The 60,948-nt window shown below is 39.9% G+C and overlaps 2 protein-coding genes across 3 annotated transcripts; one reads left to right on the forward strand and one right to left on the reverse strand.

Moving 5' to 3' along the window:
* The first annotated feature begins 442 nt into the window (after positions 1-442).
* On the forward strand, positions 443-11,766 carry LOC141803049 (voltage-dependent calcium channel gamma-6 subunit-like). The gene is made up of 6 exons (XM_074686920.1): positions 443-652; positions 3,288-3,398; positions 5,257-5,365; positions 9,202-9,276; positions 11,333-11,470; positions 11,546-11,766. The coding sequence occupies exons 1-6, from the start codon at positions 443-445 to the stop codon at positions 11,764-11,766; spliced, it is 864 nt and encodes a 287-aa protein (XP_074543021.1).
* Positions 11,767-28,660: 16,894 nt separating this feature from the next.
* Positions 28,661-60,625, reverse strand: LOC141803047 (voltage-dependent calcium channel gamma-4 subunit-like). 2 transcript variants are annotated; one of them, XM_074686917.1, is made up of 6 exons: positions 60,448-60,625; positions 49,919-50,247; positions 44,275-44,526; positions 40,016-40,099; positions 32,780-32,920; positions 28,661-32,671 (listed from the first exon to the last, which is right to left on the reverse strand). In XM_074686917.1, the coding sequence occupies exons 2-6, from the start codon at positions 49,947-49,949 to the stop codon at positions 31,800-31,802; spliced, it is 1,380 nt and encodes a 459-aa protein (XP_074543018.1). In that variant the 5' UTR covers positions 49,950-50,247; positions 60,448-60,625; the 3' UTR covers positions 28,661-31,799. The 2 variants fall into 2 exon arrangements, with proteins under 2 accessions (XP_074543018.1, XP_074543017.1); XM_074686916.1 differs by lacking the exon at positions 60,448-60,625 and adding an exon at positions 50,521-50,649.
* Positions 60,626-60,948: the final 323 nt, after the last annotated feature.

Raw genomic sequence — 60,948 nt, forward strand, 5'->3', positions numbered from 1 at the left:
TTCTACCTCAGACTCTCAGTGGCTGCACTTTTCCCCGCTCATTTTCTGTAATTTTCTCCTTTTCATTATGACTTCTTTGGCAGTTTTGCATCCGTCATCAAAGCCGCCGTTTTCTCTCAGGCTTTTTCACAAGAAGAGGATGATTTTTGCTTCTTCCTGCTAAACTTTTGAAAGACAGTTTCTGTAAAGTTGCCAATACTGACGTCTCGCTGGTCTCAAAGCTTTTTTTTTTCAGGTTTTTCAGTGTAAATATCTACCTCTATCTTTCCTTTTCCTCTTCTTTCTGACTTTTTTGATGTTTTTACCTGTTTTCTTTTTGGGCACAAATTGAGAAAACAACAGTTTCCTGTTCCTTAAAGAACTTTTCCTCCTGAGGGGGGAATTTAAAACAGCTTGGCTCCAAAGCCGGATCTCTCTTAGCTGTTTTCGACATTGTCGCAAAATGTGGTCGACCTTTCTGGTGACCGATGAGGAGGGCCGCACGGTGAGTCCTGCAGCCGCAGGAACCGTAGGGGGACCTGCACCTGTGGGACCGCAGCAGGGTCCGGTGGCTTTGGCGAGCCTGATGTCAGGACGCAGCACCTTTGGAGGGAACAAGCGGCGCAGGGCGACATCAACGGGACACGCCATGAGTGAAGCACAGGAGGGGAAGGTAACAGCTTCTCACACAGTGGGGGAGATAAGTATTAAACGCGTCAACTTTATATTTCCAAAGCTGCAATTCAAACAAAATTTCTCCCAGACATTGGTATTAACTCAAATAATCCACACATGAAAAGAAATCACAACGTTCAGGTCCATAAATAATGATTATGGTGAATTAAGTACGATAACACAGGAAAAAAGTATTGAACACACCATGGAAAGGCTGGATACTTTGGACAGGAAATGCACCATACCACCTGAAATCTGTCAGTAATTATTACTTGAACTTCCAATTAGTGCAAACCAACAGCAGCTGGGCTAGAGCAAATTGATGGTCCTATAAAAAAGGTGTTTTTTTCACCAAGCAGTTAAATAGCACACACCTCATGATGGGTAAAGGCAAAGAGCTCTCTGAAGACATTCACAACCTGATTGTTGCTCAGCATCAGAATGGAACTGGTTACAGACTTATATCAAAGCACCTAAATATTCCAGTCAGCACCGTTGGGGCCATTATTCACAAGTGGAAGAAGCACCACCTTACCATCAACAGGCCACGCACAGGAGCTCCTTGAAGATTTCTGACCAGGGAGTCAGAAAGATAGTCAGAAGAGTACTCAACGAGCCAAGGACCACCCTGAAAGTGCTCCAGAAAGACTTGGAGGCAGCAGGTACAATTGTTACAGAGAAAACAACAGGCAATGCACTCCACCACCATGGCCTCTGTGGACGCTCAGCCCGCAAGACTCCATTCCTCAAGAAAAGGCATGTTGAAGCTGGTTTACAGTTTGCTAAACAGCATCTTGACAAGCCTGTAGAATACTGGGAGAATGTTGTCTGGTCAGATGAGACCAAAACTGAACTTTTGGGCTGTCATACTACAGACCATGTTTGGAGGAGAAATGGCTCTGCACATCAGCCAAAAAACACTACACCAACAGTGAAGTTTGGAGGTGAAGCATCATGGCATGGGGTTGTTTCTCATCTCATGGTGTTGGCAAACTTCATATAACTGACGGAGCAATGAATGGAGCCATGTATGGGAAAATTCTTGATCTGAATCTGCTGCCATCCACCAGGATGATGAAGATGAGACGTGGCTGGACGTCCAGCAGGACAACCATCCAAAGCACACGGCAAAGTTGACTCTCAAATGGTTTCAGAAAAAGAAAATCAATCTGTTAGAACGGCCTAGTCAATCACCTGACTTCAATCCAACTGAACATTTGTGGAAAGAAGTAAAGAAAAGGGTTCACCAGAGGGCACCAAAGAATATTCCAGATTTAAAGACAATCTGTGCAGAGGAATGGGCCAAAATCTCACCTGAGCAGTGTGGGCCATTAGTTCAAACATACAAGAAGCTTCTGGAAGCTGTCATTGCAAACAAAGGCTTCTCCACTAAGTATTAGATGAGTCTCAGTTAGCGTGTTCAATACTTTTTTCCTGTGTTATCGTACTTAATTCACCATCATCATTATTTATGGACCTGAACGTTGAGATTTCTTTTCATGTGTGGATTATTTGAGTTAATACCAATGTCTGGGAGAAATTTTGTTTGAATTGCAGCTTTGGAAATAAATGTGATGAGAAAAAAGTTGACACATTCAATACTTATTTTCCCCACTGTATTGTGGTTTGTTTTCTGCCTCATGTATTAAAAAGATGATCAAATAAGGAAACAAACACGCAGTCGTCTCTTCATGTGCTCCAGAAACACCTGCATGCTTTTACTCTTCGTGACTCACAAACTCGCAGCCGCTCTTGAATTGATTCAGAGACCTTCGCGTCCCTCTCTCTGAACTCTAAAGCTTCTTCTTGCTTAAAAACAAGTCTCTCAAAAACCGCTTTAGAGAAGTCAGGCCCAGACAAAAGGTCCTTGCTTTCAAAAAATATTCCTCCACACAGAGGTTGAAGTATAACATCCCACCCACAGATCTCAAGTGCTCTTTGGAGAGTGCTGCAAACATTAGAAACAAGAGGCAGAGATTGTTCTTTCCTCTCAGCGCTGTAACGTCCTCCATGCTGCAGGAGAGCTGCTTCTTAACTTTCAGGTCCTTGTGTCGTACTAAAAGCAGAATATGGAAAAGTACATTATGACCTGTTTTTAACATCTAAACCCTGAGCACAGAGGCTGTACAGGACGGGTTATTTTCAGGAGAGTCGAAAAGAGGTGGATCAAAAAACGTCCCTGGAAACTGGTCAAAAAGCACCAGATCTTCATGAGACCTGGGGCCAATCCCAACTCTCACTTTTACTCCTCAGGGGTAAAAAAAACATCTCTTAGAAACGAGACGCCACTCAATCCCCACTTCATTATCACCCCTACTCTGTCTCTGGCTGTCGTAGGCAGAGCGGCTGTTTCTTCACTTCCAAACCAAAAACATTTTTACAGACTGATGATAAACTGATGTCAGAATAGGGCGACACATTCACAGCAAACAGACACCACCACGGTGCACTGCATTACATGAGTGACGAGACAGCTAAACCATGAAACGCCTGATTTTCCACTGAAAATAAGACAAAAACACTTGATAAGATTTCAGGTTTTTGCAGAGTTGAGTTAAGCATTTCCAGCACGGCGCTCTAGATACAGATTTTATGATTGATACTGAGGCTGTTTTTTGTGTTTCTGTCACCAGATCAAGCTGGCCTTCTTTGTTGCCATCGTCGGCGTCGTCCTGACCATCCTCGGAGTGGGGACAGAGTTCTGGGTGGAGCTTTCACCCCCGAAGAGTTTCTACAACAACCAGGTGAAGACACAACACCAGGCTCCTTGAAGCTTAGTTATAACAGATTATTTGAATAAAAAAAATCGTTTTCTTACAGAGGGCATAGATGACTTATGACACTGACACTAAATAAAATCCTGAGTTAACATTTAGTTAAACTAAATCTTCATCCCATCTGTCAATAAAGCCTGCCACCGCTCTACTTCACCTCCTACAACATCAACAGCCCACCAACTTTCCATGCACCTGTGGCTAACCTCAAGTTTTACAGCCCTGGGAAGATAACTACATCTACAACAAGACTAATCAGGAAGAAAATACTGATTTTAATTCTGTGTGGATGGATTCATTAAACTGCAAACTTGCAGATCAAAATACATGCTCAATTCATGCCGTCATATTTAAGTATCCTTTCAAAACTTTTGAAATTTTTGCAAATTAATTATAAAAAGGTATTACTATAAGAAAAAAAATCATTTTAAATTTGCTTGAATTTTTGTGTAAGGTTTTAAAAACTTCCTTTTTCAAAATTAAAAAAAATTAAAACTGTTGAAATAAGTATGTTATTGCAAATTTTTGCTAATTTTCGAAATTCCGAAAAATATTTTAAATTTTGTCAAAGTTTGAAATTTAGAAAATCTTTAGATTTTTTATTTTTTTTTAATTCCAAACAATTAAATTTTCTTTTTGCAAATTTATAAAATGTGAAAGTTTTACAATCTTTTTGAAGTTCATAATTTTTCAAAATTCTTGCAATTTTTTGCAATTTTCTGAGGTCTTTGCAATTTGATTTTTTTTTTAATCTTACGTTTTTCAGAGATTTTTGCAAAGTGTAAAAGAAACTGACAACAAATGTACAATTTCATAAAAAACAAAAAAAACTTCTTGTTTAAACAATTGTTCACTCGATTTTGACAATGAAATTTGTACTAACTTCCTAAATTGTTTGAAGTTTTTGCAAATTCATTGAATTTCCGATTTTTCTTTAAATTTTAAAAATATGATGAATGTCATCAAGGTTTGAAATATAAAACGTTTAGCTTTTTTTTTCAAACAATTTTGAATTTTTTTTGCAAATTTATAAATTTTAACAGTTTTTGCATTTTTTGACATCTTTGCAATTTTATTTTTTTTTATTTAAACTTTTTGAAAGGTTTTGCTAAGTTTCAAAAAATACAGACATCAATGAACAATTTCCAAAAAAAAAAAAAGAATAAATAAAAACTTTATTGTATAAACAATTTTGCACTCTATTTTAACTATATTTAAAAATGTTTACACTGTTAAGCCTTTATTGTGAAGATTAATTAGATTTTGTGGCTCCTATGAAAGTAAATGTTACTGTTCCCTGCTGTTAATGTTGTGGACACATGAGTGAAAAGTAACATCTACTCTCCCTCCTGCGTGACAGCTAGCTGTTAGCTTTTTTAACAGATTTGACATGGTTTGGTTTATTGATGACATAAACAGGTAGATCTTACTTACGATCAGGTTTATTTCCACTAAATACCTCAAACTGCTGAGGAAGCTTTGGAAAGGAGCAGGTTATTGTAAGCGTGGAGAAAATTGGGATATTAAAGTGTTTTGATTTTGAGAGGTTCAGGTTCAGAGTATTTATTTGTTCCCCGAGATGATGACTAATTACAAAACAACTCCAACCTGGATCAGCTCGATAGGAAACAGAATAAAACTGTGAAGCATGAAAACAGGAGAGAGATTCATAAGATGCTGTTTCCTCTGAGGAGCAGACACACTCAGGAGGTTTTGACAGAAACAAACAACTTTCTGGTGAGGGCAGGATCACAGTTTGGTGTTTAAACCCTGAATTTCTCAGCTCGTTTTGTCCTCAGAGAGAAACCTCATTTTGATTTCTCCTCAGACGTGTCTGACAGCGCACTACGGCCTGTGGAAAGGCTGCACCAAGACCCTGTGGGTGGCTGATATCGACCCCGAGAGGGAGAGCTGTGGCCCCGCTGAACTACCCGGAGGTGAGCTGGGGATGTTTGAGCGAGCGCTTGGCTGGACGGCGGTCTGACCTTGATGCTGGCTGACGGCTGGGTGCGAGGGAGGGATGGTGATTGACGGCGCTCTCTGGCTGGCCGGACGTTTGATAGAGCGCTCCAGCTTGTTGGACGGCTCAGTTTGGAGCTGAATGAGTGGTCTACCTGATTTCCCGGCCAGACAAATGATGCTTGGCTCAGTGTTTGATGGCTGGCTGGATGAAAGCGCTGGCTGACTAACTGCCTGAGTCATTGTTACACAGTCGGAGTGGAAAAGCTGCTTTTGGGTCAAGTTAAGATGCACGGTTTGTGTGATTTAATCGTCCTGCTCCAGTGAAACAATACCAGATTTGAAGTGCATCATTTGTTTTTTTTCAGTTTATGTTAGCGTCAACATTGTTGGATTGGATTTAACATTCTGAATGAAGATTACGAGCGCTGCTGGGAGAGCCAAGAAAGCCATATTGTCTCAGCCGTCTGATATCCTAATCAGGAGAGTGTATGATTTATCCTCCTGCAGGAAAAAGAAGAGTGCATGCTCCAAACAAAATGTGCAGCTCAACTCAGAGAGACGAGTGCAGAGCTCTTCTTTCACTCGTCTCTTTGCTGCTGAACAGTTTTTAACTTTCTCCTAACAGCAGAAATGGAAACAGTAGAGCAGCCGTGGGTTGGAAATTACATCTGGTCGTCTAAGTGGACTGTTTTTGATGGAGTGTGGCAAGAGATTATTAAAGCTATTTGCAGTTTTGCTCCCCTGTTGCATGACTCACCTGCATGAATTCCCTTTTTGAAGAATGACTCACCTACAAAGCAAAATAGAGACAGACTGAGAAAAGTCCACCTGGAGCTCTGTGTGTGTTTGATCGTGAGCGGCAGACATGAGATGTTTGATTTTCATCAACATGAGAGGAAGTATCTCAGGGTGGGAGGGGCCAGGCTGTGGACTGTGACCTTTGAACTTCCAATCAGAGTGTTTTCAGGGATAAAGACTCTATTTCCCATGAGCACCATCACCCACTGTCACAAGTATATGACTCTTTCCAAAAAGGCTTGCATTTGTTTTGGAGAGCAGATATTTTTTCACCGCCTGGTGCTTTAAGACATGTCTGTAATGTGTAACGTTAGTGAATCCTGGTTATGTCCCACCATCTACCAATCAGAGTTAACGTAACTTCACCCTTTATTTTACTGATAGACTCTCAGGTTTGAACAGACCACTGCAGAATAACTGCTGACTGTGGGTTGGAGTCAACATTAGCACAAACAGTTTAGCCCTTTTAGCCTTTAGCTTGTGCTCTATCACTTTCCTGTTTAGCTTCCTTCTGCTCTATTTTCTTTTTTGTCTGTTTCTGGAATTTGAAGCAGATTGGCTTTCGCAGCCATATTAGAATTGAAGGGAGCTTTGCGTGTCACGCAAGCTGAGCTGTGCCTCTGATTGGGCGAGCTTGCATTCTCAATATTCTCTGAACTGCAGAGTAAGAAAAAAATTCACCCCCCATACAGTGTGTGTCGATTGTGAAATTAGAGAGTCAGACTGGAGAGGTTTTTTTTTTTTTTAAACCAGGCTGATTACAAACTTAACCACAGAAATCATTTCCTCCAGGAGAAAGGACAGATCCTGTTTCTCTCTGCCAAACTTTGCCTCCTAGTGTTGTACAATCAGAGACTTTCTGTATTAGCTTCAGTTGAATGCTGCTCAATCCATATTTATTGTTTAACATACTGTGCTGACCTGAATATAAGACAAGGTTCTTTTTATTTATAATAATTTGAAAAAGCAAAATGGGTCAAAAGTTGGGTGAATTAACGGACAACTGGTTGATTTTAAGATAGTGACTATCAATGCAGCAGAGACGTCATACAACTCCCAGGAAGCCAACATATATATATAACTTAAACTTGTTTGAATTTTTATGTAAGTTTTTAAAAACTTCCTTTTTGGACAGTTTTGCAAATTTTTGAAATTGCAAATGATTTTTTTTTTTAAGATTTTTTAAAATTTAAAACTAATTTGAAACTTTTGGAATTCATACTAAGTTCCTTGACTGTTTGACATTTTTGCAAATTATTAAATTTCTATTTTTTTTTTTTTTTGTAATTTTGCAAATTTTGGAATTTTCAAAAATTAATTTAACATCGTCAAGGTTTGAAATTTGAAAAAAGTTTTACATTTTTGGGGTTTTTGTTATTTCAAACAATTTTTACATTTTTTGCAAATTTATAAATTTTGAAAGCTTTGCAATTTTTTGAAGTTTAATTTTTTTTTTGCGAATATTGCAATTTTTGCAATTTGACCTTCTTTTTTGAAAAATTGAACTTTTAAAAAAGTTTTTGCAAAGTTTGTTAAAAAAAAACAGACATCAAATGTCCATTCCATAAAAACGACGTAAAAATAAATAAATTGAAAAAAAAAAACACAACAACTTCTTGAGCCAATATATGTGGAGTTACAAACTGCAAAAAAAAACAAATCTTATCAAGTTTTTTTGTCGTATTTTCAGTAGAAAATGTCTTTTTAGACTCACACTTGCACACCTGACCAGTCCAGGAAAATGTCCGTTTTCATGTTATTTAAAGAAGAAAATGAGGTCTTGTTACAAGACCACATGACTGTGGTTCATACTGAGTGTAATAAGACAATTTTTACTCAAAGACAAAAGGAGTCTGAAGATTGTACGTCCAAAAAGAGTTTCTGAAAAATGCGAACATTTAGATCTCATCTTAGTGTATTTAGTATTTAAAGCCAAAAATGAAAGCAGTCTCTGATTATTTATAGTTTCTTTAAGCAAAGTAAATGTTAGATATTAGCAGGGGTGGGGGGTAAAATCAAAAATTGACATATCAGGATTTTTTTTTTGACAATATCAAAAACTGGATTCTTTGTCAAAAAATTCCTTCCTTCATTCCTTGTTTACAAACTGGATTGGAAAAAAGTTACCACTTTTCTCCAGCAGAGGGTGAAATGTTTCTCTCTGACTCATGTGATGTGCATTTTATGGGAAAATATGGCTCCTGAATATCAAAGAATTCAATTCAAATTGAATCGGCAACCAAAAATTCGTAACAGAATCGAATCGTCTAGTTATCAGAGTCTTTTACTTAAGATTGCTCACAAAAAGACAGGGTTGTCTTGGATTCAGGGTTCTCCTATATTTGGGTCAATACGGTAAATATAATGCAATTAATTTTGATGCTCAGAGATGCATTTCATTGGTAACGCGGTGCATGTTTCCTGTTTCCATGTTTAATGCATGGAGCTGTGCATGTTTTTATTTCTGGGAGTCAAAAGTCTGATTACTGTCCAGCTGACCGGCTTCACACACCTCTTTATGTTCATGCAGCTCCTCATCAGAACCAGTGATTTAACCCTGATAGGTGCCGTGGAGGAGAAAACAACCCATGCTCACTGAGGATTTACCTTTAATCACGCTAATTAAGAGTGATGTGTGTGATGTGTGTGTGATGTGTGTGTTTGGCTTGCTCATGTGGGGAAAGATAGAGGTGTCACATTCTGTTTTACGGCCAAACTCTAATTACAGTCACACATTATCAGGACAGCAGACGACTAATTGTGGAGGAAGCCTGGGATCGTCACCTTGAGCTCGTCATTGGCGTTCACGGCTGATTATGTTTGATGGAGAGTTATTAGAGGCAGAGCAGAAAGGACGGAGAGACGCTGCTGCTGGAATCTCAATAAGAGATTCATTAAGATCAACCTCAGCTGCAGCAGATTACCTGTGTGTGTGTGTGTGTGTGTGTGTGTGTGTGTGTGTGTGTGTGTTCCTCCTGTTTACAGTCGTCTCTCTGCACACTTCCTCCTGCAGAATCAAACTGCACCTACTTCAAGTTTTTCACCACGGGGGAAAACACCGTGCTGTTCCAGAAGACGACGAAGAAGAGTGAGTCACACGCCTCTTTGGGCTCCGTCGGCCTTTCAGTCCCACTCCAAACGCCCACTCTCCTCTTCCTCCATCCCTTCTTCCTCTCTGTCTTCTCTCTGTCCTTAAATCCCCGCTCCTTCCTTCTGTCCATCCCCTTCTCACCTGCTCGCGGCGCTCTTTCAGGTTGGCCATTGTCTGCTTTGTGAGTGTTTTGAAATCTATTCCGCCCACGCTGCGTTCAAGTGTCTCCGAGCTGCAATCTAACCTCTCATTTCCCTGGCAGCTTCATAATGTATGAAGATCACAGAGAGCCGCGCGCTGAAGGAGGACAGACAGATGTATTTTCAAATCTTGTTGCTGGTGTCAAATCAGCGTCACGCTTCCAGCATCAGTGCAGTGATTGAACAAACGCTGCTTAAAGCAGAACATAGATCTCCTGTTACTCTGAATCAGTGAAATCATGTTGCTGTCCAGAGCGTTTGGCTCTTTTCTTTTATTCCTCCACAGATTTGAGTTTTATTTTTAATGGGTCCATTTCATCCCTCCCAGACCAGGGCCATCGATGGTTATCACAGTCCATTTTAGACTTCCCAGAACAGAAAAAAAACAACAGAAATACAGTTAGCATTTAGCTAATGTTGGCGCTCAGCAATAATGATGGTGATCTATAATCTTCCTCTCATCCTGTTTGAAGATTTTCTCCTGGCGTTGCTTTGACGTGCCAGAGTTGTTGGTCAATCGACAGGTGATCTTAACTTTTACTTTTTTATTTCGGACCGCCACCTCCAAATCCTGCTGGATGCTTTCGTTGACGCAACTAGAGGTCCTGCCCTGCTCCATGTTTTCTGTCTTAGATCAGGGGTCTGCAACCTTTACTTTCAAAGGAGCCATTTAGCCTTAGCTCAGCTGGATTCGTTGTCGTTCGAGAGACATAAAAAATCTGCTTTATCTTCACAATAAAGATTAAAGAGTGTATAAAATTCTAAACAAAGTTAAAATCTAGTAAAAATTGTCAAAACAAAAAGTTGTTTTTGTTTTTAATTCATGAAATTGTACATGCTACATCTTCGCTCTTAATTTAAAAAAAAAATTGCAATAGTGACAGAAATTTTGAAATTGGGGAAAATTGCTAAAAAAAAAAAAAAAAAAAAAAAAAAATAGATTAAAAAAATGAAAATATTAAAATACTGTTAAAATTTCAAGAATGTGCAACATTGCAAAAATATTGAAATTTTAAAAAAAAAAGTTTTTCTGAAATTTGCAAAATAAACATAAAAATTAAAGTTTCGAAAATTTTGAAGAATTAAAAAAAAGTAATAAATTCAATAATTTAATAATTTCAATATTCCAGAGTTGTTTGAAATTTTTGCAATTTTTTAAAATTTCAATTTCTTTTGAACGTAAAAAAAACTTTTTTAAATATATTCTTTAATTTGTCTTTATTTCAAAATGTTTTGAAATTTTGAGTTTAAAAAAAGGAAATAAAATAAGTTTTTATTTAAAAACTGAGCATTCAAAAAAATGCAAAAAAATTTGAAATGTCATTAAATTTTTGTCTTTTTTAAAAAATTTCAATACTTTTCAAAAATTTTGGAAAATTCTCTCTCAAAAAAACCCCAAAAACTATGACATAAGATGTCCAATTTCATAAATTCAGAGAACCTTGTTTAGATAAATAATTACTAAATTTTATTGTGCAGATAAGGCAGATTTTGTGGCTCCTTAATGACTTTAATCCAGCTGAGCTGAGGCTCCTGTGACAGTAAAGGTTGCAGACCCCCTGTCTTAGAGGTTTTAGAGTGGCCCCCATTCACAGAGGCTGTGGTCCTTGGTGAAGTGGTCACTGGTTTGGCTCTCAGCTTTGACTAGCTGCCTGTTTTCCCTCTCTATACTTTTTGTCTCCCTCCATGTGTCCTATCCATTAAAGGCCCCAAAATGTCTAAAAATATGAAATAAACTTTTTGAAACTCCTGTGATTTACTTGATCTGGTCAGTTTCAGATCCAGCAGCTGTTTATCAGGAATCATGAAGTGTTGTTACATCTCCTCCTCCTCGTCTTCTCTTGCTCTTTTAGACCTGAACGTAGCGGCAGCCATGTTGACCATGTTCAGCCTCTTCCTCATGGTGATGGGCGCCATCTGTATCACCATGAGCCTCAGCAAAGAGATCCTGTTCTTCCTCAAACCCGCCTCAGTCTGCTTCATCCTCTCAGGTCAGTCCATGAAACAGACTCTGGATCAGGTTTGGAAGAATCTGCAGATTTCTGACCTCTGTAACTCTTCTTCAGGTGTGATGGTGCTGCTCTCTCTGATGGTCTTCCATCAGTCCGTCCTGGCCTTCCTCGCCAGCGACCACACGGTCCCTCTCCACCACGAGCTCTCCTGGTCAGTGTCCTGCATCGGCTGCGCGGGGGCGGTCCTCATCGTGGGCGGGATCCTCTTCCTGCTGCTGGCTCTGCCCTACAGCCCCTGGCAGAAGTGTCTCCCTCAGAAGGACAGCAGCAGCTAGTGGCCTGGAGGTGGCGTTGCACTTTTTCTGCCCTTTCTGTTCGTGAGGAGCGGGGGGTGCAGAGGGGCGAGGAGGTTTCCCAAACACGTCGAAGCATTTAGACGGCTTTCACTTTAAAATTAAAGAATGGGAAATTCATTTTCTCCCAAGAAAAATAACCAATCTTTCATTTATTTGGCTGGAGCTTTTTTTCCATTTCAGTTTTAGTTTCAGTTGATTTTGGAGTCCTGACATGAAATGACCTCAGCGCCTAACCCCCTAGCTAAGCTATAAATATTTATATACCTGTTTTTAAGGTCTCGATGGATAATTCAGTTACATTTTTTTGCTCCTGACAGGCTCAATGTTGTTATAACAAGAAACTGAAAGGGATGTTATTCACTTTCTTTTTTTTTCACTGGATGTTAGTTTGGCTCAGTGGTTACCCTGTGCTTTTTTTCTGTTTCCAACTATTTAAAAAGTCAAATCAACTCAACAAAGATGTAAAAGCACAAAAAAGTCATCTAAAAAACATGTTTTGATATTTATGTGAGCCTGTCATTTGCAGAAACAAGCACTTTCAGTCTGTTAGGCTTTAATCGAGCCAAATTGACCTGAAAGGTCACAAAAAAAACCCTCAAAGTTAAATTAAAATTGAGTTGAAACAGTCATAAAATCCTCTGTAAATGCTCAGATGTGTTTGGGAAACTCTCCTGTGTTGTCTTACTAAACATCCTGCAGGGTTGGGAGGCAATTTCCTGTTCATGTAAGAAATCCAGGCGCTGTTAGCTGGTAGAACGATGCTAGTTTTTCTACAAAGACTCACTAAATCATCATTCTCATACATAAACTCAATGAAAATCAATTCTTCACAAAAACACAACACAATAATTGAAATGTTAGGGTCAGTGTCTTTTAAGAGCTTGTTTTTGTGCTGTAGCAGTTCAGAGTTCGGTTTACGTCATTGACCAATCAAAATCCAAAAGGGGCGGGACTTCTGATGTCAACAACGGTGGGAAAAGTTCAGAAATCTCAGATTTAACCTCAGTGGAGTTTATTGCTTTTAGCGATGAAGAAGTGTTTTTTTTTTTTTTTTTCTTTTTTAAAAACTGACAATCTGGAATTTATTTTTTTTGCATTTTTTTTTTTAATTTCTGAAAAATTTTGCAACTTTTTAATATTTAATTTATTATTTGACAAATTTGTAATCAATTTTTAAAAAATGTATCAAATGTTTTAAATTACATTTTTTGAAATTTATTTGCAAATTAATTACATCCTGCCAATTCTTTTCGTAAATTTTAAATTTTTTGAATGTCTGAAAAATGTTTGCTAATTTTTTTTTTAAATTTAATTTCTATTTTGAAAATTTGTAACAATTTTTAAAAAATGTATCAAATGTTTTAAATTATGTTTTTTAAATTCATTTTCCAATTTTTGAAATTCTGGTAATTTTTTTTTATTTTGGAAATTTGGGGTATTTTGGCAAATTTTTGCACATTTTTATCATTTTAAGTTTGGAATTAAAAAATTTTGGTAAAAATTTCCAGCGCATCAAAATGTCACAAATTTTGCAAATTTACGAAATTTATCAAATTAAAAGATTTATTTTTTTCAATATATAAATGCAAAATTTTCAAAAAGAAAAAAAAACTGAGACATCAAATTTTCAATTTTATAAACACAAAACATTGCTCATTTAGATAATTTTTCACCAGATTTTGGACAGTTGAAGCCCACCTTTTTTGCCTGTAGCCTGCTCAACCTGAGCTCAGTTGTGTCAGCACTTCCAGTTTGACAACTGCTGACGATGGTTATCAGAAACAGACGGGTGACGTCACCAAGACTCATTCTATGGAGGCACAGTTTCTAGATCCAGCAGCTCTGATATTGAAGTTGGTGGAGCTGCTACCAGCTGCAAAAACTCTCTGTTAAAGGACACAGACCCTTTCTTCTCTGCTTTAAGGTTAGCTTAGATCTCTGATACATCGTTTTGATAACTGATAATATGTTCATGAGGAGGGCTGAATAAGCTAACTGTAGCTCTGGTGTTTTCTGAATCTGGAGGTGAGGAAGCCGCTCAGAGTTTCAGAGCTGCTTTGTCTTTTTATCACTTCTTCATCTTTAACGCTGTGGTCTGTAGACTGATGGTTAGCTGTCCTCTCAGGTAACGAGATCACTGCCAACACCCCAAACACGTCAGTTTATTGACCTCTGATCTGAAAAAAGAGGTGTGAAATCATTTTATTTTTACTTCATGTCTTTGTTCAGTGTTTTGTTTTTCATGGACGCAGACTTCATATTCATGTGACAGGGCTAGAATAATGCTGTGGTAGATTATTTTTCATTGATCTCACACAGTAATCTGTGTGAGAGGAGAACCATGAAGAACACGACTTGACTTTTTACCGTTTTCTGATCCGTGCTCTGTACAGTAGGAACTGTCGACATTAAAGGAGAGTATATGTGTGTGTTAGACGTAGAGAGCTTCATCTAATGAAAAGCTTGACGAGCAGGAATAAGACGTCAGATTTGGAGCAGAGCAGAAAGTACACCGTGTTATATCCGAGCGTTTGATGCCGTCCTGTTTGTACCTTCTGTGTTTTTCTGGATGATTTATGTTGAAACAAACTGCTTCCTGTGCCTGTTCAGAGAGTCAACCCGTCTCTGAAACTTTTTTTTTGAACTGAATCAATTGAGTATGAATGACTTCATTTTATTATTAAACATGACATGAATATTTAATGCCTCTCTTCCTCTCTCAGGTCCCATTTCTCTTTTTTTTTTAACGCACCCTCGACACGTTCTCAGCTTTCAGTCGCTGCCTCCTCTACAGCTGCTTTTCTAAACCAGACCACTTTACACCTCTTTGTGAAAATGACTGTGTTAACCAGGCGCGTTTAACCTGTCCCCATCGGACTGCGGCGGGGGATTCATCAGCTTTAAATGTAAACCACTGAAAGTCTTACAGGTACTGAAATGATTCTGATATTTAACCATAATTAAGCACAAATGCAATCAAAGGCCCTGAGGGAATTATTGAAATAGACTCACTCTTATTCGTTTACCTGATTGTAATCAACATTTTAAAATGAGATTATCAGCACTTAAGTTAGTTATTTCTTGGTATCCATGGTCGGGTTTGATTTTCCAAAGAGAACATGAATCTGTTTAGTGCACGTTGACAAAGGGTCTTCAACCTGCGGCTCTTTGACTCCTTTACAGTAGCTTTAACAATATTATTAAAAAAATATTTTTTATTTTTCTTACAGAGGGTATTGATGATTAGAGGCACTGGCAGTAAAAAAGTCATGTATTAACCATTTGTTGAACGAATGTGCATCCCTTTTTGCAATAAAGCTTTAAAATTTTTCCCTTGTTCTAATTTTTTTTTTCTTTTGGGGAATTTTAAATTTATATTTTGTCAGTTTTTTAGAATTTGGTTGAAAAAAAAAAACTTCAATATTTTTAAAGATTTTTGAAGATTTTGACAGTTTTTTTAAATTCCTGTAAATTTTTGCAAATTATTTAAATTTCAATATTTTTGATAAAATTGGCAAATTTTATTTTTTTTTAGTTTTTTTAAATATAGGATTTTTTTTTTAATTACAACATTTTATTTTTGCAAATCTATGAAATTTGTTAACTTTTTCAAGATTTCAAGTTTTGGAATTTTTACACATTTTTTATTTTTTTATTTTTAATATATATGATTTTTTTTTTTACTTTTGCTTCTTATTAAAATGTCAAATTTAGCATTTTTATGAAATTCAATTTTTTCATTACAAGCAAAATTTATTTAAAAAAAAAAAATCTAGGATTCTGCATGTTGGGGGAGTGTGATATTGTGAGTGTGTGTGGATGTGTGTTTTTCCCATGAAATACCAACATCATTCTTTCTTTCTTACAACCAAGCAAACTGTTTCATTTTGGCTATTTTCTTTTTCATTCCTTCTGTTTGGCACCCCAGAAATAAGCACTAAAAACCGTCACAGTATGCGCTGGCACACCGATGTATTGCAACGCAATGACATGGATCCAACTTGGCTCCTTGCTGATGGAAAACTGATCTTTGGAAGAAACGAGCACTGATGACAAAAGTTTCACAGCAGTCCCTCCCAGCTGCAGCCAGAGCAGACAACTGCATGCAAGTACATAAATGTCTCTTAGATCACGTTTGCTGTTCACAAGCCTGGATAAAGGAGGAAGGTTAATATTTAAACATTAGGAAAACCAAAACAAGAAGTGACTGAAGAAAGTTTTTTGGGAGTTCTAAATGTATTGACATAATTTTCTCATCACTTTTTGTCCTAAATGAACAATTAATGCAAATTAGGCAATGGCATCTTTTATCGACTTCTACAACGGCCAATAACTTCTACCTTGTTGTTACATTTCAAAGAATAGCTCAACTATAGACTGATAAATTGACGATGTGTTGGTGACATCACCCATTTGTTTGTGAAGCAGAGTTTTGAAGCAAACCGGCTGGTGTGGACATATTGGAAGTGGGGCAGCTTCGAGTCTAACAGCTATAGGGGGCTGGAAAAGTAGCGCCAAAGAGAAAATCTGCTCTCCAGAACAAATGCACAGCTTAGCAAGAGTCACGTTTTTGTAAAAGTGTGTTGTTTTTGTGGTGGCTTGTGGGAAATGAAGTCCCAGAGTCTTTATAGATTCCAACCAATGGATAGCCCTCGCAGAAACTCTAGGCTGAGATAGTACGAATGTTCCTCACAGGTGAAGGCATTTTTGTGCTTGGATCCTCTGGAAAAACACCAACAACTCTGGCTCACATCCAGACTCATGTCTGCCTGTGAAATGTCCCCATGTGATGTCAGATTTTCACCTTTTTAAGAGCGTAAACTGTGAGGCGCTGCAGTAAATGAGAGGAGGTTATGACATACAACAAAGGTCCTGGCTAAATTTGAACTCAGGATGTCGCATGTTACATGCTGTTACATGCTGTTACATGATCCAGGACATACTTAGCCTGCCACGCCACCGGCTCTGCCCCTTTAACCTCTGCTCTATAGACGCCATGTGGTCATGATGATGATATTTCCCACAGAATGTGGAGGCAGACGGTGGTGCTAACATCACTCTGCAGAACTTCACATCAATCACGTGTTTTATGTTCTTCTCTGAACTTTTAGGAGGGGAATGTGACACCTGGACTCCTCTCCTTCCGTTACCCAGAGTTGGGTTCTTGTTATCCTGCTCACAGCACATCTCAGTCACCATGCTGACCTCCTTCCAGGCTCACGTCTCTCTGAAGCGCCTCCCATGCTGTTTGGCTGCGACCTCCTCTCTAAATATAGACCGTGGCCAATACGACTGACGTGGCAGGAGAAACACAAACCTGGAGACGAGCTGAGCGCACAAACACACTCAGGTTTGTTCGAATACACGTGTGGGCTCATGTTCCATCTCACGTAGACTGGATCCACACACACACACACACACACACACTCACACACACAGCGTGAACATGTTTTAATCTGAACCCTCACGTCAAACATTCCCAACGTCATCCAATCCACTTTCCAGCCCGAGCAGGATCAAATTACCCTGCTCTAATTAATGAGGAGTCGTGGGGAGCAGCGAGCGCAGGTCTCACGTTGTTAAAGCTGCGACTCTGAGATTCGAGTCAGCAAAGTGAAGCCACAAATGTTTCAGGAAGGTTTTCTCTTACAGCACCCGTCAATCACCGGGATGTGGGAATAATCAGACACCTCCAGCTCGCAGGAGAGGAAGCAGCAAAACGACTGAAATCTGAAAGTCTAACAGCGGATGATCCGTCACTGCAGCGGCTGTTTTGTGTCCTGAGGAGGCTTGTCAGAGCTGTCAGAGTGTTTTACTGCTCATTTTGTGATGGTTGTCATTTTTCTCTTCATATAAGTCCTGTTATTCCTGCAGCAACAAACTAAAGACAGGAAAAAGACTCATTTTGAATTGCTTTGAAAAAAAGATTAACACACATCCTGGAACATCCTGTCCTGCAATCCAGACACAGACAGCACAGCTGAGCGCATCTCTTTAGCCACAAGTTACACATTGGTTCCACTCATGTCTCTTTTTTCCTGTAGTCAAGATAAATACCTTCTGGTTTTAACAGGATTTGTTTTATTTTGAAAGTCACTTCCTGTCCCGCGCATTCTGCTTTTTGTAAATTGACCTGTCACCACTCCAGCATCCAGGAAAAACAGGAGCTGGGATGCAACTGGACCACAAAGGAGCAGATCCAGTGTAAGTTGACACTAAGACTCCAGTTGAAACCTGGAGACCCATCCTGTGTGTTTTGGTCGTTGAAAAAAAGAATCAACAAAAAAAAAACATACAAGTAGAATATAAAAAAATCAAACTAAATCAGAAAAGTTAAACAGAGATACACAGTATGTGACTAGTAAACCAAAATCAAAATGTGAAAAAAAAAATAAATAAATAAAAGAAATTTGGCTGTCAAAACAAAGAATCAACAAAGGATCATAGCTAAGCTGAAAATAAAATAAATAACTTAATTGGACAACTTAAACAGACAAATGTAGTATTTGACTGAAAAAAAAGAAAGAAAATTTTGCCGTTGCAAATAAGAATCAACAAACAATCATAGATAAGCAGAAAATAAATTAATAAAACTAAATTATACAAGTATAACAGAGATACACAGTATGTGACTAGTAAACCAAAATCAAAATGTAAAAAATAAATCAATGAATTAAAATAAAAGAAAAAAAATGGCTGTTGAAACAATGAATAACAACAATATAACAATAACAATAAATGAATAAAACTAATTCAGACAAGTTAAACAGAAAAACATTGTGTGTGAATAAAAACCAAAATCAAAATGTGAAAAAAAAAAAAAAAAGATAAAATAAAATTTGGCTGTCAAAACAAAGAATCAACAAAGGATCATAGCTAAGCTGAAAATAAAATAAATAACTTAATTAGACAAGTTAAACAGACAAACATAGTATTTGACTGAAAAAAAAAATGAAAAAATGAAAATTTAGCCGTTGCAAATAAGAATCAACAAACAATCATAGATAAGCAGAAAATAAATTAATAAAACTAAATTATACAAGTTCAACAGAAAAACATAGTTTGTGACTGAAAATCAATTGTCAAAATGTGAAAAATAAATAAATTAATGAAAAAAATATATAAATAATTATGGCCGCTGAAACAAAAAATCAACAAAGGATTATGGCTAAGTAGTTATTAAAGTTGTACACACTACACATAAGAATATTTTTCCACATTTAGCTCTAAAATGTCACTTTTTATGCAGATTTAGAGAAATATTGAAATTATATAAATGTTATAAATAAATGTCCTGATTCTAAATGTTTAGCCAAACATTTAGTTTTCATTCTACATATATTTATAATATAAATACATATAATACATACATACATACATACATATACATATATTACTAGTATTTTTGAATATTTATGTTTTGTATGTAAATATTTCACAATGATTTGCCCAAGATTTCTAAATCTTGAGGTACGATTTCAAAATAATTAGCTTATATGTAACTTCACTCTCCCTAATCTAACTAATGCATTAAAGTGACAGCCCTGCTAGAAATCTTAGCTCAATACTAAGTGTTGGCTAAATAATTGGAAATCTTAGTTAAATATTTGGAATGAAAAATAAATGTTCACAAATGAACTAAATATTTAAAATCAGGACAGTCTTATATTACATTTTTAATAACATTTAGAAAAAAAGTGATGTTTTAGAGCTAAATGTGGAGAAATGTTAATATTTGTTGCATGTGCAACTTTACAATCAGTGCCCCACACAAGGTATTAGGATACACGTGAAAAGATTGAGAGGCAAGGAGAAATGTGACGACAAAATAAAACCAGAGAGGACAAATTATTAAAGACAAGACCATAGTAGGAAGTGCAAAACTAACGAATTACTTGATAAACTACACGTCTGTAAGTATTAACCAGGTAATAAGCAGAATTGTGTATAGTGAACAGGTGGTTATGCTATTTAGAATCTTAACAGGGTGAGCAAGACCCCTTCACTTTGCACTTTAGGGACTTTGTTAATCACTACCACGATCGGAGGAAGTCATCTCTCCTGGTCACTGTGGAAATTTACAATCAAACCCCCCCTACAAAAGAGAAACTGAAACTGAAACTTAAATCCTCATTTTAGAGATTGAGATACAAAAACAGTTTGTATCCTCCATGTCCTGATTTATCTTTTATTCAGACTCAGAAACTTGTGTCAGAGTTTTCGACTTTGAAACTGTAATTGCACCGTATCTGCGGAGGCCTTTTCAGAGAGATTGATTTGTATAACAATGAGCGCCTCGAGGCTGCCTTTTAGCCTAATTGATCCATGTCTGACATTTCAGCATTAATCCTACAAACTGTGCTTTTGTTTGTTATAATGGAAATGTCAAATGTCACAGATTTATAACCAGCGGGGGTGAGACTCCTGCAGTGCAGAAGAAAACAGACGTGGTACCTGATCTCTGCTGACTCACATGTGAACATGGATGTTGGAGCGTGTTTTCAAGCTGATCTGAGCCCCAGTCTCAGAGAAACGTCGCTCTGACAGCCCAGGGTTTTCTGTGGTGGGATCGCTGTTCCTGGAAGTGAGGACTGGAGGAAATGAGAGCGTAATCTTGACTGACAGACCTCCCTGCAGGAATATGGCCGCCTGTCAGCGAGCCGGCAGCTTGTTATCAGCGCCCGCAGACATGCGCTCTTCTTCACCAAAGAGCCCTGCGAGGAGAGACGGCCGGTCAGCGAGCGTCAGACAGCGAGCGTCAGACTGAACCAAGAGAGAAAATTAAAATGCACGATGATGATGCCTCATGGAGGGCAGCTATTATCATACTGTACTGGCTAGCTTTAACGCTAGAGAGCCAGGAGCAGCGTGTGGAAACACCACGCTGCTGAAGAGGGTCAAAGTTCTGGACTGAAAAGCTAAAGTAAGGAGACAGAAATGTGTGACTGTCCCTTTAAACCAGGTAAATGAGTTTTTAATGAGCGCACAGCTGCTCCACGCTGACCCTTACCCTGTGACTGAGTGTTGCTTTAACCTCCGTCACCTGCTTCCTTCTCATAATTACTTTCTATGAGACCTTTAGTCGACATCAATGGATCTTTAACCTCACACATGAACTGCTGAGTCCTTCAACAAGGTAAATTTACACAGGCTACCAGTGCACACGTGCTTCTTTCTGCTTTGATGTTTAACTAGGTTTCAACGCCTGTGTTTCACGGACAAATCTACGTCTTTCAAAGATTCATCAATTCAAGGACTCAGAAGTTTCAACAAGAAGAGGCTCTTTACTAGTGTGAAAGAAACAGCAAGGTTTAAACAGAAAATCACAGTAATGCACTGATCAAAGGAGAGGAAGTACTTGGAGAAAACTCAGCAAGAGAGCTGAATAATAAACGAGCTGTAATCAAACCAAAGAAATCTCAAGAAATAACTTGGATTCTCCACTCAGAAACTGACTTCAACAGTAAAGACAAACAAACCAAGGACAAGAGGAGGCAATGGCTCTTTGTGCATGAGGTAAGGAGACACAGGTGGAAACAGTAAGGGTGGGGACAACAGTCACCAAGGCAGGAAGTTTTCTGACTACAAAATAAAACAAAGACCAACTCCTCAGACTCCATATTGAAGCTTCTTAAGCTGTCTGGTATTTTTGGTCCTCCTGGTCTCAAATCTTGTCCAGTTGGGTCAAAATCTTCAAGTGGGTCCTAATTTTTGTGACTTATTTCAATTCCAGATTTCACTATTGAGTTATTTTTGTTCTAGCCTTATTTTATAACATTTTTCTTTTCTGTAAAAGAACATTATTAAAGAGTCCTTGTGGGTACATTTATAATTTTCAGTTTATAAATAATTATTCTTTTATTCTGTAATTCGAAAGGGTTAACCATTCAAATGTTAAGCCAACAGGTCAAAAAGGGTCCAAAATACAATAAATAAATAAATAAATGAATGAATAAATAAAAATAAATAGATAAAATATGATAAATAAATAAATGAAAACTAATAAATAAATATAAAATAAATAAAATAATAATAAATAGATAAATACAATAAATTATGAATGAACAAATGAATAAATAAATAAATAATGAATAATATAAAGATAAATAAAAAATGACTGAATTAATGAATGAATGAAAAATAAATTCATAAAAAAGTAAATAAAAAATAAATTATTAAATAATTAATCCATAAAATAAAATAAAACAAAACAAATTAAAATTAATAAAACAAAACAAAACAAAATAAAATAATATAATATAAAACAAAATAAAATAAATAAAAGTAAGAGACTGGGCTTATAACAGATTAGAAGATTGTTTACTCTTCATGTTGAGTCATTAGTGTTGTATTTGGTCAGAACCTTGGCTCCAAAACAAATTTCTAATGAACTCCAGAAAGTAAAACCTGATTTAGAGTTTCACCATTTAATGTGACTCATTCACAGTCAGACCTGCTGAACTGAAGCTGGTACAGAAACACATTTAATCACTATCAGACACAGATGGCTCTGGTGTTTCAGTGTAAACTCTGACCCTGTCAACTGAAGGTCTCCGTTCATCACAGTCACCCTTTGCTCCAAAACACCGGCTGCTCTGTAAAGGCCAAGCCCCTGTCACAATAATAATAATAATAAAAAAATATATTTATGCAGCTGTTTCGAAAAGCAATGTTACAAAGTGCTTTACAAAATAAAAACAAACAGTAAAAAGAAATAGTGTTGTCTGTTAAATGTTGATGATAGAAGTGACACCTCTTTTTCTTCCTGTTGGAAAAAATGTTTGTCTAAGCTAGGGTCAAAATATGCTAACTGTTAGCATGTCTATGTAGTTCACTATGTATGCTAGCATCGAGCTAGAGCCATACTTTCTTTATCTTTTTTGATACTCAAAGAGACTTTAAAAAATCTATATGAGTTGGGATTTAAATCTCTTCTGTCAGACTGATATTCATTTCTCTCTGCGTGCAGTTTTACAGCGTTTTTTTTTTTTTTTTGAGCAAAACTCATACCAGAAGCATTTTAATCCAAATTTCTTGGAGAAGCTGTTATTGATCTGCCATGCTAGGAGATCAGAGGCAGGCTAAAAACCCCCACCAAACAAAGGAAATAAAAGCAATAAAAGATTAAAACAATTAAAACAACAAATGATAAAGGAGTTAAGATCCTGCCCATGATACTGTCAAAGAAAAAAGTTAAAAACAAAATAAAAGAAAGCAGCAGTTTGACGATTAAAATACGCTTAGCTATAATTTCCAATAAAAGCGCATCTATAACAATATGTTTTTAAAAAGGGGACGAGGAACAGTGGAGAATTGTTTCAGACGACCAACCAACCAAAAAACAATAAGACATCTTTCTGCCACTTATAATTCTACTCGAGGTAGACGCTGTGTGTAAATTTGTTTTTGAAGATGAAGGTTGTACAGTGGTCTATAGGGAACTGATCACCTTTGGAGCCAGCCTCTAGTGGCCAACTGAGGAAGTGCAGCTGTAGCACTTCAACATAGTTCATAATGCTTTATGAAAACATGCTTTCTTGAACTAAAGTGGACTATAATCTCACTGTGAGAACAGGAAATGTCACTAAACGAGTCGAGTGATGAAGACACAGCTTATATCATAATCAGTCAGCTTGCTGTAAACACGTGTCATGAACACAGACGTTCACAGAGAGATCTCCACAGATCAGCAGATCCTGTTCCCACTGTAAGAAGACAGGAAGAGGTTTACCGTAACGTCAGGAGGATTCCAGACCGGGAGGCCAACTAATTAAAACTTTGACACCGAATCACGTTCCTCTGACGCTCCAACCAAACACATCTCAGTCTCTCCTGTCCTCCCCCAGCAGATCTATTGTCAGCGGGATTAAAAACTGTCACATGTCCCCCGGGCTGACAGTCCCCGCCTGTGTTTCTCTCCTGAGAGGACGTCTCAGTGTTATTAAGAGACAGCGCCGTGTTAATTACTGCCTGTCACCGTCTGTACACTTTCCTTTTTTAGGTCAGATTCATCTCGTAACCCTTTCAGCAGCGCTCCATCTCTGAGTGCTGACTGATCAGGACGTGAAGCTGGTGAATGTGCATTTTCAGATGTCTTCCAAACTTTGAGTAGAGCAGAGAAACTGTCTGCTCAGAGCCAGACCTCCTGGCCCTGCTCTGCGTGACATTTTTCCCAAGCAGGTCTAACCCTCATTAGCATGAAATTAAAACAGAAGACTGAGTAATTAAAACTTTTACAGCTTCAACTCTGCTCTCTTTCAGACTTTACACGTCTCATTTTTCACATTGTTCAGAATGACTTGTGACAGTAAGATCTCTCAAAGTGGCACCAATCACCCGGCGTTAAAACATTTGGTTAGTGTCATTCCCAGGAGCTACAGGGCTCCTGTGACTTCAGATTGTTTAAACTGAGCTACAAAAAAAATAGAAATAGAAATACACAGTCAGACCAGTAGAGGGGGATAAGAGAATGATGAAGGCCATTTGGTAGCACTGCAGTTAGCCTGTTAGCATGAAGAAAATTTAGCCTGTACAGGTTTTGATCAGCGTTTATCTCACTCCAGATGAGTTTGCTGAAAGGAGATGAGCTCTGTTGGCAAAGACGTAGCCACCGTAACCGGTGTTCCAGCCAAACAACGCCCGTTGATTGACGAATTTTATTGGACTGCATCCTCAAATGGCTTAAGATGAGAAAACTTAATCTGGTTTACTAAAAATGTAAACCAGGATGTATCTTCGAGGACTTCGTCTTCTGTGCTCGAACAGTTGTTGTAAACTGGATCTCCACTGACACATTCAGCTGAAGGTCTCCAGTTTACAGGGTCACTCTTTAAACTGTAACACCGGGAGCCAACAGAGAGCCTGTAGCTGTGTCCCCGTTCAGAAGGCTCCTCTAAAATGCGGCCGATGTGGCTGACTTATCCGACCTCCCTTTCAGTTATCTCAAAGGATGGCGAATCCTTTGTAGCCTCATATATCCCAAGGTTCATTGTGCATTTATGCTGAAGTTGCAGGGCACAGTCGAACTCCTGAAGGAGTCCTGTTTGATCCAGTTTTAATTTCTGGCAAAAACTGTGTGACTGTATTTCTAAAAAAGCAAATAAATAAATAAATTTTGTTTCACTGTAGAAAAATGTGTTGTTTGGGCTCTTTTTCAGTAATATACTGGAGAAAACAGTTCCTCTTTAAAGACCTTCTTATGATGGAAAAATTCCATGTTTATAAATGTAAAATCTCTAAAGAAAAATGCTGTTTTAATTTTTTTTAAATCTATTTCTTGTTTTTTTTTTTTACCAGGAATGCAAACAATACATTCAATAAGTTCAGTACTATAAAAAAAAACAGTTAAAACTATAACAGCTTACGTTTTATACATTAAAAAAAAAAAAAAAGATTTAACTTCCCCACTAACACTTGTTTAAAAGTTGAAAATTTAGGTTGTAGCTAAACTCTTATGTTACGGCCACATTGGGCGCGAATTAATAAAGGCGTGCATCAAGATTACATATAAAGTCAATACAAAGACATAGTTGGACGCGTTTGGGCGTCAGACGCCTCTACACTTGAGTTGAAAATATTGAACTTTTGACACAAATTCTCGTGAGGCTGTGCCGCGGCAGCCAATCAGCGATGACATTCCCCCACGACGTCATTGATTCGACGACGTGTGACGCTCCCGCCACCTGCTCTGACTCCAACCCCGCTGGAAGATGGAGGAGAAAACAATCTGTGTGGTGTGTCATCATCCAGAGTTATAGGATACGACGAGTGTACTCTACTAAGACCTGACAAAAAGGAGCAGGCTTGGGTGAAAGTCTCTGAGGAGACAGGTTTTTAAGGTAAGTTTTGTAAACATTCGTTTCCAGCTGGATTTGCCTGCACGGGTCATCACTGAGTCCGACTGTGTTTTCCTCAGTGGAGTTTTGAGCCTGATAGAGAGGAGGGAGGAGCGGGGCAGGGGCAGAGCCAGGGAAAAGATGGAAGTTCTCTGTGCTCCTCTCTTTCCTCCACCCCTTCATTATCCCCAGGGAGACCTCTGGGAACATGGGTGGGGGGGGGTTGAGGATGAGGTCTCAAGGAACAGCCAGGAAGGGCCAGTGGAGGTGGATTGCCAGGAAGAGACAGCAGGCTCCTCAGGGATTGAGTGCAGAGGTTTGTTGAGAGATGAATATGCACACACATGACGTGCATTTAAATTTGCCTATTCACGTCTGGTGTGGCTGCAGCATTACGAGTACATTGTGGTTCTATACCCTATCAATGAAGAAAATAGTAAAAAATAAAGTATAATTTTTTGAAAAACAATAGTAAAAGACATCCTGTTTTAAGGTTTTGGTTTTCGTGTGTTTAAAAACTAAAGTAAACCTGACAGGTCAGGGCAGTGCTGGGTGATGTCGAGAGCGACAAACAGGAAATGCTCCGTAGACCAGACCGTCTCACTTCAGTTTGGACTGCAGACCCTATGGCCACGTTTACAGGACAATGTTTCATCCAAAAACGCTTAAAGACAGTGAAAAAAATCTGCTGTTTACACGGCAACGGTATCAGCAGCATTTCAGGAAACGTTCACGCTGTTTCCGCACTGATACTTTTGTGTTTCACCCTAAAACCATTGCTGTGCAAATGGCCCCTGAATTTGGACACAGCACTTCACACCATCAGGGGACACACAGAGGGGGAAATAAAGTCAGTGAGGCTGCTCCACCAATCAGGAATGTTCAACTTAGAGGCCCCGCCCCCAAAAGTTCCGGAACATCTCAAAAGTACCTGCCCCCAGGCTGAGCTAAGACGCTAGTTCCTGTAGTTAAAAAACAAAGTGTAGCACATTTCTCTTTGCAAAAATTACCATAAGACAAAAAGTTTTCATATAGAACTTTATTGAATATATCTATGTATTTATATATGTGTATATATACTTTATATTAGCATCTTTCCGGTGAGAATCAGGATATTGTATTGCTTCCACTTCTCGTTATTGTTCTGTATTTATATCTGTCTGTTTAGTGGAAATCGGCCATTTTTCCATGTGAAGAGTTTCAGAAAGGACTCGCGTCAGTCGCCTCAGGTTTGGGAGAGGAAGTCGCTGCCTCACGCTGCCGTTAGCATAAAGATACAGACTGAAAACAAAGAAGCTGAACATACTATTCACATGTATGCTTCAGAAAAAATACATAAAATGTGTGTGAAGGTATATTTAGTGATTCTGTAATAATACACTCACGTATTTGATCCTGTTAGCTTCCTCTCCCAGCGCTCAGGCTACTGACTGCGCGTCACAGGCAGGCTGAACGCCTTGATAGCCCAAAGTTACAGCAGTAGGAAACAAAAGAAACACTCAGAATATCTACACGTATCACCACGAAAATAAATAGATTCATATAAACCCTATTCTCTACGATTACACACTAGTCAGAACATTAAAAAACACTGATTATTAGGCTACGTTGGTAATGTTACGGAAAGAAATCGGCAAGGAAATGTTGAAAAAAATGTTAGCATTAACAGCTCGGAAAATGGAAAAAAAATGACGATAACAAGAAGAGGAGAGAAACTAAAAAAAACATGGTGATAAAGAAATATTGTGTAAAAATAAGTTATAATTACATGTTTACAGTTTTATAACATTCACGTAAAAAAAAAAAAAAAAAACAATTCAGAGTAATACCTAAAATTAAAAGGACTCACAGGCCAGTTAGTATCTTCACACCAAAACCAAGATGGAGGAAATTAACAACAAACACTTTTAGAGCAAGGCACGTAGCTCCCAGTAAGCAGACTGGTCTCACTGGGCCAGTGCCAGTTTGTGAATGAGAGTGACGACTTTACAGCCATCACCCTCTGACGTCTGTGCACATGCTTTCCACGTGACACCACTGACTGTAAGTCTACACAAGCAAGGGAACGGAAATCCTAAAGTCCTGGAAAAGAATATAAAAAATACAAAAATGAAAAGTTTTGAAAATGTATAAATACCCTGCAAGAACCATTACGATCATAGAAACACCAGCAACATGATATAAATACTCAAAGAGTTACAATCTCGTGTAACCTACAGATAATCACTCTGAATGAAAAGACAACCCAAAGATTACCATTTACAGACGGCGTGTGCTTTTGGAGGATGGACCCATTAAATACTCAATAATACATTTATTATTCTAGGTGGTGGCGTAGGATATAGTCGTAGCTCGGAGAGGCAGACAGAAGAGGAAGCTAAGCTAGCTCTTGTGCTCCTTTCTTCCTCCTGGAGCTCAGTTCAGTAGTCCAAAAGTCGGATTAAAGACGTGTGAAGGTTTTAGTCCAAACTCTGATCCCGTAGAAATGTCTTCTCCTCAACAATCTCAAAAACACACCGCTCAGAAAAGACGCTAAAGATCATTTATATCTACGTAAATATTCATAATGTGCTTAAATTTTGGGATATTTTCCAAGAATCATCGAGGACTTGGTTTGATAAATATGTTTGAGTTTTTCTCTATCTAACAAAAATCCTCTTCCCCCCTGAGTGTGAGCTTGCCCTCTGCCCTGTCGCCTGTGGTTACAGCCCTTTGCAGGAACATTCAACATGTAACCGCCTTGGAGCCTGAGGTATCCATAACGAAGAAGCATAGACCATGCGTTCTCGTAATTAAAGGACACACAAAAGTACGTCTTGACAAGGTTGATAATATTGTGTTTGCAATGATGATGATGATGATGATGATGAATAGAGTCCAGAATGGTCAATGGTTGATGTATACCAATTAATCCTACATATATATATATATATATATATATATATATATATATATATATATATATATATATGTATATATATATATATATATATATATATCTATATATATATATATATATATCTATATATAATCTCGTCATGAGCAGAGTTGGGTATGTAACTACAAGTAACAAACGTTACAAGTAGTTAAATCACTTTTGATAGGAACAAGTAGTGTAACGGCTACTCCTCCGAGATTAGTAGTTAAACTAGAGTTACAAATGAAACGCCACGATCGTTACTTTTACAATGACTGCAAATAGAGCAACCGAAATATCACTATTTAAGTGGAGTTCTTTTTATTACCACCAGTAGATTGAACGGTGGCCATACGAGCAACTACTCGCTATGTCTTCCGGGTCAGGGCTGATGGAGCTGTCACAGTAAAATTAGCTGCTTTATATAAATCTGTGCCCCACTGACAACACTTCGTACACAGTACTCTCTGGAGAGCCGAATCCTTTCTTTGAGGGACAAACGTAAACAAAGTCTTCGTCAGTTCAGAGGTCAGTACAGCCACACAGCGCTGTCTGGAGTGACACAGACTGCAACAGAGGACTAACCCAGAGCGGACCATGATGGAATGTTGGTGAAAAACAGGAGTTTTTGGACGATTGATGCAGTTTTAGGAACGGCGCTGTCTATGCCCCGATGGATCCTATTATACGGACGTCCGCTGCACGATTTTGGATCTAAATATCTCCCGAAGCACTGCTTGGATCAGGAAAGCCTTCTGGGTAAGTATTTTGTTCTACGTCATTCTATAAACAATGTAAAAGCTGTATAAACCGAACTTATCCTTTAAAAGGGGCATTTACAGTAGGAGGGAGTGCAGTGTTGTCAGTGGGGCACAGATTTATATGAGGCAACCAATTTTACTGTGACAGTTCATATGCACATTATTTGGATTTTGTAGAGCAGAAGGAGAAGAGCGTGACCGTAAAATGAAAGTTATGCCCAGGAAATAAGAGGCTGAATACTGCGTGGAACACAACCGCGAATCTCTTGAAGCATCTAAAGATGTATCAGGGGGTTAAAGTAGTGTAATGAGTAGTGTAACTTCTTTACTATTTCCATGGAGTAATCAAGTAGTGTAAGGCACTACTTTTTTCAATAGTAACTAGTAACGGGTATCGTCTTTACTTTTTTGAGTAACGGACCCCAACTCCGGTCATGAGACACATCAAGGGTGAAAAGAATGTCATGGCTGACGTGTTGTCACACGCGCCGTTTCAGTAGTCCACAGAACTTCAACACTAGAGGCTGTTGTGAGACGTCTGTCTTTGCTATACCCTTCTGCTTTTGTGGGTCTCTGACTGGAAGTTGTTAATCTTGTTTTTTTTCTTTGTAAAGGTGGTGTTTGGAAAGTTGTATAGAGGCCAGTAGTCCATCATGGGGACACCGGACGACCCTGACATACTGTGATAGGCAAGGTCTTGTTCTTTTTCCCACAGGCCGTGAACGAAATGAGGAGCCCGATTGGCGTGGGACTGGATGTGATGGGGATTAAGAGGGAACCGCAGTCCAGTTTGGGGGGTGTCAACTCCGGGTTTAAATTTAATAAAGACTGTTGTTGAAGCCAACCCAATTGTCCTTTTCCTTCCTTGCCCTTGTCAGAACTTGACTGAAATTGGCTTCAGGAGCCCAATAAACTACCCGATCATCACACCAACATTCTTTCAGGGTTTAATCAACACTACCCAGTAGGGATGGGTACTGAATTAGGTACTTAACCAGTACAACTCTAATTTTGTCTGTAGTACCGATTCACGTAAAATCAAAGGGTAGCATGTTTAGGTACCTAAACGCATCCTTGTGACTGTGAGGGAGAGGAAGAATAAGCGATTTTCCATGCTGGACATGAACACAACATTGCAAGGTTAAAGTACAAGTACTTTAACTTAAAAAAATTAAGATTTAATCATCAAATGAATTTTTTTAAAACCACATAAACACAAACGAAAGTTGAAAAATTGGTACCAATAACTACGGATACTGATTGCCAGGTAGCAGGGATCAGTACGCAATACGCCATCGATTAGAGAGGTTGATGGGACAGAGGAAATCTAAAGCAGAATGAGAAAATGGACAGAAGAGGAAGCACCAACTCTTTTGTGCAGTAGCCGAGCCATTAATTGATTGTTTGCCTTTATATTAATTTCCAATGTTCCCAGGGGATGTTGAGTGGAGTTAACTGTGCATTCGACCCTGCAGCTCCTACCAACTGGTGATCTGAGTTAATGCGCCCCATGTAAGGTCAGTATATGTATCATGTCAACCTCTAGGAGCCAATCCGGGACCCGCATTACTGTACAAATAGTTTTTCTGGGTTGCAGACTTAAACCAAGTCTATCTGTGGGCTTAGATCCAGGACACTGAAGTTGTTTTTGTTCGATCTGATAAGCAAAACTTGTCTCAGCTTGCACCCCTTTGTTCACACTCGGCTGAAAATTTCACACATTTGAACAAAAACTCTGAGAGTCTGACGTCGGATGGAGTAACTTGTTAAGACGGACATTTGCTGCAGAGTTGAACCAAACCGTGACAGCTGGCGGTGGCGTAGCGGAGGCGTGCTAGGTGAAGTTTAAAGTCTACGGCTGGGAGAGCTGAGAGCTCCCATCTGTCACTATAACTACCTTTGACACACAATGAAAACCAAATAGGAGAGTGGACAGTGTGCCAGCACCTCCTCATGTGTGTGTGTGTGTGTGTGTGTGTGAGGTCGGTGTCTCGGGACCAGAGGTTAAGTTTCTACCGTTGACCTGGATTTGGCAGCAGACTCACGGCCGAGCAGCTTGGCCGAGTGTTCCCGTCTGTGGCTCTCAGCTCTTTTTAAAAACAGAGATGGAACAGAGAGTTGTGGCGAACACCATCTGGACACTTTTTAGTTTCATTTCATCATGTTTGATGATTTTAAAAGTGCTTTTCAGTGAGAATACCACCAAGAATTGAGAGGATGGGTAGAGTGCTTCAGAAGCTAGGCGTTGGGTGGTCTGTCAATCGTTACGTTTGTGAGAATCTTTGCTAAGTTGTTTTTTCTGACATTTAAGTGTTTGTGTAACAAGCTAAACATGAATTTGAGAGAAAACTACCACTGTGTAAATCTGGTTGAGTTGGATACCTCAGGCTCAAGGACGGAAACATTTCTGTTGAAGTAACACCCACGAGTTTTCAGCCCTACGCCTCCTCTCTTTCACTTCTTCCTCTTCCATCGTAACGCTCCTTCCCACGCCGAGACTTAAACTGGCGTGGTTTTCCTGTTCAGAGTGTCTGAGTTGCTGTCCCTGTCCCTTTTGGCGGTCAGCCGGTCCAGGGTTCCCACGTTGCCTCTGTCCCTCTCCATGGTGGCTGTGGAGATGGGAGCCGCGGGGGCCGGTGCTACGGCTGTGGTGGAGGTATTCAGCGGCGCTGTGTTCTGGGAAACAGCCGCCGCCGCAGCCAGGTTGGACTTTGAGTGAGGAAGAGTACCGCTGCTGACCACCGCTGCTCCTCCTCCTCCTCCGCCGCCGCCTCCTCCACTCCCTCCGCTGCCTGTGGAATCCTTGGGGAAGTAGTTGTGGAGCTGGTACAGCGTGGCGCGGTCCACCGTGCCGTAGAGCGGCGGGGCGCCTCCTCCCAGGCTGCCCAGCTTGGAGTCCCTCCCCAGGGTGTACATGGAGATGTCTCCTCCTCCACCTCCTCCTCCGCTCCCGCCGCTGCTGCTGTGGTGCGGGTTGGGCAGCGTGGCCACAGAGAAGGGCGGAGCAGAGGGCGGCAGGCTGAAGGTCTTGGAGGCACCGATGGGCGAGGTCTCCTGTGAGTGAGGCGGGTCGGTGGAGCGCGAGCTGGAGCGGGAGCGCCGTCCGAAGCGGTAGCTGGGCAGGCGGAGCATGGCGTGCGTGGTGCTCTTGAAGAGGTCGGTGCGAGAGCGACAGCGCAGCTCTTTATTCTTCTCGATGTAGATGTTGACGGCGAGGACGCCGACCATCTCGGCCAGGATGAAGGACAGACCGCCAAAGTAGAAGGACCAGCCGTAGGAGTAGTGCCACTTTTTGTCCTCATCCTTCTTTGGCGAGATGTCGCTCAGGGCTGCAGAGATGTAGACGATCACACCGATGATGTTGCTGAGGCCTAAAGAAAAATGGAAGACTTTTAACGCAGATTGGGTTTCTCCTGACTTAACACCAACTTTATCTCCAAACCACGCCTGTACGAACGAACGGAGGAGCGTGATCTCACCTGCAGCTACAAAGAGAATCCCTCCACCGAGGATGATGTTTCTTTTGCTCTTGTAGAAGCCGCTGGAGGCGACACAGACTCCGCCCAGCAGGAGGAGGATGGCACTGAGGATGGGGAAGATGCTGGAGGCTCGAACCACACCTGCAGACAAAGAGGGGAACACATCACGTCTGACAGAGAAAAACCTCCGTGGTATCAGCTGCCTTTGGTCTCAATCAGCGAGGTGAGACACTTCAACACTTCAAGTTGTATTACCATGGATCACGTCATGTTATGTCCTTATACATTATGTCATCCCATGATACATCACGTAACAATAAGTAGTGTCGCAATGAGTTACACCGTGATGGGTCACGTGATTTCACATGTTTCTTGTGTTTGGTTATGTCACAATTTGTCACAACAAGATATGCCACGTCAAGATTCGTCACGACACAAACCGTCATGTCACAAATCACAACATCGCAGTTTGTCATGTCACAATTCATCATGTCACGATCCGTCACATCACGAATCATCAAGTCAAATACGTCACGCTTTGTCAAGTCATGATTCCTAGCATTTTGTTATGTCATGATTCGTCACATAACGATCCATTACGTCACGATCCAATACATCATGATTTCTTTTATTTTGTTATGTTTAGTCATGTCATGAGTCCTCGCATTTAGTCGTGTCATGATTTGTCACACCACCATCTGTTATGTCACAATTTGTCATGTCAGGAGTCGTCACATCATGATCCTTCAGTCACGATCCGTCCGTCACGATCTGTCACGATTCGTCACAATCTATCACAATTTGTCACAATCCATCACAATCAGTCACAATCTGTCACGATCCCTCACGATACATCACATCTTCATCTGTCATGTTGCAATTCCGTCATGTCAACATCAGTCAAGTTTTGTCATGATATGTCACAATCCGTCACTTCACAATCTGTCCTACTTTGTCAAGTCATGATTCCTTGCATTTTGTCATGTCAAGAATTGTGACATCATGATCCATCACGTCATGGTCTCTGACGTCAGGATCTGTCACGTCAGGATCTGTCACTTCAGGATCTGTCACGTCAGGATCTGTCACATCAGGATCTGTCACTTAGGATCTTTCACGTCAGGATCTGTCACATCAGGATCTGTCACTTCAGGATCTGTCACTTCAGGATCTGTCACGTCAGGATCTGTTACTTCAGGATCTTTCACGTCAGGATCTGTCACGTCAGGATCTGTTACTTCAGCATCTGTCACTTCAGGATCTGTCACATCAGGATCTGTCACATCAGGATCTGTCACATCAGGATCTGTCACTTCAGGATCTGTCACGTCAGGATCTGTCACATCAGGATCTGTCACATCAGGATCTGTCACTTCAGGATCTGAAACTTCAGGATCTGTCACGTCAGGATCTGTCACTTCAGGATCTGTCACGTCAGGATCTGTCACGTCAGGATCTTTCACATCAGGATCTGTCACATCAGGATCTGTCACGTCAGGATCTGTCACTTCAGGATCTGTCACGTCAGGATCTTTCACGTCAGGATCTTTCACATCAGGATCTGTCACTTCAGGATCCGTCACTTCAGGATCTGTCACTTCAGGATCTTTCACGTCAGGATCTGTCACGTCAGGATCTGTCACGTCAGGATCTGTCACATCAGGATCTGTCACTTCAGGATCTGTCACATCAGGATCTGTCACATCAGGATCTGTCACATCAGGATCTGTCACTTCAGGATCTGTCACATCAGGATCTGTCACTTCAGGATCTGTCACTTCAGGATCTGTCACATCAGGATCTGTCACTTCAGGACCTGTACCTCAGGATCTGTCACATCAGGATCTGTCACTTCAGGATCTGTCACATCAGGATCTGTCACTTCAGGACCTGTACCTCAGGATCTGTCACATCAGGATCTGTCACTTCAGGATCTGTCATATCAGGATCTGTCACATCAGGATCTGTCACGTCAGGATCTGTCACTTCAGGATCTGTCACTTCAGGATCTATTACTTCAGGATCTGTCACTTAGGATCCGTCACTTCAGGATCTGTCACTTCAGGATCTGTCATGTCAGGATCTGTCACGTCAGGATCTGTCACATCAGGATCTGTCACTTCAGGATCTGTCACATCAGGATCTGTCACTTAGGATCTGTCACTTCAGGATCTGTCACATCAGGATCTTTCACTTCAGGATCTGTCACATCAGGATCTGTCACTTCAGGATCTGTCACTTAGGATCTGTCACTTCAGGATCTGTCACTTCAGGATCTGTCACTTCAGGATCTGTCACGTCAGGATCTGTCACTTCAGGATCTGTCACATCAGGATCTGTCACTTCAGGATCTGTCAAGTCAGGATCTTTCACGTCAGGATCTTTCACGTCAGGATCTTTCACGTCAGGATCTGTCACGTCAGGATCTGTCACTTCAGGATCTGTCACATCAGGATCTGTCACTTCAGGATCTGTCACTTCAGGATCTGTCACATCAGGATCTGTAACGTCAGGATCTTTCACGTCAGGATCTGTCACATCAGGATCTGTCACATCAGGATCTGTCACTTCAGGATCTGTCACATCAGGATCTGTCACTTCAGGATCTGTCACTTCAGGATCTGTCACTTCAGGATCTGTCACGTCAGGATCTGTCACTTCAGGATCTGTCACGTCAGGATCTTTCACGTCAGGATCTTTCACATCAGGATCTGTCACGTCAGGATCTTTCACGTCAGGATCTGTCACGTCAGGATCTGTCACGTTAGGATCTTTCACATCAGGATCTGTCACGTCAGGATCTGTCATGTCAGGATCTGTCACGTCAGGATCTGTCACTTCAGGATCCGTCACGTCAGGATCTGTCACACCATGATCCATCAAGTCACAATAGGTCACACCCTGTCAAGTCACGATTTCTCGCATTTTGCCATGTCACATCACCATCCATTATGTCAAGCTTTGTAAAGTCATGATTCTTCACATCATGGTCCGTCACTTCACGATCCGTCATGTCATGATCTCCCAAGTCGCGTCCATCTAGTTACTATATGATATGCATTGTCAAGTCATGATTTCTTGCATTATGTCATGCCCTGATTAGTGGCATAACCATCTGTTATGCCACAATTTGTCATGTCAAGGGTTGTCACGTCACGATCCCTTGCATTTGTTCATGTCACAATTCATTATGCCACGGTTCGTCAAGTCACGATTTTATCACGTCATGATCTGTCACATCATGATTTCTCACATTTCATTGTGTCATGATTCACCCTGTCACGATACGTCGCAATACATAATGTGATGTTTTTATTTTTATTTAACCAGGAGATAAAACCTTAGAGATCAGAGATATGTCTCACCGGCCAATTAACAAAAAGTCACCCCGCAGTGAGTCCCATCACGTCATGTAGAGTCTGGTCAGGTCAGGTTCTGGTTAACTGTACTTCATGCAGACAGCTAATTAATTTTTTGTTATTCATAAATCTGCTTATGACAGTGACTGATGAGTCTTTGTCAAACCAACAGACCAAATCTCAGAGTAAGAAATGTGAATGTGTCTGTAAAGGCTCTGAAAACCGTGATGCAACTGTTTGTAACTTTCTTTTTTCCGTTTTATAAATGTACAGACTGATCCTTAGTAATCTGTCCACAGCCTCTGCAGCCCTGTAGCTCAGACCCTTCAGTTTGCTGCGTCATGTTGCATAACATCATCTCCAGGATAATTCACCTCACACCTATAAGAGGCAGAGATAACATCCAGAGACGTTAAGATTAAAACGTTGAAGAGCTTTCAGCTTTTCAAGGTGACTTCTTCAGCTGCTTTATCTTTTGTTTGCCTCTAAAGGGAGGAGACCACGCTGTGATAAGCATATATTCATAGACGCATCCTGAGATTTGTTTTAACAGGGAAAGGCTGCGTTCTGTGGGTGGTGTTTGCATTTCCAGCACCGCGTATTGATTATCTGATAAGTAGCTGATAAGAAAGGAAGCTGAGCTGTAGGAGGTTTGTAGTGATGTTTGACCCGTGGAGCGTTCAGGTAACAAACCTCTGCTGAGGGCAGATACTCCAGAGTCAGCTCGACACTGCTCACACTTCAGTCTGATCTACATTACACCATTACAGATCAAGTTTTTAATTAAAGAGGCTCTGAAACAACAAGGTTCCTTGATGGTTCGCTGAGTGTGGCTACAGCTAGCAGAGCTAGCACCAACAGCTATCCTCCTCCAGGTTAGCTTCCACATGCCTGTGCTTGACACATCCTACTTACAGCTCTATCTCTGTTATCTGTGTTAAATACTGACAGACTGCTCTCTGTGAGACAGAATCTGTCGCCAGTGCTTGTTTACATCCTGGTAGTAGAGTTTTATAGCATCATGGCAGAAGACATTAACCATTTACTCAGCAAGTGGCTGCTGCTTAAGTCTAATTTTTACTTTTGCAACACCTTGATGGCTTAGCCTGATGTGGTCCACTGAGCAGAATCAATTTTGCTGCTGCTATTTTGAGAAACTGTTCACAGAAAATTTTATATCACCAAAATAATCTTTAAACCAATGTTATTTTATTCAGTTAATTTATTTTGTTCTGTTTCATTTCATTTTTATTTCCAATGTCAACTGTTGTAAATGTGCTCTGAATTATGTGTGGTAAGACATTAGCAAAAAAAAAAAAAGAAACACAAGTTTGGAAATATTGTCATTATGTGTTATCCAATTCAAGTATAATTTCAATAATTATAGAAATTTTGCAAAATTTTAAAATTCAAAACTTGTTTGAAACTTTTGCAGATTTTTGTGAAAAACATTTTTGTGAAAATTTTTGACTTTTCAAAAAATGTTTGATTTTTTGAGAATTATTCTTCAAATTTTTTTTTTCCATTTTTTTAAAATTTCACTTAAGGATTTGCCCGATGAAGGTTTAGTACCAAAACAATGTAAAATAAAAAATATTTATTGTTTTTGCAAGTCGGGCAGTGTGCTGGTGTTAACTTAGAACTTTTTTTTCATTTCAAAATGTTTTGAAATTTTGAAAATTTGAAATAAGGAAAATTTGAAAAAAATAAAAATAAAAAACTGAACATTGAAAAAAATCACAAAAATGTATGAAATATTATCAAATTTTTGCAAATATTTTAAATTTCTAAAAAAAATGATTTTTTTTTTAGAAAATTGTAAAAAATTAAAGAACTAAGACATCACATGCCCAATTTCATAAATTTAAAGAACCTTGTTTAGATAAATAATAAATAATTTTATTGTGTAAATAAAGTAGATATTGTGGCTCTGGAACAACTTTTATCCAGCTGAGCTGAGGCTAATTGGCTTGGAAGTAAATGAAGTAGTATGGAAGTAAATTTTTTATTTTTTTATGTTGTAGAACTTTATACAAACATATATATATAAGCTCCTGTCAATAAGGATCAAAAAAGATGAGTTAGACAATATTGTCAATATGTTATTATACAACTTTTGCAATTTTCAAAATTTCAAAGATGTGTGAAACTTTTGCAGATTTTTGTAAAAAAAGAAATTTTTGAATTTTTTTGACATTTCAAAAATGTTTGATTTTTTTATTTATTATTTGAATTTATTTATTTATTTTTACATTTTTTTTTACATTTCACTAAATGATTTGCCTGATGATTATTTAGTACCAAAACGATGTAAAATAAAAAAAAAAAATTATTTTTGCAAGTAAGCTGGTGTTAACTTAACATTTTGTATTCATTTCAAAACAAAAAAAAAATGAACAGTCAAAAATAATCACATTTAAAAAAAATGTTATTATATTTTTGCAAATATTTGAAATTTTTAAAAGTTTTTAAAAAAATTTGGAAAATTTATCAAAAATGAAAAACTAAGACATCACATTTCCAACTTCATGAATTTTAAAGAACCTCATTAAGATAAATAATTAATAAATTTTATTTTGCAGATAAAGTAGATTTTGTGGCTCTGGAACAACTTTTATTCAGCTGAAATGAGGTGAATTAAATTATGTTGCAGAACTTTTTACAAACATTTAAATAAGCTCCATTCAATTAGGATCAAAACCAGCACCAGTAAAGTTTCACATTCCCAGTTCAGGTTTTTATATTTTCGTCTTAGATACTTCCAGTTCAAACGTCACTGAGGTGATTGAATAGCCTCACCACCACCCTGCCTCCATCACGGCGAGCTGGGAGTTGGTGGGTTGGATCCTCGCCATGTGTGTGTGTATGTCTGAGTGTGTGTTTGTCAAGCTCCCGCTGTGTGTTTAGCTCTTGTGCATAAAACAAGTGAAGTCACAATCTGGGACGTTACCCCACTGCAGGATCAACAAGAGGAGGTGACGGTGGGGCTATGTTACGACGCAGAGGAAAGAGGGTTTGGCGATTCCACACAGGAACGTCCGTTTTCTTTATTTTTATCTTTTTCTGTTTTCCACTCTGTGTTCACTGCTTTTACACCAGAACACCACGAAACAAAACCCGTGTGTGTGAATCTACCTGAGGATAAATGATGATTATTCGTTATGTGATTCAAGGTTTCCACCTTAACAATCCTATTCATGAGAAATCTGTACAAGCATTCATTAGTAAGACCACAAGACGTGCTTAGTAACCGTGAACTGCACTCGAGTGGTGTAAAAACTCAGCTCAGACTGAGGATGTTTGCGGTTGTAAAACAAATCCAAAGTTTTGTGCAGCTTCTCAAAGGTCAAACCTTTCTTTTCTCCATCAAGCAGAGAAAACAGGAATATCTAAGATAGCACCACAGCTCGGCCGGCAGAAATAGATGTCTTTATGTAACGTAAGGATCGAACATAAACTTCGTAAAGCGAACAGATCCAGAGCTGTTGGACAGAATCTGCCGTCACGATGGAGGCAGGATGTGAAACCTGGAGCCTGGGCTGAAAATAATGCATTAGTGAAGGCTGTTCTATCAATCTGTGTGAAGAGAAAAAGCTTTCTGTACACCCCCAGACTCCCAACCTCCTGCACCTGGGCATTAAACACACATACACACACTGTACACACACACATCATACACACATTTCCAGGAACGCTTTCTCCAATCTGACATCCGTGCATTGATGTCCGCCCACCACCCCCTTCTGTCCTTTCTCTGTGTGTGTGATGAAGACTGTAGAGTGTGTGTGTGTGTGTGTGTATGTGTATGATGAGATGTGTGTGTGTGTGTGTCTGTTCTGCATCTGCTGCTCGGTTGTAAATACGTGTGTTGACTCACGCAGCAGATACTCTGCGGCATCTTGGTCGTAGTCGGCGTCGTCGGGGAAATGGTTGATCTGGGAACACACACCTCGCTTCAGGCCTGGAAGACAAGGCAGAGGAGGAGAGGGGAGGAGAGAGGAGGAGAGGGTGAGGAGGCGCTGGAGCAGAAAGAGTCGAGGACACGCGGGAGGGAGGAAGGTACGAGACAGACGGAGAATGACGAGCAGATTCAGGTGGAGTGATGTGGTCGACGGGAAACAGGAAGCAGGAGAAACTTCACATTTACCACCTTAGAGAGCGACAACAGCAGCATCCTGAGCTCTTTTTACTTTAAACCATAAGATACTTATCAAGTCAGATTCAATATGTATAAAGTATCACGAAGAGTTGAAAAATAAATAATATTTTTTATAATTTCAGCTTTTTAGTCTGTGCTTTAAATTGATTTCCATCTTGATTCCAATAATGTCCATGAATTCACAGCTAACTTTGCTGAATTTGCTCATTTCCTGTTCAGACACATGGGTGAGACGTGGAGGGTGGTGGCTGAGGGTGGGTAATAAAGTCTTTGTGTCCCAGCCATAGACTGAAAAAAAAAAAAAAAATGGACGTCATCTTGCTCAAAGTGAGGTCTCCACAAAAACTGCTCCCCCTGGTGGCTGGCTGCAGTATAGGTTTAAAAATCCATCTCCCCAGTCATTCCAGATGGGCTGTGGTCAAACTTAAAAAAATTATTACACCTGGTAGAAATGTTTCTCACGTCTGATTGTTGTGGTGATTTGAAGATATCATTTGGCTGCCTTGTATTCAGGTCCTCTTTTTTCTGAAAAGTTTCATTTTCATTAGTTATACGAGGTTAAAAATGCGGCTTTACGTAACGTTTAACAATGATTGACAGCTGCTGTTCTTGTGTATTTTTTTCTGGAACAGTAAAATATGTCGGGGGGTAGAGTCAAGAAGTGATTAGACTCTCCAGACAAAAAAAAAATATTATTATTTTTGTCACCTGGCTCCACTCAGATTTGCTCTTTACCACAAAAGATATTAAAGCTCTAATGGCAACGACTACAAAGACGTGGTTTGGAGGAGAATAGCTATGGGAGTTGAATATGATGCCTTCAAGTTTTTCGCAATTTTGTGCCGTTTATTCCCATCGCCAAAAATATCTATTATGTCAAGTTAAAAAAAATCTGCCGATGGAACAAGAAAAAAGTTACCTGTAAAAGACATAATTCTAGTTTTAAGCAAATTTTAGAGTACATTTTTTCTTGTTCCATCAGCAGATTTTTTAATTGTTACAGCAATTCAGACCTCATTTTGTCTTGAAACAACTTGACACAAGACATTTTCCTGGACTGACTTGAATATGAGACAATGCTGAAGCATAAAATCTGCTGTTTCTCGAGTGTCCACTTGGGGCTGGCTCTGGAAGTACAGGAAGTCACATACACACCAAGCCAAAAAAAAGCCGTTTTCAAAGCAGAAATTAACCTATTTACAGTTCAAAAAAGCGTCTCCTGTCTGAGTCGCTAATTTTATGATTAGCACACTTTTTTTTCAAACTCAGCCATTCAGAGGATATTGAAATCACAAGCTCGCCCAATCAGAGGCACAGCTCAGGTCACGTGACCAACAGGCGCCCTATAGCTGTACGCACAGCCCTTGCCCCTACCAATATGGCTTCAATTTCCATTTCAGAAACAGATGGGTGACGTCCAGGAGACTACGTCCATGTTTCATACAGTCTATGGTCATATCAAGTATAATAAGACAGTTTTTAGTTAAAATAAGACAAAAACACTTGATAAGATTTCAGGTTTTTAAAGTAGCAGCTTCCTTCATAACTATATCTGTAGAATCTGGTTGGCAGTGAGGTTGGCGCTGCTCGTGTGGCGACGTAGCTGGTGTTTGTTGCTCTGCTTCCTTTGTGTTTTGTCTGTGTTTTATATTCTTTTTTAAGTGTCAGATCTGGACCTTGTAGATTCTGTGACTTGTTTTACACAAGTTTCTGGTGAAATGGAGATATTTACCTTTTATTTGTGTTGTTTTTTTGTGAACTTTACCTGGAGTTACCAGTTCCCCCAAACAATAACGCACACATCTTTTGGTAAATGGACACAATCAGAACGAAATCAGCACTATTTGTTCAAGCTAACCACCAAAAAACATCCCCACAGGCCACATCAGTTAGCTTTAAGGTTGAAAAATCCAGAATAAATCCCCCAATTCTGCATCAAGAAGAAAAGCATCCCTGGTTAGAAATCAAAGAGCAGCAAAAACTGCAGCTTGCATCTGTTTTCTCATGTAAATCACAACAGAAACTGCTCCCTGACAGCAAACTGCTCATCTCACGGATGAGAGAAACACAAAGAGGACAAAAGAGATCTTTTACTTCACTCAGTATAAAACTAAAGCTGGGTAAAACCAGCCAAGAACATCCACTTTAACAAGCAAACTACAGCAAACTGCAGAAAAATCCAATCATCTCAAGATTGACCGTCATTTCCAAAGAGGAGACAATTCTTCATCTGAATGAAACAGGAGTGTGTCTAAAGAGATACCAGAGCTCTGACAGGAGACGTGCTGCAATGAGAGAGTATCTGTCGTACTCCTCGGATGATTTGTGGAAAAGCTGCAGGGCAACAAGATAAGTCTGTGTTTTTCTAAACGTGGTGTGACAGCTTTACGACAACCTTTGAGCCTCAAACTTCATGGATCCACACAAACACATCCCTTCACGTCAGGGCTGGTGTTTACCGTGACGTGTCACATCATTAATAAAAACAAAAGAGCCTGTATTTATCCTCCTGGAAACTCAATCTTTTACAGAAACATGAGGAAGTGTTTGCTCTGTGTCCTCTGTGATCAAACCTGCCGTCAGCTGCAGCGATGCAGGAAAAACTCCCGGATCAGTCAGTGAATGAGTCACCCTCATATCTGAGCTCTGGGCTCCGTGATGAGCTGATGTTTGATGCATCGGGGAAGTGTATGCATGTAAAGGTTATGTGTGTGTGTGTGTGTGTGTGTGTGTTGATGGGAGGACAGAACAGGCTCAGATTCATGGGGAAATCCTTTCATCTGCAGAGCAAAGCTGCAAACAGAAACCCGTGACATGACGGTAGAATTACAGAAACGTGGTCTACACGTGTCCTTTAGACTGTCCCTGCTGCTGTGATGTAATAATCACACTGCAAAACACTGAAACCTGTTCAAGTCTTTTTGTCTTATCTTAAGTAAAAATTGTCTTATTACACTCAATATGAGCCACATTCATCTTATCAGTCCAGAGAGAAGGTCTTATTTCAAGTAATTTAAAGACAAAAAGCCATATTTTCCCCAAAAAATAAACATCACATGTGTCACATGTGAGTAAGTTTTCAGGATTTCTTCAGGGGATGTGACATCTCAACTTTTGTGCAACCTAGCTTATAAACAAAGACTAAAATTAAGGATTTAAATTTGAGAATAAAAAAAATCACTATTTTAAATCGTTAAAAAAAAAAAAAAAAAGTCCTGAAACTACTGCTGAATACGAGATGCTGAATGAGTCTGTCACCAACTCTTGGATGAAAGAAAAAGAAAGGATGAATCAAAGGAATGGAAGAATGAATTTAAGAAGTTTGAATGGCTGAATAAAGTCAAGATTAAAAGTAATTAATTAAAACTGAAGAGAAAAATCTTCTCAAATAATGAGCTTGGTCAGGGAAAATGGAAGTCTGATCTCTAAAATGCAGTGAAAGTGTGATACTTTGTGTCCTGTGTGTGAATTTAATCATGTAAACCTGTCAGCTGAGGCCCATCTGAAGCCAGATGTTACCATGGCGATCATGATTTACCAACTGTCATCACATAGCTGATTGAGCCTGTTGATTCCCATACCTCACCATCACAAGCTGCCTGCAATTGTAACTAAACCAAAGATGCAATCAGAAAAACAACTGGACCATAAGAGTCCTCAGACCCTGAGGAAGTGTGTCTGTGTTAGTTTCATGTCCGTAGACCCAGAAATGTGGTCGTGACGGCGAGAGACAGATGCTCTACTGATCTCTGAGAAAGACCCTCAGGAATTAACATTGGAGTAGATGGGGCGATTTTTTGACTTTTCTTGATAGTTGGCCATTTTGTGATTAAGTGCTGGCAAAGGGGGGCAGTTATCGTGGTTATCATAGATCTTTAAATCCTAGAACAGAATAGACTTTGTGGCTCAGTTCTGGTTAAACTCCCATGCTCCCTTCCCCCTGTACACGCATCCACAGAACAATAAAGCCTCCTCACCTTCCAGGCAGCAGATCCTCCAGAGGCCTGAGTGGGTGAGCGCCCCGGGGTCCTTCTTGTCCTTGTTGCTGGATTCCTCCTGGGATGAGTTGGCCGTGCTGTTGCAGATGAAGGCCCGGGCGTACAGCCAGTAGTCCGTACCGATAGCCACCGTCATCAGGGCGAAAGCTGCAAACGCCCCCATGGTGGTCAGCAGCACCTGGATGCCACGCTCGCACCACCATAACGCCGGGCGGGGAAGGAAACTGATCCCTGAGGAGAAGATAAGACATGTTATAGATATACGGCGCTAACAAGTCAACACTTTCTATCCTGCTGATCTGAAACTTTCTTATCCAATCCAATCCACTTTACTTATATAGAACATTTTAAAAACAATTAAGTTTACCAAAGTGCTTCACAGTGAAAAACAAGAACATCAATAAAACAAATTAAATGAATTAAAACATCGGGGAAGCCAATGGAGGGACGCCAGGATTGAGGTGATGTGTTCATGTTTTCGTGCTCCATGTGTGCCCGGAGTGGAAGTGGAAGGAGGTATAGTGGGGAAAATAAATATTGAATGAATCAACTTGTTTCTCATTACATTTATTTCCAAAGCTGCAATCCAAACAAAATTTCTTCCAGACATTGGTATTAAGTCAAATAATCCACACATGAAAAGAAATCACAACGTTCAGGTCCATAAATAATGATTATGGTGAATTAAGTACGATAACACAGAAAAAAGTATTGAACACACCATGGAAAGGCTGAATACTTTGGACAGGAAATGCACCATACCACCTGAAATCTGTCAGTAATTATTACTTGAACTTCCAATTAGTGCAAACCAACATCAGCTGGGCTAGAGCAAATTGATGGTCCTATAAAAAGGTGTTTTTTTTCACCAAGCAGTTATATACCACACACCTCATGATGGGTAAAGGCAAAGAGCTCTCTGAAGACATTCACAACCTGATTGTTGCTCAGCATCAGAATGGAACTGGTTACAGACTTATATCAAAGCACCTGAATATTCCAGTCAGCACCGTTGGGGCCATTATTCACAAGTGGAAGAAGCACCACCTTACCATCAACAGGCCACGCACAGGAGCTCCTTGAAGATTTCTGACCAGGGAGTCAGAAAGATAGTCAGAAGAGGACTCAACCAGCCAAGGACCACCCTGAAAGTGCTCCAGAAAGACTTGGAGGCAGCAGGTACAATTGTTACAGAGAAAACAATAGGCAATGCACTCCACCACCATGGCCTCTATGGACGCTCAGCCTCTCAGCCCGCAAGACTCCATTCCTTAAGAAAAGGCATGTTGAAGCTGGTTTAAAGTTTGCTAAACAGCATCTTGACAAGCCTGTAGAATACTGGGAGAATGTTGTCTGGTCAGATGAGACCAAAACTGAACTTTTGGGCTGTCATACTACAGACCATGTTTGGAGGAGAAATGGCTCTGCACATCAGCCAAAAAACACTACACCAACAGTGAAGTTTGGAGGTGGAAGCATCATGGCATGGGGTTGTTTCTCATCTCATGGTGTTGGCAAACTTCATATAACTGACGGAGCAATGAATGGAGCCATGTATGGGGAAATTCTTGATCTGAATCTGCTGCCATCCACCAGGATGATGAAGATGAGACGTGGCTGGACCTTCCAGCAGGACAACCATCCAAAGCACACGGCAAAGTTGACTCTCAAATGGTTTCAGAAAAAGAAAATCAATCTGTTAGAACGGCCTAGTCAATCACCTGACTTCAATCCAACTGAACATTTGTGGAAAGAAGTAAAGAAAAGGGTTCACCAGAGGGCACCAAAGAATATTCCAGATTTAAAGACAATCTGTGCAGAGGAATGGGCCAAAATCACACCTGAGCAGTGTGGGCCATTAGTTCAAACATACAAGAAGCTTCTGGAAGCTGTCATTGCAAACAAAGGCTTCTCCACTAAGTATTAGATGAGTCTCAGTTAGTGTGTTCAATACTTTTTTCCTGTGTTATTGTACTTAATTCACCATAATCATTATTTATGTGATAAGAAAAAAGTTCAATATTTATTTTCCCCACTGTTGATGGAGAAGAGGATGGGACCAAGAACAGAACCTTGAGGAACTCCACAGATTAGGGGGGGGGGCAAGAAGAGAAGCAGTCACCAACTTTGACTCTGAAACAGCTCTCAGACAAGTAAGACCTGAGCCAGTTAGGAGCCTTAGCATTAAAAGAGCTGAGGGGTTACAGTCACATGATTACTGATCATATTAGCATGTTTGTCCACAGGCCCATTGGTTTTAATACTTATCCTGACGTCAAACAGACTTTTGTTCAAGTCATTAATTTCTATCAAAGTTCAAAAACGCCCTCAGAGCTTGAACAACCATGAAATTAAAAATGAAACCCTTAACGTAAGACGTGAGCCCACTCTTGTATTCCAGGCTGCTGAAATTTATGCATTGAACTGTCAAATATTTATGCATTAATATGAGTACTGTCCCCACTGGGCTGCTGGGGGTGACCGGCTGGAGCTGCTGGTGGGGTTGAGTCTCTCCATCGCGCTCTGAGTGAGCACACAGGAGCCGTTTGTGATGAAAAAAAAACAAAAAGAAAACAGCGCACAGCCTGGAGCGGTAAAGAAATGTTGGCAGCATGAACAAAAAGCCGACCTCGCTGCATCGACAGAAACATGAAGCATCAAATATTGTTACAAAAGTGAACAAGCCGTGAGCGGAGATGGAGCATTTTTAAAAGTCTGTCCGTGAACAAATCTGAGGCGTCAGCACGTACGAATCCTGACACCAGGATGGTTCAAAATGAGTTTGAAATTTCTGTGAATAAGATCAGTGCGATTTCTGCATGAGCAGTAAAAACAGTGAAGGTTAAGAGCAGAGGAGACAGGACGGAGGAGAGTGGGGAAGAGAGTTTACATGCATATTAATAAACAGGAGGATGAGAGCGGTAAAAACTGGACAACTGGAGAGCTGAAGGGGTGAGCGCCAAGAAGGAGAAAGTGAGACGCATCACATCAGCTGTGCTCGAGGAATCAAACGAAACATGGAAGGAAAGGAGGGAAGGAGGGGTCTGGAAATGCTGATGAACATCTCTGCTCGTCATAAAACATGAGGTTAACACTTCAGTCGATGGTATGGAGAGCAGCAGCAGCAGCAGTGGCCCCAGTGCGGCTCTTAAACTATTTGACTAATTTAGCCGACCTGAGGGGGGTTTCCATAGCAACACAAATCCCAGAGTAACAGAGACCACCGACACTCTGACCCTGAGAGTGACCTGCTGCTGGATTATGCATAAGGTGAGTCCCTAAAGGTCTGAGAAAGGCCTCGCTGCAGTGGACTGGACTCATTTAACATGATAATCTGTGGAGATTAGGATTTTTGTTAATTCACTTTAAAAGAATGAATAATCTGTAAACAATGAGTTATATTAGACGTTATGGTTCTTCCATGTGCTTATGAGGGGTGCCAAAGCCTAATATGTGGAGAGCACACTTCCCCTCTCTTTAATCTGCATGCATGAGAAGCCGAGGCAGGGAGAGCATCAGCAAAGAGGGTTTAACAGAGCGAGCATCAGTGAGAGGACATATAACACTGATTAAATCAGAGACATCAAAGGTGGAGCTGGAGAGAAGGAGGGTTTTAAGGTGGAGGGTTTGTGATCAGCTGAGCTGTCAGCTGATGAAGCTGGTGTCCATAGCAGCTGATGCAAAATAAAATTTTTGTTTTTTTTTCAATATATTTGCTGCATTTACCTGGTCAAATACATGTATAAATATTAAATATTTTGGTTTGTTATGAGAAGATATGCATGCAAATATGTCCAACTAAATAAATAAATGAATAAATAAATAAATAAATAAATAAATAAATAAATAAATAGAAAGATCAATCAATAAATTATTAAATCAATAAAAAAATGAATAAAAACAAAATAAATAAATAAAATTAAAAAATTAAAAAATAAGATTAATTAATTAGAGAATAAATAAATAAAATTGTGAGCCAAAATTTCCTATGAATATTAAGAAAAATAGTTTAAGTTGATGAGGAACAAAACAGGAAATTTCCAACTTTCCAGAGCTAAATTAACCAGAAATTTTCTGTCTCTTTTTTAGCCCAACTAGAGATGCACCAATCTGATCCTGAACCCAGACTCAGAAAGTTGGATCAGACACCAGTAATGAATAGATGAGTATTGGTCTATTTTTGAGAATTAATTAATTAATTTATTGGTTGATTGGTTTTTTTTTTACTTATTTATTTATTTATTTATTTATTTATTTATTTATTTTTAATTAATTGATTACTATTTTAGTTTTAGCTCCTGTGTTTCCTCATTTTAATTCAAGATGGCATTTTCTCATTACCTTAATTCTAATTCTGTTTTCTGTCAGAATTTCTTTTTTATGTCTTTGTAAGTGTGTATATATTAAATGTGGTTTGGGGGAGGGGGATTGTGAGGGTCTTATGTTTTCATTTTATTCAATAATGCAATATTTTGCTTTTTATTCCACTTCTTGTTATTTTATTTCATTTTGTTTAATTTAATTTAATTTAATTTAATTTTATTTAATTTTATTTTATTTTATTCTAAAGCACTTTGTATTTTTGTATGACAAAGTTTTTTATTTGCTACGTTGATTTCTTTTGCCCTGTTTTGTTGCTGTTTACTGTTTCGTGTTGATGCAGAAATAGCATCAACCCAACATTTGTTCATTTTCACTTTATTGTGTATATCAGTTTTTATATTCAAAGTGACTGAAATAAACTAAACTAAACTAAAAAAGTCCTGTATTTTTCATATAGGACTTTTTTAGTGCAATACAAATAAAGTTTGATTGATTGATAAAGTGTGAGCGCCGTGCAGCACAGCACAGCACAGGACAGCGCCAATAGCAGCTGGATACCAGAGATCACAAGATCACAGGAGAACCACATGTTCCTGCAGGAATCCACCCATGACAACAAACTTTCATGGTCAGCTCCTTCAGTCCATGCCTTCTCCTTTCTGTTGGTGTCCTTATAGAAAGAATGTGTTGTGTCTTAATTGAGAAGTTTTTCACCTACAGATGAACTTTTCCTCCTCTAAAACGTCAGGTTTCCTCTGGATCTGACCGCCTGACTACATTTACATTTCAAGCTTGTGTAGTAGAAAATAATTGGAAAAGTAGCTTCCATACTGTGTGTGCAATAAAAATGCTGTTATTCAGAAGCAGCAACCACTGATATCATGGTCATAAATATTGTTATTGCAAATTTTCTTCAAATATCGTGATATAAGTTTGAGGCTGTAGCCCTGATAATCTTTTTACGACTCCTGACAAAACTGAACGTTACTTTAAGTTTAACACTGATCATTTTCACATCCTCAAACTGGTCGAACTTCTTCCTCTACAGCTGTGTGTGTGTGTGTGTGTGTGTGTGTGTGTGTGTGTGTGTGTGTGTGTGTGTGTGTGTGTCAGTGCCTTCAGCTTTAAAGCAAATATTTAGCGTCTTTGCTCAAATGTTAGCACAGATCCATGAGGAGCACTTTCCCTCTGACTCCAGACCTCTTCACATGTTTCAGTGAGTGTGTGTCTATGTCATGTGTGTATCTGACCTAATGTTAGTGTGTAAGTGTGTGTGTGTGTGTGTGTGTGTGTGTGTTACCTGGGGGTATGTTTCTGCCTTTAGCTTCCATCTCCTCTCCCCCCCGCTGCTGCTGCTGCTGCTGCTGCTGTTCTTCTTCTTCTTCCTCGTCAGTGAAGAGCGCCTCGTAGCCCCGGTCCGAGCCGCCTCCATCCACCGTTTATCCTTCGATTTCTCTCCTCTTCCTCTCCCCTCGCTCCTCCTGCCTCTCCTTCTTCTCTTTCCTCCTTCTTCCTCTCTTTACCTTGATGACTCTTTCTCTCCGTCTCCGTCTCCCTGTCGCCTGTCAGCCAGCGAGATGTTTCACTCTGCGTCCTCTCAATGAATTGTCATGGCAGTCATCTTAGTTACTGAGACAAGAAGGGAAGAGGCGGAGGGGTGGAGGAGGAGGAGGTGGGGAGGAGGTGGTGAGGGGATAAAGAGGAATGGGAGAGGGGATGGGAAAGAAGAAGAAGGAGAGGATGAGGAGAAAAGGAGGTTTTGGATTAACCAACGTGACAGGAGTCTTGAAACGCTCCTGCACAGAAGCGTCTCGTGATCAAACTTCTTTCTGCCTGACGATGATCGTATGTAATTAATAAACAAACAAACAAACAAACAAAAACAAACAAAGCTTTAAAAACCTGATGCACGGAGCTGAAGGGAACCTGCTGTCAGAGCAGAGGAGCTGCTTCGCCTCTACACAGAGGATGAGATGTAAAGCAATAGAAAAGAACAGGCGATGCGAGAGAGCGTGCTCCATTCCATCGTCATGGCAACAGTGAATTCCAAAGTCTATGGTGGAGCTGACGAGTGTGTGTGTGTGTGTGTGTGTGTGTGTGTGCTGGGGGAGTAGAGGGATGGATGTAACAGCTGAGAGGATTTTGCTGAGATGAAAAAAAAAAAAAAAAAGAAAGAGTGTGAATTGCATTGGTGAGCAGAGGATGTCATACATGAAGGATGCAAACACACACTCCTGCACACACTCACACACTCACACATACTCATGTTTTGCATGCACACATTTGCATGTGCGGAGATGACAGACGTCTGAGTCACTTCGCTGACTTTGTCTGAGCACGTTTCAGCTCCAACTTTCTTCCTGTCGGGCCGACGCTCTTTCCTAAAAAGCTGGAGGAGTACGACTACAGTAGAGCAGGATTTGATGCCTTGCCCAAGGGCATTTCAGCCGACAGCACTGATACCAGGTTAGTATTTAGTCCTTTTTCTGCAATCATGACAAAACTGCAGAAGAAGAAATCCTCAGCACAGCGGGGATCCTGAGACTTTCCACACCAAGAGGAGCCGCTGACCACTCACACTCTCTGCTCAGCCTCTCTGAAAGTCAACGGATCTGTTCGTCTGAATGCTCCAGTGATTTTTAACACAAGACAGAGTCCAATCAATCTGATGGAGTAAGTGGTCCCCTGGCCTTCATGTACCAAGATGCTTTGCAGATGCAGACCTGATCAAAATCTTAAGAGCAGTTGAAAATTGCTAGAATATGCATTTTGCACATTTGGATCTTAATGAGGTTTTAAGTAGAGCTACAATATGCAAAAACAAGAAGGGGGAGTGTGAGAAAAAACATGTAAAACAAATACAAGTAAACTGAAACAGGCTGTTTATCAGCTGATCAAACGTTTAAGACCATCGCTCAAAAAATGACAAAAAACTCTCCAAACCAGAAGAAAAGTGTTTCCAGGGAACTTTTGGGGACATTGCTCCAAGTGGTGAAGATGGCTTCATGAAGGGCATCAACTGTCTGGAACTGACGGCCATTTTTATAACCTTCCCTTGCCATCCATCCCCAAATGTTCTCTGTTGGATTTCAATCAGGGGAACATGTGGGATGGTCCAAAGAGTGATGTTATTCTCCCTGAAGAAGTCCTTCATCCAGCCAGCATTGTGACCTGCAGCGTTGTCCTGTTGAAAAACCAGCTGTTTTTAAAAAATTAATTAATTAATTTATTTATTTATTTATTTTTCATTTTTATTTTTATTTTTTAATTATTCATTTTGTTTTTTTTCTTCTTTTTTTCAATTTTATTTTATTTTTTATTTATTTTTATTTTAATGATTTTTTATTTATTTATTTTCTTTTCTTTTTTTTAAATTTTATTTTATGTTTTTTATTTAAAAAAAAGAAAGAAAGGGAAATAGAAAAAAACATCTGTTTCCACACAGACCAGGGCCCTCAGTCATGAAGGACGCCCGCTGCAACATCTGCACATAACCAGCCGCCGTTTGACCACCCTGCTCCACCTGAAGCTCCAGAGTTCACTGAATGAAAAAGCCCCAGATCATGATGGACCCCCTCCACTGTGCCGGGGAGAAAACATCTCAGGTGGGATCTCCTCGTCATGTCAGGAACGTTGAAGCCATCTGGACGTCAAGGTGACATTTTTTCTCATCAGAGAATCAAACTTTTTCCACCTTTCAATGTCCCATGATGCTCCCTGGCATAGTCTAAACGGGCAGTTTTGTGGCGTTGAAGGAGACGAGGTCTTTGAATTGTTTTTGTTTTTGAAACCCTTTTTCCTGCAGATGTCGTCTGATGGTTATCGCGCTGCAGTCGGCTCCAGTAAGGGACTTAATTTGGGTCTTGACTGACAGCCAATCAGATCCTCCGGCTCAGCACAGGTGTCATTTTTGGGTCTACCTTGACTTTTTTGTTCCATAATGCTCAGGATCTTTCAGAAAATGTAGAATGACTGTCTTACTGCAATGGCACGCAGCGAGAGGCCTTGCTGATGCAGCTCGACGATCCGACCACGTTGGCGAAGAGACAGCTTCTTAGCTTTGGCATCAGGAGGGACTGATGGTGTGAATGCCCTCCTGTCCAGTTATGAGGCCCCCTGAACTTGTGTGCATGCATTACAGCACTCTAAAACCCAAATCTGCCCTGAACGCAACTCTGACAAGGCGGTGCAAGACTACGAGCTAAAATATTTAACACTAACATGACTTTTTTCTCCTGTCATTTCACCACAAACTGGATTACAGCTTCAACCAGCCTGAATCATACCAAACTGGAACGTAAAGGAATCAATCCTCAGCAGAAACACAGGACAAATGTCTGTTGTCAAACTAGTCACATCATGTGACATAGACTGTGCCATTCAACTCCAGTGGGGCATGATGGGAAACCAAGGGCTCTCATTTCGTGGCGCACCAGGGGGAGGTGTCAGCAGATTCATGTTGGCGCAGTGACAATTTCATGCCAAAAACAGTGCAGAACCTGGTCTATTCTCGGCGCAAGGCGGGGCGCACCCTCCGCAGCTGTAATTTGGTGACAGGCGCACATGAGCGCACAAGTCAACAAAGCCTCAGAGGCAGGTTTCCAGAGTGTCAGGCACAGCAATCACTATTTAATGTAACTGTCTGAACCAGCATATACATTTATATCTATATTAATTTTCCCGTCACATCTGATGTCAGATTAAAGCCGTTTGTCATAATGGAAAGTTAACCTGAAGGCAGCTGGAAGTTTGATGCACATCTTACAATTAAACAATAAACAGCCTTAACATCTGATACTGAGTATATATCTGGTTCTCTCATTACTTTTAATTCAAAGACAAGAGGGAGAGAAAAGACGAAGAAAAAAGAGACAAAAAAATGTGTGTCACTCAGGGTTTACCCGTGATTTCCCATATTTCTTTGTTTCAGTCTTCATTTTTAACGTGATCTAAAAAGATGGAGTTCATTATTGTAAGGAGGATGAGGTGGAGACACCGGGAGAGTATACAGTATATCACCAAAGGTTCTGCTATTTGGTAATGACAAACCAGGAGTGCAGGTGGATCAAAAGTATTCTGAATGGATAAGCCAGCTGTGTAACTGTCTCTTCATTTTTTACTCCTATTAATGACAAAGGAACAGATTAAATCTGTCCCGGGAGCTGACCCACACGGTGACGCGTTTCGTGTCCTCCGATGCACCCTGCTGTGCATTCTCCTACTGCAAGGACAGCTGCTTTGACTGTCTCCGCTACTGGGTCTTTCCAGCACACTTTCCACGGTGCTGGGGATCAGTTAGACCAATCAGACGCTGCGCCTCGGCCGCAGGGCATTTAAAGGCGAGGAGAGGCGCTCATTTGATTGGTGAAAACAGCGCTCGGCTGTGTTAAACCCACTCACGGCTTTTCTCCTCCCTCTCTGCCATTTGGGCGGAGGGAGGCGTGGACACGCAGCTCTGCGCTCCTCTGTGCCTTGACTGCGCCTCTCTTGGCACTGCAGGAAACTTGCCCTGTCCGCGCTGCGAAGGCCGGCGCAGGGTAGGTGTGCCTGCGCTTGCACCTGGCTCTAGAAATTAGAGTCCCGAGTGTCTGAACAGGAGAACATACTCACCTTCTTCTCTGACAGCGCCCAAACCTTTCCTGGAGCTGTGGTTGTACTTTCAGATGAAGTCTATGAGGATTACCTGACTTCTTTACAAAACTCTCCGTATTATCACACAGCAGTGGCTCATGGGACTTTCTGCACTCTTAATCCGTCACTTCAGCTGAAAAAAACAAAGAGCCGGAGGGAAACATCTATGCTAAAGTACACTCAGTTAAAGAGTCCTGATGACAAAGAAAGCCCCCCCTCCTTGTTCTTTTCTAAATGAGACCCTGTGGACAAACCGCCGGAACAGAAAGTCATGAATCAGGATCAGAGCTGATCATGGCAGGAAGTGAGCAGTGAGTCCATCCAGACCAAAGCGAACACGCTCACACTGACTGAAAGTCTTCAACACCTCCACCCCCTCCACAGAACAACAAGGAGACACTCAGCGCCGCCCCGCCTGATTTCTGCCTGCTGATTAAACTTTCCAAAAAGTCTCGGTGAAAGTGCCAGAGTGTGAAGTTTGCTCATGCAGCACTTATCCCTTCGCCGCGGTCCCTCAGACAGACAAAAAGGCACTGACGTACGGGCTGTGATGTGGCTCTCAGGTTTCTAAAGACAAACTCTGAAGATTGAGTCCTGGTTTCCTCTGCGTCACAGGCTCTCGTTAATTAATCCAGCATCTTAAGAAATCTGCCTGAATTTCATTTCTTCCACAGATCTGTGGAGACGGAGCCGTTTGGAGAGAAAAAGCTTTTGATTATGACCTTGAATTAAACACTTCTCTGGCCTTGTGATGTCAGCATGTACGATAAACACAAAACAGAATGCAGGAATCAGTGTGAAAGACAATAACAATAATTCCTGTTTTATTTTATGTAGCAGCCATGAGTGTGCACATGCAGCCTCCAGGAAAGAGGAGAGACCTATGACTGTGCAAAGATGATAAAGATATGATGGTTCGGTTTTAGGGGTGGGAGAAAAAACTGATTCACATTCAGTCCTGCTCACCATTACCTGCACCCCTTCATATTTTGTATAATCTCTACAATATTTTCAGAAATAAATGTAAACTTACCAAAGTTATATCATCAGGATCTTTCAACTGGAGGTCCAAAGTAATTTAACAAAGTTGTTTTTTTAAACTTACATATTGTAATTTCAAAGAAGAAACAGAAAACACATGCAGCGACAATGGCATGTGTTTCCATACTGATTTACAGGAGGGTGCCAATACCAGTGACACAGCATGCTTTAGGTGTTTCCATTTCTCCTCCTGTTTATTGTTTTAAATTGTTGCTGATCATTTGTATGAGGTTAAATTTGTGCCATTAGAAACTGAATTTGAATTAAAAAATTGAATTTGAAAAGCATGATGTGTAACGGAATTTAATGTTTTGAAATTTAATTTATTTTTTTAATTGAATCATTTTTTTAATTTGAATTTGAAATTGTATTTTACCTATGAAAATTCAACTATTTTTATACTTTCAATCAAAAAAACAGAAAAATTCAACTCTTTTTATACTTTAAATTCAAAAACACAGAATTCATTTTAAATTCACAAAAGGTAGATTCAGTTTTACAATTCAATTTCAATTCAGAGTGGCACGACCGTTACGTCATCTTGTGCCCGTCAGGGAGACTAATCGAGTGGATTCACTGACCCCTCTACAGGTCCGCTATCTCTGCTGACAAACATACGAGGGCTGTTGTGTTAGCTGTTGTTAGCATGCCCTGCGTTAAGTTCACAAATACCACACGAAGGATGTAAATAACACTGAGGTAGCATTTCTACAAATATAAGTTGAACAATACTATATATACGGCTGATTTAGTGTTACAAACATTTGTTAGAAGTGCTTATGAACTGATTATTACAGGGGCTTGATAACTGTTTACGATGGGGGGCAGCCATCTTCAATTGTCAACTCGGGGGTGCTGAGGGGCGTGTATGTGATTTCATTCATTTCTTTACCGGCTATCCCTTACGGGGTTGCAACGCGGTACCGGTCGCCAGTCGATCACAGGATAACATAGTTGACAAACAACCATGTGTATTATGTGATTTCAGGGGAGAGGGAGTACAGCTAGACACGACGATTTACATGACGGGATGTCATTTGTCTGTTCTTGTTTCTTCTCTTGCTCTTTGTTTCAACCACGGTGGTGTTCCACTGCAACCCGTTCACAGACACACAAACACGCAAACACAGACAAGCACACCCCGTATAGTGGATAGAGAGACGTGAAAAATACCACAAGAAATGTAGGAAAGAAATCCCCAGTGCCTTCTCTGTGAAGAGGCAAAACTCGCTCCTGGCTGTAAACCTAGGAAACACTGAACTGAAGACGTTTTCTTCTGGGCCAGCTATAACTTTAAATAAAAAATTCACTGCATCACCTCCAGGAGAGAAAAAAACTTCAGTCAAAACTTTGAAGCTTGCATCAGTCAGTGTTCAAGGTGTCAAATCAGAAGACTGACAACACACTAAAAAAAGTCTGAAATCAACTAAGTAAATATTTTTATGTTACACAAAGCACGGTAAGATGTTTGACTCAAGACCCAAAAAATAAAAAGAGAAAACAGGTATCATTTTGTCCACAGGGAGCACCAGAGTCCCCACAAACAGAAATGTCCTCGCTAGAGTTTTACAATAACTGCTCTCAGATATGCTACTGCCCCCCTCTGGTAGTTTTAATGCATTACAACAATCATAAACAATACAATTTATAACTGCAGCAACTTTGCTCAAGTAAAATATCTGAGCTGTTCTTTAATTTTACAGCTGTTGGTAAATAAAGTTAGTTGAGTATCAAACTAATATGTTTCACTAATATGTTTGATTTTTTTAAGGAACCATCTAGTGGTCAGGAGAGGAACTGCAGCTCCGCACATCAGTACTCTGTTTGTGTCTTCTGTGAGTGTTTAAAGACCCTCAGAAGCAGCGGTTCTCGGTCACAGCAGACAAAACAACAACAGAAACTTTCCCTTTGTTAATCTGAGCTCAAACTTCCAGCATAATCCTGCTGCTGGAGGCAGACAGCGAGGATTACGAGTGAGACTGCTGCAGCAGAACCCGGACCAAACAAATGCTCGGGGGGGCTGGCCGGCAGCGGCACAGATGCTGCAGAGAATAAAAGTTCAAGGACAAATGAGCCATGCTGTGCATCATGAATGCAGGGACGGGGAAGATCCTGCTGTGAATACAGAGCAGAGACAACATGAACACGGCTCAGGAGCTGGTCCGAGCAGTGGTCATGATTATTATAGAAACACAGCTTCCAGCTAGGATCACAGGCCAGGTCTGTAGAGAGAGCTGAGGCATGATGGGATGCATGGGACTGAGCTTTGCAGCTTATTTTAGAGGCTTGAACAACATTTAGAAACTACAAATCCTGCACAAAATGTCATTCTGTGGAAAGACATTTAAAGGTCTCATCATAAAACTTAACAGAGCCAAAATTTCTCTCTGTTTTTGGTTGAGTTCTTGTAAAAGCAAACAGTCGTATGATTTGTGGATACTTATCTTGCAAGATTTTCAGAAAGAACTGTGATGCTTTTCAATTGCAGGAACTAGGGTCTAAATCCTAGACATCTTGGCTAATGCATCTACTTCTCACATGTCCAGGAACTTTAGGGTGACTGTCTTTCTTCTTAGGCTACATCATGATATATATAAATGTTGAATTCAACCCTTTGATGCATAAAATGACACCAGTTAAAATATCTGTTTTTGGATAATATCCCAGCTTGCAGTATTCTAGTATTTATCTGTAAAGTAACACCAAACTCCTCTCCGCCATCATGCATCAAGCAGTGCACTGCCGAGTGCCATACAGCAAGCGGTGGACAGGGGAGGGGCAGAGTGCACAGAGAAATGAAAGTAAAACTCAAGAACATGTCGCGTTTGTTTCTTGTTGTCGAGAGCTGGGAGGGAATCAGACAGGGATCATACGGGCAGCAGAGCAACAACCATCAAGAGATTTACATTTTGACGTCAGAAAACATTTACGGGACTCTTTGTACTTGATGGTTGCGATAAAGTCATTTTGATTATTTTGCGTGCAACAACCTGGGATATATTGATATATCCCCCACCTTTACTTCCAAGTGTCAAAAATCAATCTAAGGTGAAATAAACCACGATCAAAACCAGGACAAGCTGAAGTTCCTTCATGCTAACAGGCTAACTATGGTGGTACATATTAAATAGGGCTGAGACATTATATTTTTCTCTAGATTCGATTCTTTTATGTTTTTTTTGGGTGCAAATTCCATTGAAATTGCGATCCTTTGATATATATATATATATATATATATATATATATATATATATATTTTTTTTTTTAGTTTGATTTTTTAACACCAGACAACGATGTCTACAAACTTTATCAGGAGCCTTAACTTCTTTTACACCTAGCTTATAAACAAAGGCCAAAGCCCTCTTCACACCAGACACATACTTTTCACACAAATATTTTGTATGTTGTTTATTTTTTTTCGAACCCACTGTTTTTCCATAAAAGCTTTTACACCAGCAACTTAAGTTTGTTGAGCAAAATTGCAGCTTTTATTTTTTTTAGGACTTGGGTCAATTTTTCCAAAGTTTTGCTTGCAACAAGTACACATCTAACCAATCAAAACACTCGTTGTTGACAGGTCACATACCAAAACATTCAACATGGCAACCACTTAATTGTGTTTGTGTCCCAGCAACAGGTTCTTAATGACAAAAAGACATAAAAACTAAAAAAGGCAACGATTATAAGAAAACGTTGGGAGACGTTTGTTCTTAATAAGAACAAAATCAGGCTCTAAATTTTTCTCAATTTTTTCTCAATTATTTGCGTTGCCATTGTTTAGCAAAAGCTATAAAATGAAGGATTTAAATTAAAAAAACATTTAAATAAATAAATATAAAAAAATTATATATATATATATATATATATATATATATATATATATATATATATATATATATATTTGTATTTTTATTTTTCCCACTCCTGACATAAAGATACCAGCCTGTATTCACCTCCTGTGTTGTCAATTTACCTGAATGGTCTTTGTTGTTGTTTTCATGCCCCCTACTGGTCAAATAATGAACTGCAACTATTTTTTTTTTCTCCGTACATCACCATCCTGAGTTTAACAGTCTACTCGAGTCTTCTGCCCAGGGTAGGAATAAAGGACTAACAACGGGCTCCTCCTGGACCTTCTTTTTGAAAAGCACCACCTTACAGCCTCTTCTCAAGCAACAAAATGTTGTCAGAACGACACATGTAACAACCACGGGACAATTTATTGAGCAATGCAACAACAGTCTTAGGACGGGTGTTAGGTTTGTAGCTGATAATGTCAAGTCTGGATCACTCTGTCCGGATTTCAATTTACATAACCACCTATTATTCATTCATAATTGCTAATAAATGTGGAGTCTAAGTATTCTCTGATGAAGAATAATAAAAAAAACTGATGCCAAGCTAAGTCCCTAACTGTAAAACAAAGCACCCTCTTCTTCTTCCATGCAGTTTTTATCACCGTACTTTCACAGGAGAATGAAAATAGACGCTGCTTTCTGAGAGACAGAGAATAAACGAGGAATTCTTTCTCAGCTGTGAATCAAAGATATTGATATTTTGCACAAACTGCAGCTGGATCAAAGTGAAAGTGGATACGCAGGAAGCGATGATGTTCAGTCAACTCAGACAGAGGAATCTAAATCCAGACCTGAAGCCCACACTCTGCTCAAACCGCCTTCACAAACTACAACACAGACTGCCTGTTCTCTGACAAGCAGGAGGACACATCAAACACCTCTGTTCGCACAGTCAGGATGTTCCTGTCTAAATTAAAATAAATAATAATAATAATAATAATAATAAAATAGAATAAAATATAAATGTTTCTTTATTATTCTTTAATATTCCTCAAACAATCCCCAGCTTTTCTATAGAGCTGCACATAAACTCTCACTCACACAGGTCTTTTCCCACAATCCTCTGTTATTTACATCTCAGAGTAATAAAGTCAACTTTCATGAATAAACACAAACACAGAGCAGCAGTCGATCCCTCATGACTGAATCCAGAGTACAGTGTGTCCATGTACATGTGTGCGCTCCAATCCGGCTCCAAGCATGCGCACAGCGCTCACACTCACGCGTTAATCCATCAATTAGACACCGAAGCGCTCATTAGAAACCAATAAATGAAGAAGAGGGTGAGTTCGGAGCTTACCTCAGCGCGAGGAACTTTTGCAGCCGCTGCTGAAGCAGGTGGTGTCGGGAAGGCGCGCGCGCGTGTGTGAGAGAGAGGGGTGATGGATTCAGCAGCAACATGAAGGATGTCAGAGCTTGATGTGCGCTTCTTCTGCGCATGTGTGGAGAGTAGGTGTAACAGGATTTCTTGCTGTTGTCGATGTAATCTTCCTCGGAACAAACTGTGACATGCTGGAAGTTGTCAGTGCTCATGTCTCCATCTCTCCGTGTGTGTGTGTGTGTGAGTGTGTGTGTGTGTGTGAGGAAATGTGCTGAGGAGGCTGAGGGACCAGGTGCTGACCAAATCATCTTATCATTTCTTCAGGCATTTGTAAGATTTGTAGGTTCTGTGTACATTGTGTAAATCTAAAAAGGCTGTTTTTATAAAGCTTAAGCTCTGAACATTCAGCAGAAACTCAAAAACTCTTTAAGCTGACGTCTTTAAATGAATGAATTTATCAGGATGTAAAAATGTGAGAGT

This window comes from Halichoeres trimaculatus, unplaced genomic scaffold (genome assembly GCF_033239565.1).
Source record: "Halichoeres trimaculatus isolate MK-OKI-2021-1 unplaced genomic scaffold, fHalTri1.1 fHalTri1_scaffold_14, whole genome shotgun sequence".
Lineage (NCBI taxonomy): Eukaryota > Metazoa > Chordata > Actinopteri > Labriformes > Labridae > Halichoeres > Halichoeres trimaculatus.

Coding starts and splice junctions, on each gene's coding strand:
- LOC141803049 (XM_074686920.1), top strand. CDS start 443: ATGTGGTCGACCTTTCTGGTGACCGATGAGGAGGGCCGCACGGTGAGT. Junction 653..3,287: donor GTGAAGCACAGGAGGGGAAG/GTAACAGCTTCT, acceptor TTCTGTCACCAG/ATCAAGCTGGCCTTCTTTGT. Junction 9,277..11,332: donor CCAGAAGACGACGAAGAAGA/GTGAGTCACACG, acceptor TTGCTCTTTTAG/ACCTGAACGTAGCGGCAGCC.
- LOC141803047 (XM_074686917.1), bottom strand. CDS start 49,949: ATGGAAGCTAAAGGCAGAAACATACCCCCAG. Junction 44,527..49,918: donor AGGCAGAAACATACCCCCAG/GTAACACACACA, acceptor TCTTCTCCTCAG/GGATCAGTTTCCTTCCCCGC. Junction 32,921..40,015: donor TGCCGCAGAGTATCTGCTGC/GTGAGTCAACAC, acceptor CTTTGTCTGCAG/GTGTGGTTCGAGCCTCCAGC.